This window comes from Saccostrea echinata, unplaced genomic scaffold, assembly GCF_033153115.1.
Source record: "Saccostrea echinata isolate AGI-Se365-2 ecotype Australia unplaced genomic scaffold, CSIRO_AGI_Sech_v1 ptg000015l, whole genome shotgun sequence".
NCBI lineage: Eukaryota > Metazoa > Mollusca > Bivalvia > Ostreida > Ostreidae > Saccostrea > Saccostrea echinata.
In genome coordinates this window covers 8,173,883-8,245,971 of record NW_026889764.1, presented here as the reverse complement: position 1 = coordinate 8,245,971, position 72,089 = coordinate 8,173,883, and the positions used below count along the sequence as shown (strand labels likewise).

At 32.5% G+C, this 72,089-nt stretch overlaps 3 protein-coding genes across 7 annotated transcripts in view; 2 read left to right on the top strand and 1 right to left on the bottom strand.

Annotated features, from left to right (window-relative positions):
* LOC133187474 (serine/threonine-protein kinase PAK 1-like) overlaps positions 1–3,933 on the bottom strand; it is a 13,835-nt gene extending 9,902 nt beyond the window's left edge. For 2 of the 5 annotated variants that reach the window (XM_061322865.1, XM_061322866.1), the window contains exons 1-2: positions 3,804–3,933; positions 3,483–3,559 (exon numbers count right to left, since the gene is read on the bottom strand). Coding sequence is in view for 2 of the 5 variants with exons in the window: in XM_061322863.1 (XP_061178847.1) it covers positions 3,349–3,393 (45 nt within the window). In the remaining 3 variants the exon portion in view is untranslated. The other 3 variants (XM_061322867.1, XM_061322864.1, XM_061322863.1) reach the window with 3 other exon arrangements.
* A 17,044-nt stretch (positions 3,934–20,977) lies between these two features.
* Positions 20,978–27,070, top strand: LOC133188062 (uncharacterized; the record flags this gene model as incomplete). The annotated part of the gene is made up of 4 exons (XM_061323450.1): positions 20,978–21,130; positions 21,348–21,542; positions 25,741–25,894; positions 27,033–27,070. Coding segments are annotated over 4 exons (540 nt in total), but the record flags the coding sequence as incomplete, so codon positions are not given.
* Positions 27,071–33,725: 6,655 nt separating this feature from the next.
* LOC133188061 (ficolin-1-like) lies at positions 33,726–41,009 on the top strand. Its single transcript, XM_061323449.1, has 4 exons — positions 33,726–33,752; positions 33,998–34,094; positions 36,524–36,688; positions 40,756–41,009. Exons 1-4 carry the CDS (start codon positions 33,726–33,728, stop codon positions 41,007–41,009), a joined length of 543 nt encoding a protein of 180 aa, XP_061179433.1.
* Positions 41,010–72,089: the final 31,080 nt, after the last annotated feature.

Sequence of the window (72,089 nt, the reverse complement as noted above, 5' to 3'; positions counted from 1 at the left end):
ATGGTGTTACTGAGTCTCCGTTGTAACAATAGTAAATCTACTACAATGCACTGACTAATCTTTATGATATTTATAATTTCTACTTGATATATGTTTCCCTATGGGTACAACCAAAGTCTACCAACCACTGGTCTATCCATTTAGAAAGCAATATCGACAGTCTTTCACTGTAAACGTAGAAGTTTTGAATATATATACTGTATATATATATATATATATATATATATATATATATATATATATATATATATAATGAAGCAGACTTCCAATATACCTTATAGATTTAAAAAAAACAACACCAAAAAAAACCCCAAAACAAACACACTTTTAGCTTGTCTTTAATAACTGTGCCTCACATCCATATTTTTATATAAATAACCTGTGTTTGCTTTACTAAGTTAACACCATCACCTCCACAGAAATACACAACTAACTTAATTAGTACAATGTCTTGTTACCAGAGCACTAAACACATCGTAAATTATCTTAACTAACACCATCATAAGTGTGTAATCATAATCATGATAAAAGAATGAGAGAATGAAATGAGTACATCTCCAGATCGCCTCGTAATTTTGCCAACCTGATGACAGACCAGTACAAGATGACAACTAAAATGATGAGATCTAACAGCCCCCAAGGACAGGTAATATAGACACTGTAGATTTCTGTGACAAGATACAAGTACACTGGTGATGTACAAGTACTAAGGAGCAGGTGTTATCTATCCTCACAGAATAGGGGTAAAAAAAGATCTCGTAACAATTAAATGAACTGTTGTCAACTTAAAAATATCTCCCTTTAAAAAAAAGAAAAATAAAACATGCAAAATATATATGATATGATATATATTTTGCATGTATATGATATACTTGCTAAGTTGAAAAATAAAAAAAAAAAATGCTAGATTTAGGTGATCATGTGCAACAAAAAAGGAGGTGTCTAGCATGTATAAATAGAAAACATATTTTGACTTTGAATCAACAGACAACTGACATATCCACTGCGATTGAGACAATTTTCATTTTTTATTTGCATAAGCAATACATGTAGTAGGGAAAAAACCCTCGAGTCTAAATCCGAGTCCAAATCCACATTCAGTTCTTATTGGGCTTGAGGAAATTTAAACAAACAATTAAAAAATTAAATATTTTGATATCATATGCAACGTAACAAAGGTCAAAATGAAAACACAATGTGCATTATACATGGACTCATGATGGTCTCATGAAATATTATAACCAGTTACACCAAGTTCTTCTTAATTAACATCTCGCTATTTACAGGCTGGTATCCCATTAGCTAGGATTTGAGTATGATACACAGCCTTACATCCTCTTATCCAATAACAGGATTCACATCTTACATTTACTATCAACACTCACTTGCTCATATATATATACAAACTTATTTCCTAAATTAAAGTACTGTCAAGTTATTGTTTAGATTTTCCTCTTTTGAAACTAAAAGAAAAATTAGGTTGTCCACTCAAAAAATCAAGGCACAAGCACCGTATGCTGAATACATACTATTATATTTTTTTCCTGATCATTGTTATCTCCCTGAACTACATTTTTTTTTTGTTTTTATTAGTATGTATCAGCATGTATTGCCATATTGCAATTGTGACTCAACATTTATTATTTCAGAAGAAAAAAAAAGAGTAAGACCATCTTTAAAATAATGTTTGGTTGCCCTCTCCCGACCGACTGGCTAAAAATGGCCCGACTCAAAACATTTTTTTAACCTCCAGGAAGCATTTATTATTTTTTTATGTATTCTGGAAAATAGATTTTGAAAATTCAGCATTGATTTTGAAATTTTTGAAAAAAAATTCTCACCTACCTACCGACTCAATTTTCTCATCCTGAGTCAGGAGAGGGCAAGCAAACATTATTTTAAAGTTGGCCTAATGGTTTCAATTTATATGATCACTTGGTTTACTTAACATCCTTAGACAATGTATAATATAAATTAAAATTGTCTCAGTCACACTCCATCTGTCAGTTGTCTGAAGCCTGAGGCTTTCAAATTTTGAGTTTGGCTAGTAAAATTGAAACTTAAATTTGGTAAAACTTCTAATTAGCATGATACGCGAACTTAAAATTACTATGTACCCTCTTCTAGAAACCCACATTTGAGTATTTGTGGGTTAAAAAAAAACATCAAAATTCCAACGAACTTCCAAAAATGAGAAGATCGAACAATCAACTGTGCAACAACTGTGTAACTTTTTTGGGGGTGGGGGGTGGGGGGTGTTGTTGTTGAGAAAGTTTGTCTTGCAAGGAACTGCCACCAGTAATGTAAGATGGACAGAAGGTGTACTTATCATGCTTATGGCCTATAAATTAATATATATACAATAATACATTCTGTAAATGTTTCCTACCAAGGTGTCGGCAATTATTGTATTCAATGGTGGAAACAATGATAAAAAAAATAAGTGATACCCAAAGTTTTAGATAGGCATGAAATTAAATTATAATTGCTATTTAACATTACTTTCCATTTACTATATCAAAATTCATAAAATCAAGTTTCTGGTCAAATCAGGTTTAACAATAGAAATTATCGGGTAATTGGCTGAGGTTAACTCAGTTTTAAAGTTCAAGAACCTTCTGGTAACAGTATCTTTTTCTCTGTCCCATGCACGTACATAGTCTTTTGCTGAAAACACATTCAGCAGATACATGTGAACACATTTCAATTATAAAATCAGGTTTCCTGATATAAACTGTTATTGTTCTGGACATCTATCAAGTATAAACTTATTATGGTTCAGTAACCCTCTGATAATTAAGAGAGATACATAACTTTAATTTGGATAAATGACTATAATCTTTTATGAAATTTTTGACTTGAAAGGCCATTTCTGTAAAATTTTGCACTGTATGGTATGCTGAAACAGAAAGTGTGTGAATTTTCATCTTGAATCAGATTTCTTTTGGAAAATCATCAGTTTTAAAGGAAAATTTTATCTGCGTGAATGGGGGATGCTGAATCTAAATATATTTGTTGTTTTCAAATCAACTTAAAGCTTATAAATGTCTTACAAGAATGGTTATTTATGTGTTTCTCATCACACATATTTCATCACTGAAGAATATTTTATGTATCCTAGGATAAAAATAGCCATAAAGTCAAAATGTGTTTCCTTATTTACAAATTATGCACACTTCAATGAAAAAAAAACCCCAGTTCATAAGTAATTAATGGCTTCATCGACCAGTGATTTTAATACCTTATTTATCCAATAAACATTCATGACTTTATTTCTATCACTCAGCAACTTTGAATTAAAGTACATGCACTTTAGAAAAAGAGAATAAACATAAGTGTATATGATACCATTGTACTTGCCCGTCTTTTAATACTAGACATCCTAGTCTCCATGGTAATATGAGAGTAAATTAATGTCCAACATGTATCTGATATAATGAACAGGATAAGGACAAAGGAGAGAAGATCACTAAATACAATACCTAATCGCAAATTTTCCAGTTCCTGAACTCAGAGCTCAACTTCCTTATAAGAGATCTGCGCGCACGGCTTGTGACATCTGCTCAAAATAGAAATACATCTGCATACATGTAATTCATCATTAAATTTGTGATTTCGTATCGTAGGTAAAAAGCTGAACTTTTCTTTCAAGAATCCATTATAAAGACAGTGTCGTTTGGGGTTTCTTTTCAATGCTGTAGTTTGAGATAGATCTACTTCTTTCAGTTTGTTGTGGTTACATTTCTCTGACTATTATGAATCCAATTGTGTAACAACAAGGAAACTAAACGATAAACACTTACCAGTGATAGTTCATCTAGTATGGATACATAAGTAGTATTCAACTGTGTTAAAAATGTGTAGACTTTCTTTTTTGGGCAGTTTCATTACTTCCTGAAATTAATTTCCGGAATTTTTTTCCCATAATGCATTGCTCGATCCAATCTCCTCTGCAGAGTTGTCGTTCGTTCCTATCTCAGACAAGTGTGAATTTGTATAGTGGTCTGCTGTGGCGTATTTTATATGCATCAAGTGCGAGACCTAAAATATTGCTATAGATTTAAGATAACTCTGAAAAATCCCAGGGGGTGTCTGGACCCCCCCTCCCCGATACCCTCTCCACGTGCACTTGATTTAAAGACATACCCAGTCCTTTCAACGCGACCCTCTCCCAAGTGGTTTGTAACACGTACCTTTGCTAAAAACAGGGACCTATATACTAAAGTATAGTATATAAGTCCCTGCTAAAAATAAAGCTGTTAAGAATACATTGTACTGTCAGAGAAGAGGGGGGGGGGGCTACAGATGTGATCATAAAAAAGACAAAAAAATGATAAAAATATCTCTGAAAAGGATAACGCTATTGTGGACAAAAAAAAAAAAAAAAAAAAAAAAAAAAAAAAAAAAAAAAAAATGACAGGTACATGTTTTCGTATATGAAATTGAATTAATTATAATTTCCGAGTCCTGATGAAGCGACATATGTAATATTTCCTACGCAAATCCTGAAATTTCCTTGTTATGTGTGCTCGATTTTTTAATTGCTAGCTATATATACATGTAGATGCCTAGGTCATAATGAAATTAAGCCCCTTCCCTCCAACTATCTTTTAGAACAGTCTTTTGTACAGAAATTTTCTTTCAAAGACCGCCCCCCCCCCTTTACAGTTTTTCTTGCAGTAACCAGACGCGTATAGCCAGAATGGAAGTGAAATTTCATTCATTTTATTGCAAAAATATCATGCCATTTCGCTTTTGTATAGAAAGAAAAAACCCCCCATAGTTTTATTGATTTTAATGCAATGTTAATAGTTTAATGGAAAGTTATTGTACGTGTAGTTGAGGCTAAATATTAAATAATTTTATCGATATATTGGTTTCATATACTCTCTTTCAACGTCGATCCAACAACAGATATATAATAAATGTTAATCATTAACAAAAATTAAATATTGTATCATTTATCATAAACTATATAGTACTAGTTAATCGTAGCATAAAACGATGTGTTTGAAATTAAATTTCTAAAAGATCTTTACACAAAATCATTAGTGTCTTATAGAACAATTACAAATTTATGAATGATTTATGAATGATTTATTTGGATTAAGCTATGATTATTTAATGAAAGATTTCCAATTTCAAATTTAATTAAACAGACATCATAATATAAATTTTGAACAGAAACAGTTTGACACAAAATAAATTGAAACACAAATATTTGTTGGAGATGGTACTGAGATATTTTCCTCCGAATAATTCTTTCTTTCCCCCAATTCTTATTTTATTTTATTTTATTTTTTGAAAATAATGTCTTGGCATATAGACAGCTACACGCCTGAACTATGGTCGAATTGTCCCATGTTATTGCTTGGGGGAAAAATGGCCCAGAAGATCCTACCTTCCACTCCTACCCCCCCCCCCTTCTAGGAACAACGTTGATGGACCTGGTTTTATGATTAGTAATCACAACAATTATAGGACAAAAGTATGATGAATCCTATTTAATTTTTTTTAGAGAGAGAAAAAATTCAGATAAAATGAGATTGGAACTGCCGAATAAAAACATGGAATTTATCGTAGTGCAAACATTTATGTTAAAAACATAATACTAACAATTAGTAAAATTGATGCAAAGCATCAAATCAGCCGCAAAAATATATTTAGCATTTTAAAGTATTTCCTACGATGGCCGATATCAGCCTGTCTGAAATAAATTACACGACCTATAATTTTGTCTTTTGTACATGTACATTTCCTGAAAATTGTACATGTACAAAAATATAAAAAGTTACAATTTCGCGAAAAGACAAAATGTACATGTACAATTCTTTAAAATTGTACATTTACAAACCAAAAAAATCTATAGCGGTATATAAAAGAACTTCTTGAGTTCAGATCACACCTCTTAAACAGAGAATACAAGATAAATGAGACTGATCCAATTATTAATGAATCTTCTGCATGCTTTAAACAGAGTCATAATGCTCCATAAAACGAAGGAAACAAGGGGAAATACTGACTGTTCTAATTACAAAGTATGATCCAAGAATCAAACGTCTGAAATTCAAATTATTGAAATACTGATCATTAGTTTTAAAAGATGAAACATGCAAATAAGTCTTTCAAAACAAAACTAATGATTGCATATGCTGAACATAAAAGTATATTGGTGATTTGCTGGCAAAAGCCATTTTGCCACATAGAAATTACGGTTGGATCCCTGAAGAAGGTGGAACCGTGCTTTATATTTTTTATACACCAGTACGATATCAAATGGCCGAAACACATTGCTGTCATATAACAATTAATACATTTAATAATTAATTATTCATTCAAAACGATATCAATATAAAAAAGAAATAAGAAAAATCGCAGCACTGTGTCGGGTCCTCTAAATTTAGATGGTGATGGGTGTTGCCTAAATGCACCTGCTATAGATTTTTTTGTGTGTACATGTACAATTTTTAAGAATTGTACATGTACATTTTGTCTTTTCGCGAAATTGTAACTTTTAATATTTTTGTACATGTACAAATTTCAGGACATGTACATGTACAAAAGACAAAATTATAGGTCGTGTAATTTTATTTTAGACAGGCTGATATCGGCCATCGTAATTTCCACAAGAAGGAACCCAAAGAAAAAAAAAATCAAAGTAGAAAAAAGTATAAATTCTATGATACATTTTTTTCAAAACTGTACACTTGCCTTACTTTTCTGTGCATTTATATTTATTTAATTTTCAGTGATTAATTGTTAAATATTAATCATAATTGATAAATTCATGGAAATGAAAATCGGACTGAGATGAAGGATAGGAATGCATTATCATTAAATTACTTGATTCAAAAACAAATGCAAAAAATATCTAAAATTATTAATTATGAATGTCGGGATGCTGACAAATAAGGATGTATAAACTTCACATGCTGCATGATGCCCGCATCTTTATCACGTGATTATTAATGCAGATCGCATCACAATGAAAATAAAATTGTCATTGTGTCATTGCCACTGTAGTGTATTCAAAGCAAAATTCACTTCATCTTAAACTGACTTTTAAGTGTGCGCGTAAGATATAAAAAACAAAACATACTGAGTTTCCGGATGTGAATTACAGTGCCTCATTCAAACAGTTAATAAAATGCATGTTGGGAAGCAGTTTATGTAACCACTTTTAATAAAATCATAAATTAGAAAATATCTGATGAGAAAAAAACAAAACGAATTGAAACGTAATAACAACCATTTAGACTTAGTATTAAGCAATTTTTTTTTAAAGCTTTCATTACTTTTATGTATGTTATCAGTAAGGAATTATTACATCGAAGAAATGACAAAATAACATTTCATTATCGGATACAGGAGCGACCGATCTATTTGTGGTTGTGTTAGAAAGTACACATGGGGAAATGAGACGTTATTTTTTTTACTAGTTCAGTAAAATTATTCTTATAATGATAACAAGTATAAACTGATAAGTAAAATATTTATTAAACTAAATGTTAATTGTTGTTATGTTTCAATCATTTCTCATCAGATAATTATTAATTTATGAATATATATATATGAAAAAAATTACAATGGGTACTCCCCCAAAGTGGGGGTGTGTAAGATACGGATCGTTATGATTTTCCGCATATTAATTACTGCTTATTACGTGGTAAAAGTGCATTAAAAAGTGCAATAAAAATTGAAAAAATGTTCAACTAGTAAAAATTGTTTTGAATATGGTACAGCTGTGAATGAAACAAGGACATTTTTTTTTTTACATTTTGCACCGCGCTGTGCAGCATTGCTCACTCTGGAGAAATCGTCGGCATCATCACGTGACAAAGATCCAGGGTATCAGCACGTGCGTGGTTCATCTTCAGACCATAAACTGAGAACAGACAAGTCAAAATTTCAAAGCAGTATAACTTTTGAAATAATTTTGATAATGAAACAAAATTTTCATCATATATTTGAATTTAAATGTCATAAAATGCAAGTTGCGTATGTTATATATTTTTTCCAACATTTTTATCTGAGCTCTATCAACTTATTTTCATTGTTGTTTATATCATTTAGAGCGTATAAAATATCAGGAAAAAAAAAAGAAAATATGAATTTTTAGAGCTAAGTTCCATATAAATGGACATTTCCAATATTGAATATTAAAGTTTGCTGATATAATTAGGTGCAAGTTTTTTTTTTATCCGATTGTTCATGCATTGAAAGCGATCGTACATGCACATAATTGATATATACCTCTACATGTACCTTTTTAACACAAATTCATATTAACCGAAGTGAAATACTTTACAATAAATGAAAAGAAAAATCTTAAACCGTTCCCAACATATAGGTTTATATATGCGTTTAAGATTTTGTTCAGCTCTACATGTAGCAAATGACGAAGTTTGTAAAGATTGATTCTTCGTAAAGCATAAATTTAATGAAGAAAACATCTGTTTCTTTTTTTTTTTTCAAAACAATATTTTTTTGTGTTTATAAACGCGATAAATGACGATTTGCTTTCGTCACGGTCATTTACGGGTCAATGTGTCTGTTGTCTCATTCAAGTATAGAACCGTCGGTTTACTGTTTACGGAGACAGCCTAGCTTCTGGTTGAACGAGACTAATGTGTTTCCTAAGATATATATTTCTTGAAATTTGAGAATAAAATCTGTATAATTTGTTAAAGTCTTGAGCCAGCCGTTAAAAAAAATGAGAAAAAAGTAAATGCTGCAACGAAAAAAAAAATTGACCAGGATTTTTTTTAAAAATGCATTAATATGGGAAGATTTGACTTTGCTACAAAAAATGGGGGTTGGGTTGTTAGAGGTGGGTGCAATTAGCCATTCAGTGAACATCTTCATTCTATATCAATCAATTACCATTGAAAAATTATGTATGGACCCCCCCCCCCCCCCAATAGAACATGCCTTTATTTGATTCCTAGTAAATAATGCTTTATTATGTATAAAACCCCCACATTACGGGGAAATTAAATCTGAAAGATTGAATACAGATTTATTTCCCTGTAATATTGCATCTGATTATTATTTTAATTTCTTAGTACAAAGATGAAGTGTTTGCCTGCATTAAAGGTTATGAAAATAAATACCGGGTCATTTTTTGGTAGGAAATTTTGTAATAAGTTCAGTTTAATCTTTGAATTGTTTTAAAATGGAAAGAATGACTGCTTATTTTTATAAATGAATCATATTTGGCCATTTCTTTAGGCATGTATGTAACAACGTTTTTCAGGGAAAAAGGGAGGGCTTAAAATGACAAGTTAAAAATAAACAAAAAATCAAAAACAAAACAATAAAAGAAAAAATGTATTTCGGTAAGGGGTTGATCCCTTTTGGACAAAAGAAAATTGAGCTAAAATAGCAGTGCTCAGCAATCAATGTCGGCGATACCACCAGAGGTTACTCAGTAGATAGATACAAGAATATGCAATGCGTACAAATTTATCAGACCTAAGGTCAAGGGGCGTTTCATAGATACTAGTACAACATGTCAAAATTTTGTGAGTCTGAAACGGTTGTTAGTGTCAGCGAAGAAAATTCGACTTCTTTTTAAATTTGAGATAAATACCGCTGTCAACGTGCAAAATTGACTCATGAAATAAATTTTAGTTTGAATATTATTTAAAAACACATACTCTTTTTATCAATTTAATTACAAATCTTTATTTATTCCTTGACTACAAATTACTTAATTATTAGTGACACTTTCTGGATAACGGTTGTTAACTATAAAGGGACAGGGTGTAAATTGTCCTCAACACTTTTTAATACCCTTTATAAAAAAAAATCAAGTAATTATTTAATTTTAACTTCTTTCATGTCCATGCATCTTATCTAAGCTTTTCACAGACTATGTTCCATGTCATTTTATCACTTAACATGCTTAATTCGCTAACTGTTGTCAAAGAATTCTGTTATATACCAATATCTGAATTGTATGTATCAGTTCAGAGGCCCGACGCATTACTGGCCACTTCCGTCTGTGTCCCCGCATATATTTCTTAAATGTTAAAAATGTTGTCCATTGATAAAAGCTTTAATAAAATTGGAAACTAATTTACTCGTTACTTTAGATTTATAATACATGTATGTGATTTCGGGAAGAGTTCTAGGAATACGGCACTACTACTTCCGGCCCACAGCGCCACTCGTTTCACTGCCAACATTCCCTCTCTCTCGATCAACGACATATCTTATTAGACCCAAACTAAGCGATTATACGATTATACGAATTTTCAATCAGATACGTATTTCAAATATTAATATTTCTGAGAGGGATATAAAAGCGTCAGTTTGAACGTCTTTTTTCAACGTCATTTTACAAGGTAATTTTAACATATTCTTAACCTTTGATTCCCTATATCTCAGTAATTATTCTGAATATTTGAATCAAACTTTAAATTTTGTTATTTTACACTATTATCTATCATAATCCGTTGAAAAGTCAATTTTGAAAATTTTCACCTTAAGGGCCCTTTTCGCATGGGACGGCTCTCTCTCTCTCTCTCTCTCTCTCTATAAAATTGTGTTTTCTGACGTCAAACTTTATTAATTTTTTAAAAAGAAAATGAACAGATACATATATAATTGTAATTCTCCTTTTTGCTTTGTGAGATTAGTTCTTCCATTTTGACTCAAGCTTGAAACAGCTACATGTAGGGAAGATTATTTGTAATTGACCCAACAAAAAGCACAGAGCAGATACAATGGACGTCTTTCAAACGAAGAAAGGTATCAGTATATTTTTTTTTTTTTTGATAAGTTACCCCCGCAATAATCTGTAAATGTTTAGCCCCAAAAGCAGGAAGTTGCTGATATTCTGCAGTCTGCTCACTTAAGCACAATTAAGAAGTTTAGAGTGTAAACAACCTTCCAAACACTAGAACGACCAATCTAGCACTTGTACTTCAGAACACCGTAATTACAGGTTTATTATTTGATTTACAAATACAGTATAATAGAAAGCGGCCACAGAACAACAGCAATTGATTTTGGACTAAGATAATATGCAGACATTGCTTCTTTCGAAGAGACTCTACTCAGAATGAGAATGATGGATTAAACGAATAGAGAACCACTTAGCATAAGCATTTTTTTCTTCTAGAAATGGAAATGTCAGGACCATGGACTGAAACATCAGGAGAAACCATAATCTACTCTGGACATGAGGAACAGGATCAAGCGCATACTCATGGGGTTGCCCTGATGCTGTCAAAAGCGATAGTAGCTTGCGAACCAGTGTCATCAAGACTAATGTCAGCCGGTTCAACTCCAATAGAAGGAAGATTACGATCATTCAATGTTATGCACCAACTAATGCAGCAGAGGAGCAGGAGAAGGATGCATTTTACTCTGCACTACATTCAATGATAGACCTCGCAAAGATGTAAAAGAAGATGGGTGAACAAGGCGGGCGAAATGCCTATAGTGCGACAAACATGAAGTGAAAAATAAGATCTCAATTATATCAAAATTTTCTTTGATATTTCATCTAACATTAAAGTATCCTTTATGTAAAATCTCTACAATTTACAAAAATCTCACAAAGACGAAAATTATTTCCCTACGAAATAACACACACACACTAAAGAGGACAAAGAGGATCATTTTCTCATACTTTAACAACACTTTTCGATATGAGTGGGTCTTCGCTCCATTTTTTTGAAAATTAATCCTAAAAGTTTGTATAAAAATTTACATTTTTTTGGTTTACAAAAACATGGAGCAAAGACCCACTATACCTTAAAGAGTACACTTTTATGAAAAATCATTCGCTTCTTTCCGAGAAATACTTTAGTCCATTAAGTCAAGGGTCATATCACAAATGTGATTTAAATGCCACTATTCATCAGAAGCAGTGTAGCGTAGTGGTTCGTGTGTTAGTCTCAAAGCAATATGATTTTATTGTTAGGGGATCGAATCCCACGAATACCATTTTACTTTTTTAATAAAAGAATAATTTTTTCCGAGATCATTTTTTTCTCAGAAAAAGTTTTGTTGATCATAATTTCATAAATTTCAATAATGAAAACTTTACTTTAGATACTTAATTCACAAATTGGATATGATTTTTTTAATATCTGAAGCTATAGGCATTCTGCACGCCTTGTTCACCCATCTTCTTATGATCGGAGATTTGAATGCAAAGGTCGGAGAGGACAACACAAGCAAAGAAATCATCATGGGAAAACATAGCATCGGCAACTTGAATGAAAATAGAGAACATTTTGTAGATTTCTGCACTTTCAATGATCTAGTCATTGGAGGTACCATCTTTCCACACAAGAAGATACAAAAAACAATCTGGATTTCTCCAGATGGAAAAACAGAAAATCAAATAGATCATATTACCATCATGCGAAAGTGGAGAAAAAGTTTGCTAGATGTAAGGATAAGACGAAGAACAGATGTAGCCTAAGATCATCAACTGATTACTGCTACGATGAGGATGGAACTCAGAGTATTCAAAGACAAATCGATCACACCGCACTACAAATTCAACACCCAGTTTCTTAAAAACAAAGAGGAAACAGAGGAGTTCAACATTGTAATAAACATTAAATTTAAGATACTAGAGTGTCTGGCAGAGGCAACCATAGAAGACCATTGGGTTAAGCTTCATGACATCAGGGAAAATGCATTCACTGAAGTTCTAGAAAAGAAAAAGAGGGAACACAAAGAGTTGATGACAACTGGATCATGGGAAAAAGTGAAACAAAGAAAAAGTTGAAGCAAAGAATCAACCAGTGTCAGGATACTCAACAAAAGGAGAAAATGAGAACAGAATACAAGGAAGTCAACAAGCAAGTAAAAAAGAGTGCTAGGAAGGACAAAAGACAGTTCGTCCATGACATGACTGAAAGAGAGAGAGAGAGAGAGAGAGAGAGAGAGAGAGAGAGAAAGAGAGAGCAACCAGACAGAATAACATGAAAAAGCTATGCGAAATAAGCAGAACACGAAGGAATGTGAACACCAATACCCCAGTGAGGGAGACAAACAAGGCAAAATTATCACTAGCGACGAAGGACAAGAGCTAGATGGGTAGAGCACTTTAAGGAAGATCTAAGTCGACCACCACCACCCAATCTTGCAAGCATACCATCATCGAAGGAGGAACTTCACATCAATGCAGAACCACCATCTAGAATAGAAATCACCAAAGCTATAAAGACACTGAAAAATGGAAAGGCATATGGTATCCCTCCTCAGGCAATCAAAGCTACTCCAACAAAATCTGCAGAGATGTTACAACCACTACTGCAAAAGATATGGGAACAGGAAAAAAGTACCAAATGCGTGAAAAACGGGAAACCTGGTTAAACTACCCAAGAAAGGTGACCTTTCACAGTGTGGAAATTGGCGAGGAATCATGCTTTTATCCATTGTCAGCAAGATTCTAACAAGAGTAATCTTGGAAAGAATGAAAGGAGCATTGGACAAGAAACTAAGATCAGAGCAAGCAGAGTTCCTCCAAGACAGAATATGCACAGACCACATTGCCACACTTCTTATTATCATTGAACTGACCAAAGAAATGCAGTCTCCTCTTTTTATTCAACGTTCGTGGACTTTGAGAAGGCCTTCGACACTGTGAATAGGTCAAGCATCTGGAGATTAATGTGGCACCACCAAAGTTCATTAGCATCATATTCAAGTTGCCACGAGAGGGATAGATGAAAAAATTACCATGCTCTTTGGAAATAGGGGGAAGAAGGGAGTGATTACATTAACTTCAAGTAAGCATTCCTTGTATCGTTGCATTGTTGTTTTTGTATGACTTCAGGTATCAGACAGAATATCCACTCATGTTATTATCTTTCTTTAAAGATAACCAAAAGAAAACTGCTGGGAGCAGTATTAGTCATCCATTTTTCTCTGCAGTAGACAATCATTAATCAGTTTTGCCAGCCTGTTTGCCAAAACAAGTGGTTTGCTCATGCAGCGTAAGAAATCCAGAGACCGAGAGTGAACTTTGTCCTCAGATGGTTGTCTCTTCATGCTCAGATCAATCCTCGAATCAGCAAAGTAACTACAATGTCCAATTCTAAAAGAGAGTATTGGAGAGAAAAGACCATCTAGGATTACAAAGTTGAACACGAATATCATCTATATGTGTTTCTTAACATGTGAATTTTCAATAAGGTGAATTTGTTATGTTACTTACGTTCAACATCATTATTGTATATGTTTTACTTACTTAACTGAAATAAATAGTAGTATTAATCTCTAGATGTTTCACCCATGCGAGTTTTATCAATGGTAGGATTTATACATACTACAGTGTACTTGGAAATGGACCTGCTTCAAAACCATAAACATGTCCTCAAACATTCAAAATCATTACTGATATATTAAGCATTCCTAGATGCATCATTGTTCCAAGTTTGTTCCAGGTTGACTTATTGTTCCTCGGGAATTGACCTACTCTAAAAACTTAAGACTGGTCACTCATCTAGAAAAGATATGTCAGATACAGCATTCGATGAAGCGTGGTAGAAATGGTTCCTAGATTCAACAATGTATCATCCAAGCTTAGTGTAAATAGGGTTTATAACTGCTCGAAAAACTGACATGCTCTAAAATCATGACTTTAAATGAAATAATAGCCTAATTTTGAATGTTGAACGCGGAAGGTTGAGGTTTGCGTTTGCGTCACACTCTCCTCTGTGAGAAAGAAACATGGGACGTTACCTTTGAAATGGCTTTGCAATATCTTTGGCGTCCTGTGGGAGAACAGAGTCACCAAATGTTAGTGACTATACTTGGGTATTTAGTAAAGACAATGAAAATATTTGTCATGCCATGCAAATGCTCGGTCTTTTTGATAAAGACCACATTCTGAAAGATCTACTACATGTGCTAGTATTTGAACAAATTGTGTCCATCTGGACGTCTTCCCTGACGTAAAAGAGATAAATGCAAAGTAGACTTACAGTTAAAACACATAAATATAGATATATTGAAGAAGATACCATCAGACCGGACTCATTTAAGAAATGCCATGGATGAGGATTTCATTTTAATTTGTACATATTGTATCTTGGCAGTGCCAGAGTAGTTAAAGTATCTTACGGTAACTGCTTTTACGAATATTTTTTCTCTTGTTATTTCATTCTCATGGGAGAGACATGCACAGCGTACGTAACCATAAGGGATGTAAACATCTTTATTTCTAGTCGAGAATGCACCACGTACCACAGGAAAAGTTGCTGGAGGACTATTGTATTCAGAGTGAAAGTCAGATGGATGGAAGCTAGACAGGTTACAATTCATTGCTGTGTCCGAATAAAGCCATGGACTCTATATGTTTGCTAGGTAAGTACCTGTAATTTTTGTTCATTTCCGGGGTACATATAGGATTTTCACAAAATTCATATCAAGCCAGAGCCGATTAATAAAACAACGCTTTATGTATGATCCATGTTGTGATCACTACGTTCAAATTCAGGACAAATAGGGCGAATTAAAATATTCAATATTCCTAGATTTAATATATAATTATTTACATGTATAATTATGGTTTTGGATTTTATCGAAGTGCAATTAATTTTATCCGAAAAATCTATACGTGTATTAATAAAACAGATGTTTATCGAATACTATGGACATCAATTAAACATCTTTGTACTACAGTATTTGCATTGTTTGAATCTTTTAAGAAAGTACAAAAGGACTGTTAATTGAAGTACGATTAATTAGTAAAGGACCTGGAAACTCCTAAAGAAAAATATTCCAAAATAATGAGAAGTGTATTTAAACAACAGAATAAGTTTTTGTTTAAATTCATTGTAATAATTGTTGTTAAATAAAGTGAAACATCATTAAATGAAGAGAAAGGGAAATGAATGAATAACTAAAATACTCTTATTAGTACACATCTTCAGTCTGTCATTTGTGATTCTAACAGGTAAGATTGCAACTGAGCCTTCAGCAAGCCTTCACAGTGCTGGTACAATCTTTTTTGACTTTTTTATTTTTTGGTCAAACAGGGTATAGTATCAGAACCACAGGTTTGTCTTTCATTCTTTAAGTAACAAGGACTTAGAATCCATGGTACCAAAATTTGTTAATGCTAAAGGTAAAAAAGAAATTAAACATCTCCCAGTGTTCCTTACCAGCGTGTAACACATGTTTCAGTGGTCGTGGGTGTTTGGTCAGTAATCCAAAGGTCGCTGGTTCAAGCCCTGCCATGGGCATTTGACGTTGTCTGTTGTGTCTTTAGACAAGCTAATTTATCTGCATTTTCTCAGTCCACCCAGCTGCAATGGGTACCGGCTTACCCTGGGGGTGACCCATCCAGGGAGATACATGTATTCTGGGAGAGAGGATGACATTCACAGGAAGGAGTGGCAATCATGATGAGAGAGAAACCAGATAATTCATCGATGGATTGGACACCAGTGAATGAATTAATTATCAAAGCTAGATTCTACTCAAGGTTCATTGAAATGACATTAATACATGTGTATATACCTACAGAAAACCAAAGGCGAATTCTACGCAGTGTTGCGAGAAGTTCTAGGCAGTGTACATCAGATTCCGTAACAGGGACAGGTGTGTGTCTCCGAATGGATTTGAACCCAGGAGTTTTAGCATGCCAGTTCAGTGCTCTACCAATCAAGCTGAAGGGTTATCCCACTAGCCTAAGCTACTAGGATGTAATGTATATTACATTACCCCCCTACAATGTGGTAGTGTTGGTTATATGGCTCCCTACTAGCTTGAGCTAGCATGATCTCTCATCCCCTTAACACCTCAGAAACCGGGTGTATATGAACCTCATGGGTGCGAGAAGGATTTATCTTTAACACTATATTAGCAAACACTTTGACAATTATTTCAAAAATTTGATATATGAATGCTTTACAACTTATATATTTAATTGAAACATTCACTATTTGCTTTGATTTTGCCGAATTTAAGAGGATAGACAGTTAACCGTGTCTTATTTTGGCTAGCGATCAACGTCATTTGAGTTAATGTTTGATAATTTGTACTCGACGTCATATTTGAGACGCCCTCCAAGCTTCTCTTACAATATAAACATACCAAAAATGGTGGCCGAAAAATAAAACTTTATGCATTATATAAACAAAATCATACAGTTTTTTGAATTCTTGCTTATGATTTATAAACAACAACATCAAATCGTAAAAATAGCTGCAAAAATTTCGATAGATGGCGCAGGGTAGCAATTGTTATGACTTTGAAATGAACGGGTTTTTACAAAATCTGACTGTCTTTATAAACGTATGCGCTTTAAATTACTTTAGTAATACCCTTCTTATATATCTAAAACAATGAAAAAAAACCCCGAGTGATTTTACAATAATTGCAGGTATCTTCGACTGTTGTCTAAATTGTTACACAATGTAGTACCATACACACAAGATTGCTAACGCATCGACTTCCGATCATATGTGTTTAACGCTTTGTTATGCTAATTCGTACAAATTAAAATTGCATACAATACTTTCAGCAAGAAATTATCATTTCCTTATTTTAATTTACAACTAATCCAAGTAAATTTTCTCCGTGTGGAAATTAAAAACGCAATTCGAATCCATACTGTGTTGTGACATTGGTGTTGTGACAATATTATAATGAGTATATAAACAACAAAATTACGTTTAAATTCGGGGGTAAAATTATTTTTCATTATTTACAATTTATAATTACTTGATATTTTTAATTAGATAATTATCATTGCAAAATTTTAAGACATTTGAGCAAACGAAGTGTGAAAAAAATCGTTACGAAAACACCCCAAATCGCACAATTTCCTTAGCAGCGGATAAACACCTTGCTATTTTTGGACTGTCAAACTTTAGACTTTATCATAACAATAAAAGGTTTGACTTTTTGCCATAAACATTCTGATGAGTTATAATCGAAAATACAATGAAAACAATAAATTAGTGGCAATTTAATGGACTTGTAATAATGTCTTAAATTTAAATGTCGCAATATGCGCATTTCAAGAGGGGATCGCGCGCCATGGTCTGTGTCCTCCTTGGAATCAGTAGTAACAGTCTGTTTACTTAGTTTGGTATAAGTGGCTTAAAATACCTATGGATTAAGTAGTTCAAAATACCTATGGATTAAGTAGCTTAAAATGCCTACGGATAAAGTAGCTTAAAATGCCTATGGATTAAGTAGTTTAAAATGCCTGTGGATTAAGTAGTTTAAAATGCCTATGGACTAAGTAGCTTAAAATGCCTATGGATTAAGTACATTGTGGTTTAAAAACCCTATGGATTAAGTAGTTTAAAATGCCTATGGACTTTAAAACAGGCGCCAAACAAAAGATGGAAAAAAAAGGAAAAGGCTCAAACATTTCGTATGATTCTCAGAAGAATGATAATGGGCTTTTTTTAAAGATGTACAAATTATTGTATTGTATTGTCGCAAAACAACAGCAACTGATTTTGAACTAGGATTTATTTCACAAGATACATATAAAACGTTGGCCTATAACTATAGATTCAAGAAATGAAGAATATTTTCCCAAAACTTTCTGCCTTTGAAACGATCCGTCACGTTTATCAAGAGTGTTGACAGAAGCAGAAATACGAAGTTTTCTGGAATGTTGACGTTACAAAAATGGCTGCCACTTTGGAAAGAGATCCATCATTATTCCTAATTTGTTGTTGCTTACCATCAGCGAAGAACTGAAGCAGTACAGATTCGAATTCTATTGGAGGGGTCACTCGATTGACCGTATGACGACTCTTCTTTTGTAATCATCAGCATTGAATGGCCAATAACAAGATTAATTTCTGAAGACTTTGAAAAATTATGTCATATGGTTTGTTTCAAATTTCAAATTGTATTTCTAATCTGTTTAACAACGGTCTGCATATAAAATAACTCTAATATTTAGTGATATTTTTAAGAACAATTAAAGTCACGAATGTACATGTATTAATGTTGGCTTAATTGATGGGTTTCATTCCAGAATCAATTATATGTTCTTGCCATATAACATTATCAAGTAAAACTTTTACAGGACATGAAGAAGTGGTTTATACAACAATTAATTGTAGCGTTGATCTCACTAGAGATTGCGGTCATTGTGATCATTGCTGGTAGCACACAGGCGGGCACATTTACTGGTAAATAGTAGATTTTATGTACGGAATAAGGGAAATGTGTTAAAGTATAAATATATATTTCATTCATATCATAAGAAAATCATTTTATGCGTTGTAATTTATAATGTTGATGCTTACTCTGTCATATTAGATAATCAAAATAGTGTAATGTGACACTCTTCGACTTATTGAACCTTAAAGCCTAATATAAAGAACAGATAAAAATAAAGAAAGAAACAATTCAGATTAAATAATTAAATTTTGTTTTTATTAATGAACAACGCACAGAATTTGAAGATAATTAAATAATGTAGTTCTATCTTTTTCTGCATTTATGAAAACTAATTTATCTCAGAATGCAGAGATTCTTTTGTCTGACATGTTCCTCAATTAAAATGCTTAATGAATTTATTATAATATCTATTATCATATATAATTTTTTTTGTGATTTAAATATTAATCTTGAGGTACATTACTAATATTTGTGCCAGATTCCAAAGGTTGTAGTATTTTTATATACAATCCTTTTGGAAATCACTTGAATGGCTGATATCTTAATTTTGTGTCAATATTATTTTAGTCATTTGAAACCAGTATAGAAATTTCAAGATATTAAAAATAATAAATATTTTTGATATATTAGGAAGGGATACAAATACAATATTGGAGGAACGTGTCAACAGACCTTACTTTGATTAGTATCAACAAATATACAGTTATGTGTATGTACATTGTACATCATTAATTCAGTCTAAAATATCTGCAGATTTTAATACCAGATGGGCTTACATGACGAAGTTCGATAAAAATTCAACACAAACTGAAACTATTTACCAATTCAGGGCGGGATCCTTGACAGAGTGTATGCAAGTATGCCTGAGAGTGGTTTCCTGTGTTGGAGTTATCTTCTCCAGTTATTCTTTCCAATGTCTCCTACAGAGAGAATCTTCGATTAACATTACACAGATTGGAACAGACTCCGAGTTTTATCAAATGGAATCCGAGAAGAGTATGAGAAAATAATTAAATTTTTTTAAATGCAAAAATAACCTGATTCCGTGGGAAATTATTTTATAACGAGTGACTGATTTTTGGCAAGGATTTTTATTTGAATACATGTACTTGACAGGTAGAATCGAATTACAATTACTTGGAAGGAAAATAGTCTTTTTTGTTTTACCTTCCGGTGATTTATAGGGAATTTATGACTTTACCAAGACACTCACTTATATGAAATATGAATTTAAGATAACGAACAGTAATTATGCGTACTAAAATTCAAACAATATAATTTAAGAGCAGAGCAAATACGGACTCTTGAAAACATGAGAGGTGGGATTAGGTGCCATAGAGAGATAAAAGCATCCCCACTCAATCGGCCACAGCTGCCGTGAGCCCTTTGTCCTTGTCGAGATAATCAGTAGACAATTAAGTATAAAATAATGGCCTAACATAAAAACCACGGAAGTCAACATTAGATCCACGGAAAGGTCGTAGCAAACAAAGGCATTGAATTGATCATAAAATCTACGAATGTTAACGTTAAATGAGATTATTGATTCCCTTGTATCATTAACTTTTTGGTCAGTAACCCGCCTCGTTTTAAAAATTTCGTACGTAGAACATGTTCTTGCGGATCGAATCAATTTTGATTGGTAATTTCTTACATGCTATTATAATGACCATTTTATTGTTCAATCTGACGTTTGGGGAAAAAAAAATCATGTTTTATTTTGTAGATCCAGCCAGCTGTTCGGAGTTAAAAGAATGCTTTCCTTCCTCTACTGATGGAGAATACTGGTTATTTCCGAATAAATTTGACAGAAAAATTCCAGTCAAGACATATTGTCATAATATGACCACCAGAAACGGCGGAGGAATATGTTACTCTACAACGACAAAACTACTTTATTGGACACGATGCATCCCATCTCATTTCCTTCGAGCGATGTACCAGGAATTCGCTTCCTGTATTGAGAACCAAGTTTTCAAAAGTCAGAATAAATATTGAGGTAATCATTCCATTTACGGCGATATTATCATAATTATAAATCAATATTTGTATTTTTTTGAGTATTATGTGTCATATCAAAGCATTTTGATCTCTCTATCTCACTCATTATATGACTAACGATTGATACGTTACATACTAAAGGAATGATTTTTCTAAATCCTTGATAAAAATTTATTGGTGGGGGAAAATGAACTAATTATAAAATTTGTATTCAGTCGATGGGCATTATGCAGGACGACTTCACTTTTGCAACCACAACAGGAAATAGTAGCAAAGAAAGGAATGTGCCATTCGGTACTTGCAGCGACTGTACAGCTGAAGCATGGTGGGAAAAACGTTGGGGACCTTGTGAACTTGAAGGCACATTTCAAATTGATTTACATGACACAGGATTATCTATAGCGAAATCGGTAAATAGATCTGTTAATAAACAAAATAATAAAAATGGAATTCGAGAGCTATTAATGCTATCTCAAAAAGTTCTTTCTAGAGTGAAGTTGCATAGAAGATCAAAGTTTCACTGTAAAGATTCAAAATATCATTGTCAATAAGGGTATCAAAGTAAAGTATCAAGGTATTTATTAGGGATGACAATTGAATACAGAATTGCTAATCGGTTAATCACAAGACGTTCCAAATGATTAGCCGCTTAGTCGCATTAGAAATATACATATTTTTCAAGTAGCTCTATTCATATACACAAGAAGACTAATAAAGACCATATAAGTTATGATCATTCTGTTTACCCTGAGGAGAAAATTACATGTACCAGGGCTCTCCCAAAATTCCGTGACAAGCATAGTTTTGTAGAAACCCGTTGTCAGAAAATTAATGAAACTTTGCACAAAGATTTAACCAACTACATGTATAATGAAATATGAAGATAACTAACAGTATTCAAACTCAAAAGTCCATCTAAAAATACAAGTCAAGAGCAGAGCAAACACGGCCCTCTAAAACATCAGAGGTGGGATCAGGTGCCATGGAGGAGTTACTCTGCCGACCGGTCAAACCCGCCGTGTGCTCCCTGTCATGATCGGTAAAAAAGCGGAAAAAAAATCCGTAGACAATTCAGAGTGTAAATAATCGTCTAAACAATAAGTATGAAAAATGTCAGTCGGTATTTGACTTAATGATATATTGTATTTGCTGACAAGATCATTGTATAGACCAAAGAACTTGCGAATTGATGACTTTAATTGAACGAGACTGTTGATATTTTTGTTTCATCAACTTGTTTGTCAATAGCTTGTCTCGTTTTAGAAATTATCCGTACGAAGCGCATGCTCTTGCGCATCGAATCAGCTGAGAGACATAAACCCCATATGCAGGTGATAAGGGTACATTGCTACATAGTAAGGGAAGTTGACGATGGAAAAGTTGAAGTCATCACGTTTATCATGAAGTTTTGTTATTAGTTTACCATTAATGTCTTTTTCTAGTAAAATATCCAAATATGAAACAGATGTGTTAGACTCTGTGGTATCTTTTATTTCACGCTCATTGGGATATATCGGATGGGCATATGAATGGGAATAACTATTGTTAATTAAAAATACGTCGTCGAATTATCTAAATGTTGAGTTGAAGGCCACAACAAGTGTTTTCTTTTATGAATACAAAAATAGGTCTGCTAATAACGGGGCGCAATTGGTACCCATTGGAATTTCGACAAATTGTTGGAGGATCTGGTCTCCAGAAACCACATAGACATTGTCAATCAGAAACTCAAACATCTTTTTAATATCAAGTTCAGAGTACTTGTGTGTACAATCAGAATGTTTTTTTTAACAAAATAATGTTGCAAATGACTATAACAAGGTAAGTAAATTTACGAGTTCCATTTTTTTGAAGAAGCAGCTGTCAATTATGTCAAAAAGCCTGGACTTTAATTTATCGTGGGGAATAGTTGTATAAAGTGTTGAGAAGTCGACGTTTGATTTCAAATTTATTAAGATTGTTCCATGGAATTTTATGTATCCACATCTGATTTACACCACTTCTTTAATATATTATTCCACAGTACTCCTGAAGGTTCTCCTTCACTACTGTTAATATTTTAGTGAGGAGTAGAGAATGAGGCATGGTAGAGTATTTACTGGAACCCGCTATGTACCTTTATTTGTAAGGATTTTCATGAAGTTTCGGAATCCAAAATAAATATGGTAATTCAAATTCATTTTGGTTGTTGGGAATATTAAAAATATTTAAAACTGACATATGATTTTGAAGAATTTCATCTTTAGAAAGGGAGCTATGGATTACCACTTGCAGAATTAAATCCATGTTCCTCTAAAATACAATTAAAATAGTGTGCCTTACAAACAAAGACAATGCTGTTAAATGCACCTGCTTTGTCAGCTGGGACCAGTACAATCTGATCGTGTAATCTATCTAATTCCTTTTTCACTTCTGAGTTATTGAACACAGAAGGATATTAGAGGGTTTTCATACTGCATCTCAATCATGCACTTAATGCGAGATTTTAACATTCATCTAATTGAATCTAGTTTCAAGGTCTTTTTTCATGTTTGGTCAATCGCCTGGCGTAATCTTCCACGAATTCATAATATTTATGAAATTATGACGTCAGCTGAAAGATCGGGGTTCCCTAAATTTTGACCCTTTTATAATAAGTAATTTAAGGTCCTCATTATTAACTATACTAGTATTTACGTCTCCAGTTATGACGTGTCCAGCAGGACTATAGTTGTAGCGTGAAAAAGAACATGGACACTTTAAAGGATTATGTTTCAGATGTTCGATATCTAGGCCCTTTAGAGTTTTCTTGTAATTAAAGAGTTTCGAGGAAATAGTCGATGTATATTTTTGAGAAATATAAGGTGTTGACTTTAACTTGAAATATGGTGGAATACAAGACTTGACCCTTTTGTGATTAAAAATATAACTTATATTAACCGTGTCAATTCTTTTGTTGGCGTATTGAAGTTTAAGGAAAAAATGAGTTGTTTTAGCGCTATTTTCTTCCGTAAAACGCACTCTAAAAAGTCTATGATTTGCAATCAGAGTGATGATTTGATATTTGATCCATAACCACAGATCCGAACCTGTATTCTGGTGTCGAAGAATCAAAATATGGACTTCCTTGACTTTTTCAAATAGACTATTTAAAAGTTTCAAAGGGAAAAGTTTGGTGCGAATGTGATGAAAACCAAACTGTTTATTTACGTAAGGTAGTATAGAATCAAGGACCCAAACGAGACATCGTGTATAATAGGTTTATTGTAAGACCGATATCAATGACTACGCTTACGTCAGTACGTCTCTGTGTACCGTTAAAAAGTCCCATCACATTCACATTGCTACACCGTGGATTGGAAAGATTCCCAACACTATATATCGACGTTGTCATTGCATCCATATGGAAAGGCCGTGTCTAGTATTTTTTACCCAGTATTCTTCTCGTTGTATACGGAAAGGTGCATAACTAATAAATATGGACAAACATTGAGTAATTACACATTTGAACTCTATTTAAATAAAATATTTCATTGTATGGTGTAAGAAGGCGGTGCAGTACCCAAAATCTGCAATTAAAAATCGGTATAAGTATTCTAATTTCCGATAGACAAGAAAAAATAAATAAAACCATGAGACCTGCCTGAGAAATTATTTTCCAGAGCAGATGACACACGAGTTCATTCTGCATTCTCTCCATAATCAGGCGTAAGTCTGAAGTATCACTTAATTTACAATGTTTGTTTGTAATGACATAATTTGAAAGATAACTGCAAAAGATACACATACCAATTCACAATGCTCAACAGTGATTTAATTGATATCATCAAAACATTACAGGACGGTCGGGGTAACGAACATGATATTTAAACAGAAATTAACACTTCACAAACGTCTTCAAGGACTAATTACCACACGATCCACAATCCGGAGAGCATAATTACTTCCAAATCTTTGTGAAACGTTAAATTATCAACGTTTATGCAGATGTTTCCTTTTTTAAAAAATGAATTTTAAGAAACACATTCAAATTTACATAATTATATTATATTTTTTTTCGACTAACAAATTACAGATTTTCTAACCGCTTAGCATCGTTCCGACCGAGTAATCGATTAACCGGTTACAAATTGCCATCCCTATTATTTATGTGTGTTAACTATAGCAAACTATAGTTAGTATAAGTAAAGTAAATTTTTATTAGAGGTAGTAATTCCAGGTCTTTGATCGAAAGCAATTTTAAAGGGAAATATGAAATACTGACCAAAGCATCACATCCGAGCGGCAAAATCAGTTTCGGCACAAATAATGTATGCTTCCAGAGATTGATAAAAGCTAATGAAAATAATCTTTTTCTTTATCATGTTTTGGACAGAAAATTATAACATTTTAAACTTTTAACCCTTGAGGAATCTGTCCCACGCTTGAAATCTTACTAAATCAGGATTTCTTGTATAAGATGATAATTTAATGATTATTGTAAATCTAATTTTTCAATTGCTTAAACAATACACCTCTATGTGCCATCTGTACAAAATGCCTTAGATAATGTTCTGAAATTCAATATTCAGTGATTTTGTTTTGATGTTTATGTACTATTTAAGACCAACATCATAATCTTTCATGAAGGTTGGATGGGTCAACGATAGCGGAGATTGGTTTAGTGAAATTCGACAATTCAGTCGATCGGCCGACTCTACAAAAGTAAGCTGTCTTGTGATTGGCTGGTGTGGAAACTGCATTCCAAACGACACCATTACACTTGAACCTCTTTACGGAGCAGGTACAGGGGTTTTTTTCATCATTATCTTCAATATTTTATATCCTTAGGGATTACCAATAGTATTCTCTAGCTTTAGAATTTGACAATTTGTTTCCTAAGAATTTCAGTACAATTGCCCCGACACAGGTTGTTCATTGGTGCATTGATTTCGATTTTTGATCGAGGGCCTACCATGTCATGGATCCATTGCGATGTATTCATTTACGACACAGGTACTTGGGTCTTGGTTTATAAATATGTATACCTATTGAATATGAAAAAAAGTTTTACATATTCAATAGGTATGCATATTTATAAACCAAGGCCCAAGTACCCCTGATTTACGAGTAAGATACTAGTATGTGTAACAAATTTTCATCTGCTTTCGGGATTTCTGAAAGTCTTTAAATGTAGTGAATATTTGAAATGTTATTTTCACTGAAAACATGTATTAGTATGGAAAAAAATCATGCCTAGAAAAATGCCCATGATTTAATTGGACAAAAGAAAAATGAAAGACCACCTTATCGATTTTTTCTTGAGTAAACATGTATATGTAATATTATAATACACTGATTATAACATCAATACACTATGCTACAATGTGATAAATTAAAATTGAAACTTTAATAATACAACACATATGCACACCAAAAGTGGACAAATATAACCACCACCAAAAGCTTTTGAATATGAGAAAAATATACATTTTTAGAGAAAAAGCATAGGGTAAAGATCAGAATACTAAAAAAAAAAAAAAAAAATTTTAAAAGAGTTTGAAATTTTTATTAGAATGATGCACATCATGTACAAGATTTAGGACTTACTTGTCTTATTGTTTAAAGTGTTGGTTTCTCCGAAAGTTCAAAACGTTTTATCATGTATTATTTTATGGCAGAATTTTTCCATAGGATAGTGTTATTCGGGAAAATTGTGTATATGGTAAAATATGGTTAAAAAAAGAATTTTATTTTCATGGAATCGATGCATGCCATGGTGAGCATTTCCTGCACCTTCCCTTTTTCATATATATCTCTTTTTAAATAAATGTGTGATTTTTGGAACTGATCCATGTACTCGAAAAACTACGTTATGGAATAATGAACCGACTAAAATTAAAGAAATATATCAAATATCTTCAGTTTTATTTCTTTTTCAGAGACAAGTGGCACAGCACAGAGAGTAATTTGTGACTGATTGGTGACCAACGGTAGACTTTAGACCGCGAAATTATAAAAGCGATATGGACGGCAAATTTCTTTTAGATTATCCAAAACACTTCAGATCAATATAATTCTTAATTTACAACTGGGGTAGACATACTTGACAAGTGTATGTGACTTGATAAAATACCGCTTAATCTCGATAGAATATTATAGTTACGGTGACACACTAGAATGCTGTTTTGTGCACTGCAGTTTATTTTTATCTTACTATATTATTTCTACTAAGTCTTGAGAGCAGGGAAGGGCACTTGACATTTTTTAGGGGAATGTTCAATAGTATATGTATATTTTGTACCTTAATTTACAATTTACATTGCTTTTTTTCTTTCCATATACAGATTTATAAGTTTGTCGAGTAAATGTGTTTGTGTTTTGTTTATCTTTATTTAAGGCTCTGTCGCATTGAAATAAATTAACAAGAATAAGAGTTTTCATGAAATGTACTTCTAACAAAGCGTTCCAAATAATATAAATAAATGCGCATAGCGTTGATCTCTTCATGCAAAAATAAAATAAAATGAAAAACGTTATTTTTGCAGAGCTGTATCAAGATTTCTACGTATATTTTTTCTTATCTGAAATTAATATTAATTAAAAAAAATCCTAGATTCTTGTTTATTGGAACGCATCTCTAGGTCTGAAGGTGAAGTAGGCATTCGAAATTGTAATAAGATTTATAAAATCTTAATAAAATAAAAATATAAATCTCCAAGGAATATGCATTACCAGCTTTGTAAGAAAAACAAACTTGTACATCATATATTTACCATTTTCGTGTATTTGACAAATGTATATTTTAAAGCAATTAATTTTAGATGAAGAATGCACAAAAAAGTGTGACATTGAGGGGCGATTTGACCAAATATATGCCAATATTTCTTTTACACCAAAGAATCGAAATTATATAGATCTCGGAATGAATAAGCATTATTAGTACTAGGGCTTGTGCACCTGAGTAAACATAAAAAGTATTTTTAAAAATGTCACAAAACATGTTTTGAAAATAGTTAGAAATGTTTTCTAAGTACACTGGTAATTGGACTTAAATGATAATTTCCAGGTGGATACATGAAGAGAAGTTTACCTATAGAAACCATTAATTTCTCTTTCCCTCCTGCTTCCCTTTTCCTCGCTTTATACGTTAAGATAAAGATTATAACAATATTCCAAGGAGATCAATAAAGAATATTCATGTAGAAATAATTATTACAGTTGGTGTCATAAGGTCTTTTACGAACATTTAAAAGTAATGTAGATGCCAGTCTTATTTCTGAATAGCAGAAGCAGAGGAATAAGAAGCTACAAATAACAGCCATTTTGTCCTGAAAAGGAAATCAATCAAGAATTTTAATATTTTTACATTCCCACTGCAAACCCTGACAATTAATTTAAAAAAGAGATCGCTAATAAGACCTACAAGTATGTCGATTGTTTTTTCCCTTCAATTTTTAACCCGAGTATATGCAAACAACGCAAGCAAATGATAATCCAACAAAAGACCTCAGAAAGACCATCTACTCTTCTTAATGTCGTTTTTTCCCCCCCCCCAAAATAAGGCATTTGACAATTCCAGGAATTATGAAATATTGAGCATTGAAATTTGTTTGAGAACAAATACTGCAAAGTTGATTGAACCGTTTAAATTGTCAGATGAAGATTTTCCCAAACTATAATCTAATCCAGAAAACAGACCATGATTCAATTTTGAAAAGTCGTTGCATTTCATAAAAGAATTCAGAAAAAAAAAATAATTTGTTTACTCTTTGACATTGTAATGCATTTATTAACACTCATTCTCATGGAATATTTAGCTAGGTTCAACTTGAATGAAGAATGGCAACTCTTCGAGAACGTGATTTAATATACAACAAAATATCTGTAAAAAGAAAGTAAGAATAAGAATATTTATTATATGAAAATGCTTTTGCTATAAAGGGCATGCATTTCTAGTCTGATTAATCGATTACCTTTTAACATGTAACCATATTCAAAGGTTTTGGAAAAGTTAATTGTTGATTTATGCATTGTATTGCATGAAATAGTAACAGTTATATTGCATGTATCATTTAATTAGTAAATTCGGATAATTTAAAAAAAATATTCTAAAATATTCTCTTGTGGATACTCTTCGTATCTGTTATGGGTGAAATTGCTTCAAAAAGAAGTAAGTTTCTATGTTTTTATAACATTTAAATACAAAATGTACTGATACTAACGTTCCTTATTGAACTTTTATGGGTTTAAATTAGGTTATTCCCAGTCCAGTAACAATATACCTTGTTGCCCTCATATTCACCTTAAACTTGTGCAATCAATAATGAAATATGTATTAAGTATAATGCACTGTACATTATGTACACTAAGAATCCCTCTCAAACAATTATTAATTTAACCATGCAGAAAATTAAGAAAAACTTAAAAAAAAGGATACTAGATAAAATGCAGCTTGAGAATTACTCTTGATTACTTAAAAAAAATCATCTCTCTCCCTCTCTCTCTAAAAAAACTACATATGTTTTGTCAATGAGGAACTCAAACATCTTTTTAATATCAACTAGGAGTATTTTGCGAAGATTCAGAACTATTTTCAACAAAGTTATTTTGTAGATGACCAGACAAAAGATATGAAAAATGTTCGAGTTCTGTTGTTTTGAAAGAAACAGTTGTCTATGATGGCAAAAAGGTTGATTTATTGTGATTAAAGCCTGTATGAAGTGTTGAAAAGATAAACGTTTTAATGCTATTGATTTTTTGTAAAAAGTGTATCAAATGTTCCAAAAGTTCTTTGCAGTTTTGAGAATCCACAATTGTATATATCACTTCTTGAATATGTTGCAAAACAGTAAGCCTTGAAATTAAAGCAAATAATATTTTGGCGAAATCTAAAGATTGGATCTTGGTTGGAGATTTACTGGACCCTACAATACATCTCTGTCTGTAGGATTTTTATGAAGTGTTGGAATCGTTATTTGGTGTAGGCAGGGATGTTAAAGTATTTAAAACTGTAACATTATTCTGAAGAATTTCATACAATGATATATATATATATTAGTAAACATTGGTCCTGAGCTGGTACCAACCCCTCGGGCTTGCTTTTATGTGATATTTTATATAAATCATTTTTTCAATATCTTATTATATTTGTATTAAAATCTTTGAAGAAGGCATAATTGTGCAAAAATGTCGCTTTTAGTGTAAAATTATCCGGGAAAAATTAAACATATGCTATAATATCGAACCCCAGTCTTTTAGCGCACGCTTTAAGCAACTAACCTATACCTGGATAGCCAGGAAAATGAAACGAGACAGTTTATTTGAATTGAACCCCAATTCTATCTAATATTTACTAAACCTACAAAATATTATGATGCATTATACGACAATTATTCTTCTTTGCAGATCTTTAAAAAAAACAATCATTGCAAGAATAAAATAGTCAAAGAAAAGCTTCTTTCAGCAGATGCTACATGTATATCCGTTAGAAGAGAGGTCTTTGAAAGTATCTTGGAATTGACGAAAATATCGTACAGTGATCGTTCTCAGAAGTCCATATAAACAATACAAATTATGAGCAGAGACAGCTCGAACCTCTGAAAACAGAGGTGCTCTTTGTCATGATAGGGTAAACGGAACATTCGTAGACAATTCAGTGTGAAAATAATGACCTAATAATTTGTATGAAAAACATCAGTCAATATTCGACCTATCGACAGACTGTTTTTGCAAACAAGGTCATTGTATGGACCAAACATTTGCGAAATGTTGACTTTTAAAGAGATTGTTGATATTCTTGTATCATCAACTTATTTGTCAATAGCCTGCCTCGTTTTAGAAATCGTTCTTGCGTATCAAATCAGTTGGGAGACATAAAGTTCATATGCAGGTGATAATGGTATATTGCTAACGAAGGGAAGTTGACGATAGAAAAGTTGAAGTCACGTTTATCATAAAGTTTAATTGTCAATTTGCCATCAATATCTATGTCTAGTAAAACATCCAATTAGGAAACAGATGCGTCAGACTCTGCGGTGTCTTATATTTCGAGTCAATGGGATATATTGAATCAACGTAGGAAGAGAAATGAATGTTGCTAATTGATAGAACGCCGTCGATATATTTAAATGTTGATTTGAAGGTCGCAACAAGAGACTTCTTGTTATGCAGAAGTTTTTTAAAAATAAGTTCTGCTTCAAAAACAGATCTGCTAATAACGGGGCAAAATTAGTACCTGTTGGAACTCCAATAGATTTTTGGAAGACTTGGTCTCCGAAAACCACAGAGATATTGTCAATGAGAAACTCAAGTATCTTTTTAATATCAACCTTGGAGTACTTGTGTGTAGAATCAGAATTTTTTTAACAAAATGTCTGCATACGAACAATGACTAGGTATGCAAATTTAAGTTGTTCTATAATGTCAAAGAATCTGGTATTTTGTTTATCTCTGGGAATGGTTAAAAAAGTTTCGAAAGTCGTATGTTTTAATGCTATTGATTTCGGAAAAAGAATTGTGCTTTCAAATTTTCTAAAAGTTCCTTGGAGTTTTTAAGTAACCACATCTGATTAACACCATTTTTCTAATACAGTATGTTGTTGTACAGTACTCCCAAAAGTTTCTCTTTAGCTGCTGTTAATATTTTCGTGAGGAGTAAAGAAAGAAACTTGGTAGAATATTTACTAGAACCCGCTATGTTTCTCTGTTTGTAAGGATTCTTATGAAGTTTGGGAATCGAGTACACGCACGGTAAATCAAATTCAATTTAATTATTGGGAACATTAAACATATTTAAAACTGACATATGATTATGAAGAATTTCCTCCTTGGAAAGGAAACTATGAGTACAAGTTGGATTACCACTTGTAGAATTATGTCCCAAGTTCCTCTAAAATGCAATTGTAATAATAAGCCTTAGAAAGAAAGACTATATTGTTACCTGCTTTGTCAGCTGGGACCAGTACATATTGATCGTGTGTAATCTATCTGATTTTATATATAGAGTATAATAGATTTCATATTTTCAAATTTATTTTCCCTTTACTATGAAACAAAGTTCAATACCTTAATAAAATGTGATATACACCATATTTAAACACTACCAATATAACAACGTTTTAATGAACAAGATAATAAGTAAAGAAACATGCAACTTATTCAAATGCACAGATGCTGAACAAAGGCTGTATGAAAAAATATTTTATGATCAATTCTTAACGAGAACATTACTGGGATTTTATTCAAATTCACGTTTTCAATGAAAGAAATTTTTATTTTCAATGTTTTCTCTATGATAAGAACTACTCATTATTGACAACTGGCAAGAGTAACATGGATTAACACTAGTTCGTTATTGAAGTTAAAGACATTATTCTTAATAGTTTTGGTGAAAATATATTTTATCACGAAAATCTAAAGGATGGACATCTTATATATCTTTGCCACTCTTTATGAAAACGTCATCTGAAATCAAGGTCTGAATTTCTTTTTTTTTTCTTTTCGAATTCTTGACCTGTAACTAAACAAAGATGAAAAGGTCGCTTTTACTCATAACGTGCTTAACTCGAAACTGTTGCTACCATGTGATATCGTTATTTAACATTGATTAAAAAGTGAATGGATATATAACATGTGCATTCATCGCACTCCAATTGAAACACACAGTGTTCCTCCGATCATGACCAAGAAAACCATTTTTCTCCATTGCATTTATATGGTACTTATTCCATATATAATACAAGGACAGGAAGAGAGGGCGGCAACATTTGTATTAACTGGCTTTGTTAACAACTCACTTTCGTTAACATTAGGTATACCGATAAGATCATTGGTAGACTGTTCATCATACTGTTTAAAGGATGAAAACTGTACTTATTTTCATTTTTGTAAAGAAGGAAATTCAAACATATGTTTTCCTAACGATAAGAATGATACGAACATACCTGTAGTAGAGAATGGATCATGCGAACGATTTCAACAGGTAAGTTTTTTTTCTATTCGAAACACAAAATATACATGTTGGGGCGGGGGGGGGGGGGGGGGCTAGTAAGTTGATCTCCGTTTAAATAATATGCACTCATTGCTCTTTATTTGCGAAGAAATATTCCTGTTTTATTATTTTAAAGTGTTTTATTTTAAAGATTGGGTTATTATTGTTTTTTTCCCCAAGGATGTCATTTTTTTCAAAAATAATATACACAGGTTTTTGAGAATGAGTTCAAAGAAACTTGTCGATGTCCTGACAATATTGGAGGGGAAGGATGCAAATACAAATGCGCTAAGCATTGGAATGGAGTAAAAAAAAAATCAATTTTGAAAAGTAAATGACAGAAACTACTGAGAAAAAAATTCTTTATTATGTCCTTTGAATTCTCTGATAGGACATGTAATATCATTTATTGATTTGTAAACGTTGATTCTGTAATGTGTATAATAATATAAAAAAATCAAGTTGACATTTTTTTTTCTAGATTGTAGTCGCCGAAATATGGCTGAAATATTGCCTACTCGGCGTTAAACAATAATAATATAATAATAATCTAGATTGTAGTGGGAATCTAGTACCTTTGAATACCGCGTCGTATACCTACTCGAGGACTTCCATGGGAAGTACACGTGAAATTCTTTGCAATATGACGGTAGACAATGGTGGATGGATAGTCAGTACAATTTCTATCTTTATTTTCAGATGCATATTATAATTATTCATATCAAAGTTAAATCATTGTTGAACATTATTTGTTTTGACCATTATATCTATTGCAAAATTGTTTGAGGAGTAGACAAAGGCGTTTAGTTCGAGGATTCAGCATTTATTTATTTCATTCCTTCTTCAAAAGTTAAAAAATAATCTTATTGAATATTTGCTTCTTTCGAATAATTTTATGTTCAATATATGTTGAAGGTCTTTCAACGTCGTTTCGACGGAAGTATGGACTTTTACCGGAACTGGGAGAATTATACATCAGGATTTGGAAACCCAAATAGCGAATTTTACTTGGGTAACGTTCAAAATTAATAAAAACCATGATGTATCAATTTACATTACCGGCTTAACTAAAAATAAATAAAATAGAATTGACTTTGTACTTGTAGGATTATATAAAAATGTCATTCAACATTTTTATTTCTAGATGTCGAATTTAAGGTTAAGCACATGCTTAAAAATAAATTTAAGTATAAGAGGAACCTTTTAAGATAATATCTGACAAACTTGAAAATGCACATGTTAGCATACTTGTTAGCTTTTATTTGCATACATATTATTATCTGAAGACATATGAGTCCTTTTGGTTGAGATAAACAGTGTGTTTTGTTTAAATAATCATAGCTAGCCAATGTAGTGAAACAAGGAATCCCCGCATTGAAAAGCCTTAATAACCTATCTATTTATAAGGAATTGAGAATCTGATTATCTAAACATTGTATACTACCGCGGTATTTACTACTACTAGCTGAAACCCCGCGCAAGCGCGGGTAATTGAATTTATACCACTGCCAACAGAAAATATATTGTAGTTTCTACTGACAGCCTGCAGGCTTATAGCAGGAAGAAATACTTTGTTCAAAATCCTGTATGTGCGTCTCCAACCCCCTACCCCACCCCCTTTTGTTAAAACTTGAAAAAATAACAATTTCATTAATTGACGTTTATTGTGAAACATACATGCACTATGTTATGAATATTGTACTTCAGATGCTCTTATTTCATTTCCGTCAAAGATAAAAGCAGCGAATACGCACATTTTACTGATAAATCGATTGATTTTTTTGGGGAGGAGGAGGGTAAAAATTCACAGGTACTTGGGTCTTGGTTTATAAATATGTATGTACCTTATTGATATGTAAAAAATGTACTTTACCCTTTTAACATATCAATAAGGTACATAAATAATTAAATATTATATAAACCTGTGTAAAAATTAGCTTTTAACGCCCTATGAATAAGCCGAGTATTTGATACAAAAGACTGTATTCAGAAATAAAACTGAAATGTATTGATTAGAGCACAGAATTTTACAGTTTTAATTGTATATGAGCAATATCTTATTCATTAATTTTCTCTTTTCATGTAAGCAATTTTTATTACGAAGTAGAAAATGTACTTCGGGTTCGTTGCCACGATGCTCTTAGTAAAATTATTAGGAAAACCTACTACATATATGTAATAGTCTTTCGATATATAAATTTATTCACAACTTAAAGTGTTATCAATGATTTACCATTATTTCAATGACCATTCACACATAAGGTTTTTTTTAATGTTCCTGTAGCTATGATCGTCTCAGTTTTCTTTTTAACATCGGGCTCGATGCTATATGATGTTCTAGAAGCTTCCGTCAATATTAAGATCGGTGACTGACAAAAATAATTTGCACATTTCCCTTTTTACTCGGTTCTCACAACTTATTTCTTTTGTGTCATTTAAATCAAGTTTTGATTGAATAATTCAGTGATGAGGTTTTATGAAATAAATAAACGATTGATTGTTGTCAGTTTCATTGAAAATTGCCTGAAACTTAGATCCGCCAACCGGAAACGCCACCGTACTCATGTTTTTGCTATTTCATGGCTGTTTATAGAAAATAAAAGTAGACTTTTAATTTAATGTACGATACTTACAATGCGAGTGAAATCTAAATATAGTTTACGGACATCATATTGTATTTAGTGTATTCTTAGAGGAGTAAGTAAAAACTCTGGTGCATCCGTTTCGGAGTTTATTTGCAAAATTTATTAATTTATAAGTATAGATGGTATTTACTACTTTACTTAAAACCATTACTATAACATTCCATTTTACGAAATGATCCGATAAAGCATAGAAAAATAACTGCTGTAGGCCACTTAGGATTGCAGATCTTACACGTATTTAGAAACTGTACATGGAATACAGGGAAAGTCCTCCGTTACAGCATAGTGCTTATTAGTCCCCTACCGGTGAAACCGGAGGGGACTATAGGTTTCTTCTGAGTCTGTCTGTCCGTCCGTATGTCTGTCTGTCTAGCTGTCTGTCCCTCTGTCTGTCTGTCAGTCTGTCCCACTTGGTTTTCCGCACTTTTTTAATTACTAGTATGCCAAAACTACTGGAAGATTTCGGTAATGCTTGAGGAATTTAGTCAGCTGAAGAAACTAAATAGCAATTTATGTTAGTTACACCATACGTCTTCTTTTTCGTTTGATTTAAAATGAAGCCGTATTTATTTTTGTTGAAATAAATGCACACATTTACGCAATTTCATGCATTTTTCTAAAAAAAAAAAACAAAAAAACGTTTCAAATAAAGATAGACAATAAAAACCTAGTACTCATACTAAAACATTGAGGAAGAGATCAGTTGAATTATATGAAAATGAAGTGCATTTCTTGCAAAGTCTTGAAAAACTTTTATACAATGGTAGTTTGATATTTATATCATACAAATCTTTAGGAAATCAAATTCTACATGAAATTGTGACAAACGGAAGTTTCGAGCTCAGAATTGACTTGGAGGAAGACACTGGGGAATGGAGATATGCCAAATATTCTCATTTCTCTATCGGAGGTCCTGAGACGTTTTACACTTTAAGTGTCACAGGATATACCGGGAATGCAAGTGAGTATTATTTTTCAATTGTAAGTAATGGTATATCATCCTCATCTCTCCCAGTTCAAAATTTGAGCAATGTAATAAACGATAAGAAAGTTTAGAAATTTACAGATTTTTGATTCGCCTTCATATGGTTAATTAAAAAAAAAACTACAATGCTTTACTTTACTTTAAGACAGTCCTACATATCAAGGTTTTTGAATCATATATTTACAAATATTGTAAGGAATGGTTTTTGAAGTGTTAAACATTAAACTTTTAATTAATTTGCAACATTTTTATATTGGCATGAAGATGTGATATAACTTAACCAGACCTCTATAATATATCACGCATCATACCTTACGACATCGTTAACTGGAGTCAAAGAGGAAATAAGATATAGTACACCAACAGTGAATAAGTAACATTATAGTTGTTTATATTTGAAGGTAAAGGATGACTGCACTTAACGCCTGTTTTTGGGTCTTTTTCGGTTGCTTCTGTTGCTTTTATATCTAAACCTTATTTCACTGTTGTGTGTTTATGAAAGAATCCTGTCAATTTGTAACCAAATTTAAATCTTAAAATGATTTTAGACTGTGATACAATAAAATGATTCAATGTTTTTTGTCCTTACTGCTTTCCAAATATAGTGAATTTACACTTACCTGCCCTTGATTGAACATTAGATATGCATGAGAGGTGGAGCTAACATGGTAAGAATGGGTCTAAAATTAGATTTGATAAATAACAATGACATGTTTGGAAAAAAAAAACGTGATCACTCTTTCCAATCTCCCTCTCCATTCTGTATGGCACAAATACACTTCTGACAAAGGTTTCAAAACGAAATCAACAATATGAGCACGTCAATGTAATTAAAGCAGATTTTATATCAATGCCAGATGACTTAATGTGTTCGAACACAATGTCCTAGTTAGCACAAAACATGCTACCTTACAAGTCACGTGACGGAATTAAGTATTCACAAAGTCACCTGAGGTAAGAAATCACGTGGTGAATTATAATATTCAACATGTCACAATCCTTGGTTACAACACAGAGAGCAAATGTAAGAAGAAGCAGTTTTTTTCTCTTTTTAACCATGAGTGCATGTTTGTCTATTATTCTCCTTTTGACACATTATTATCTATGCAAATATACAACTACTGTTAAACGTAGAACAATAGACAAACATGCGCTGACTATGTATAAAGTCAGTAAAAAAGTGGGTGTCCTCATTATCGAACGGAGATTCAAGAAATTGTGAGGACCCCTGCCTTTGAAAACAGATTCGAACTTCGTAAATACACACTTTTATTAAACGTAATTACATAAAGTTGTAGATTGGATGTTGACCATTCTTGCAATGAAAAGAAAAATGCTTGTTTTGAAAGTTTATTTTCTCGCAAATTTCGCATGTCCTTAAGCGCAGTCATCCTTTCTCAATTGAAAGAAAAATAGAAGTTTCCATCTCTATTGGGTTGAAGTCATTCCCAATTTTAACTCTTTTTATAATTAGCTGATTTTTTTCCACTGAACTTTTGTAATTTGCTATCAGTTCAGTACTCTGTCAGAACGGATTACAGATGCCCCTGAAATAAATACGGATATATATTTAATTGCTGTGGTAAAATTTAGAAATTTATTTCAATATTAAGGATTATCTCCCTTATGCATAGTTCTGATCCTTCGATGTATTTGGCTCCAGTCTTTGGCACCTTCAAAGTCTTTTTAAAATATTTTGGATTTCCAACGTTTCGGCATGAGTATCACTGAGGAGACATAAATTGTTGAAATGCGCATCTGGTGCATCAAAATTGGTACCGTATATGATTTACATACAGCGTTTCCATGTGAAATATGAAGATAACTAATAGTAATCAAGTTCAAAAGTCAATTGGAACAATGAAAAATGGGAGCAGTTCTAAAAACATCAGTTGTGGGATCAGGTGCCATAGACGAGTAAGCATTCCCTTGTCGACCGACCCGGCCACAATCGCCGTATGCTCCTTGTCATATATATATATATATATATAATATATATATATATATATATATATATATATATATATATATATATATATATATATATATATATATATATATATATATATATATATATATATATATATATATTATTGTTATGTATTTAAGGAATAATGTTCACGTTTTCGTGAATGTTGTAGGATAACCTCCGAGGTCGAGAAATGTTGTTTAAAGTATAAAAGCTCAGGCATTAGAATGGGATGTTAAACAACATACAATCAATTAATCAATCGAGACCGGGGATGTTATCCTGCATCATTCACGACAACAAGAACTTGATTTCTATTCTACTAACAGCTCTAAAATACATTCATCGTTACCTCTTTAAAAGAAATGATTTAGGGGGGTCTTCTACCTATTCCCACTTTTTAAAAATCTCAATTCCACCTATTCCCACTTGCAAATAACAAAAGATGTTTTGATAGTTAATTTGTTTTTATAGTAATTAGACTAATTACATTCTATCTCAACTTTACCTGTACTTCCTACATTTTCAGACAGAAAATAGATAGATTAATGAAAAAATATGGTTAATTTTATTTAAATATATGGATTTTAGAAAATAAAAAACCCGATTAAGGTCACCATGTCGCGATTAGGCTGTTCCATTTAACACCACAGGGTCAATTTGTCTGTTTACTTGTATATCGATTGCAATGGAATGCAGACGACTTGAGCTTTTGCTGGATTAAAGATATCCTTTAATTATTTATAAATTTTCTGATAACATAAATCAATTAATTTTTATGAATGTTAAATAACAAAATCAGTTTACTATTTTATTGATTTATCAGTAAAATCATGGAGTATAAATGTTGTGGGGACGTCTGTTGAACAGCCCCATTTATCTATAAAAACCGACATTTATCATCTCATTTGGGCAATACATGTACACACTGTTTAGACTTCAGAATACATCGATATTGTCTAAATAAGTATTGGATTATGAAGTCAAAAATACATTTCAACTGTACAGGTTTGATTTGTGTTTCTGATCTGATAATTTATTGATGACGTTCGTGATTTATTGGAGAATATTTACATCCACTGAATATTTTCTCCTTTATATCTAAAGAAAACCATTGCCGTTTATCAGTTCATGAACAACACTAGGCATATCACCTGAACGGATTTCTTGATCAGTGGCGGTTCCTTCAATGAAACATACTATGGCGTACATATCAATAATACAATAATTAATCTTTTTAATCCTACTTTTAATGATTGTTTATACAGATATAAATATAAACAATAAAAATGTCTTTCTTTGGTTGTTAGTACGGGAATTAACGTCGCAGCTATTGCAGAAAAAATTAACATAACCCGCTTACGCGGGTTATGTATTTTTTCTGCAGCAGCTGCGACATTAATTCCCGTACTAACAACCAAAGAAAGCATTTTATTGTATAAATAATGTCCGCGGCACCTCTTTGATCTCGGCAACAACTGTAGTAGAATTTGTTATAATCGAGAAAACGGGAAAATCCGTAGACTAATTAATGTGAAAATAATGGCCTGTGCAAAGATTTTTATTGAATTAACATGAAATAAGCATAATTATAAATTGAAATTTGCACACTAATTTAATTTTTTTTTTCTCATGAAATCTTAAGTTTTGTTAATTATTTCTGGACTCAAGTTATTTTTTTCTGAAGTAAGTCAAGATATTTTGTTCTCGTTTAAATATGATGCATGTTTATTTTTAGAAGGATTAAGAATGTCTACCGAACCATTCGCTAATACAATATTAGATGCTGAAAAATTGTTGTATTTTTTTTTCGAGGACTTAAAAGCAAATGAAATAGTGGCTTCTATCGCAAATTTTCTCATTCGGTTTTACATCTTTACGCCAATATATGAACAGATCGGGAATTCAGCTTTAAAGGCATCAAATTTCGACCAGTCATATACATGTACCTGTATATAAAAACACTCGAAACATGCTTAATTGAATGATATAGGCTACAATTTATATCAGAATGTCATCAATTTTATACTTGTTTCTACATCAGGAGAAAATGAATATTTATGTTGTTTTGTAGATGACAGTTTTAGTCCTCACAGTGAAATGAAATTTTCAACTTATGATATGGACAATGATATTCACATAGATTCCGCCCTCAACTGTGCATATGTTTTCCAAGGCGCTTGGTGGTACGCAATGTGTGCAGTTAGCAACCTTAATGGTTTATATGGGTCAGATAACCAAAAAGGTTTATTTTGGTATTACTGGCATAACAACCATCAACATTCAATAAAATCAACACAAATGATGGTTAGAATGACTAGTAAATGAGATCGGAGGAAAATTCATTTATGTTTGCACTAAAATATAAATGATCTTTTTTTTTTTTTTAAACCTGCAAAGCTTTACACCAACTTGTTTTTCGTTAAAAAAACAAACAAACAAACAAACAAACAAAAAAAAAAAAAACAACAACAACGAAAAAAAAAACAAAAAAACAAAAAAACAAAAAAAACAAAACAAAACAAAACAAAACAAAATTAAAAAAAAAAAAAAAAAAAAAAAAAAAGAAGAAGAGTATGAGAATAATCATTGGCATTAAAAAAAAGGAAGCAATTGTTAGGAGGGAACTTTATGTCTCCATTTCAGTACTGAGAAGAAAAATGGGAGCTGGATGTATATATTTTAAGGAATTGTCAAGTATTTCTCCCAAACCTTTACACCTACACTCATTTCTAAAGAAAAGCCTCAATTTTATGTATCAAAAATATTCTTTTAAAGCAGAACCTATACAAATATGTCCACTTGGGAAAATGAAAAAAAAAAATGTTGTGGCATTCAATTTGACATTTCGATATATTAACGACGTTTGATTCATTATTTACTACTCGATATATCCCAGAGAACTCCAAATAAAAGACACCACGGAGTTTGATAGGTATTATTCATATTTTGGGTATTTTATTGAATTTGGATGTTCATGGCATACTATCTATCCATTTTTATGACAAACCCGATGATTTATGATTTTTCGTTGTCAACTTTTCATATTAATGTAGCAATATTCCACATCACCTACATGTACATATGGTTTTTATTCACTCCTCCTAAGGACATGGCCCCACTTCTCGAATTTCCAGGGGTCCTGTTTTATGCCCTGTTCACTGAGTTTTATTATTTGTATTTTTTTTTTTAGATCGATCACTGTTCGTCATCTTCGCCTATTTCATTAAACGTTGTATAAAATTGATCACTGTGCGTAATTTTTTTTTAATTTTTTTGGAAATAAAATTGTTCAGTCATTTTGATCCAGATGCCATTATAGAAATAAGTACAATTCCATCCTCTTCACTGTTAATTACTTTTAATTCGGGAGCATTTTATTTTTTTGCGTCACTACCCAAGATTGTCTGTTTGCGAAAATTTCACATTAATTTTGTACATGTATATACATATTTCTATGATTAAAGATTATTTACAACAATAACCAAAATTTTTGTTTTACTTGCTGGGTTTTGACTTTTATTTATGATTTTGCTACATGGAATATGGGTTCTACTATTCATATATATTTCTATATTATCTTTTTCAACTAAACGTACTTACACCTTGTAATCTGAGAGACGTAAGTGACAATTTTTGTTATTGTAAATAACTGTGTCGTAACCATTATTATGAATGCAATAAAAACTTTTATAGCACACCTCTTATTCAACATTTCTACTAAGATATTAAGAGACGGGTACAAACCTTAATGCCAATAGTATAGCGGTATTCCACTATAATATGGGTATTACGCTATATTTTGACACGAAAACACACTCATTTTTCGTCAAAAATATAGGTTGATCAATAGATCAAAGACAGCCAATGGTTATAAATTAAACGTTTAATAATGGGAACATGGCGTGAATGTCATAAGCATAGAAAAAAGCAACGTATTTCTTCATTGCTCGTAAGAGTTGTATTCTTACATTTGTTTTTAGTTAATAGTTGCATTCATTTGGTAAATAGTACAATGTAAGAGCTATAGGCAAATACAAAATTGCCCATCATGGCCAAATGATTTTGCATCTATTTCCTATGAATGTAGGAATAGGATGCTGTTATCGAAGGAGTGCAAATACAGTTTTCTTTCCTAGCTAGTAGCCAGTTATTCCCCTTAGATATATATAAATCATGCACACTCAAATTAAGGTCACCTATTTGATGTATGTTGTTCATACTTTTGGGGCTTGCTAGTTGTATGCAGCCCACATTTGACAGTTGTGATTTGTGTTGTGAATGTTGTTTGTATTCAATATCAGCTGTGCCCTTAATCGCCAATAAACTTCATAACAAATATTTTCTGTATTCATTTGCAATCTCTGAGATAATTGTAAATTTATTTGAAATGTTAAATAAATGAAATTGCAAAAAGGGATTAGACATACAAACAAACGAACGAACAATCATGCAAACAATACAAAGAAAAACAGAATTTAAAGAGGCTTAATGCTCACTTGTCACCTTTCACTTGACAAGGAATATTTTTTTTTTACAATTGATTTCCCTGTCTATCATTGACCTTATTAAGAACATGTGGCTTGAGGTCTTGAAAAAAAAGTATCAAATGAGATTGCAAAGCAAATTCCAGAGTTCAACCTTTAAAGGTGATGTGGCTACAAAATCCAACTCTCAATAATTAGTGGTGCAGTGAAGCTAATCTCTGATACCGACGTACACTTCAGAAAATCACAATCAAACTTCTTTTTGGTAAGAATGTTTAAATATGTTTTTTTGAATTATACGTTAAGTACTGAACGCGATGTTAAAAAGAAAAGCAAGAGTACATAAGACTAAAATAAGTTTGATGTGAGTAAGCATGGAAGTAATTGAAATGTATAACATTTGATAAAATTATAAAGAGTGAATATATCTATGTTTAAAAAAGCTATTAGTATTCAAGTTGTGACAATTAAGTTTATTAATAATACATGTACTACGTTGCCACTATCACTTGGCTTAGCTTAATTCTGGATGTGAGAAATTTTATTACTCTGTAACTGTATACACACTGACTGCTACATCTATTAGAAACATAGGTACTCGTTCTCAGGATGGTGTATTTTGTATACTAGAATATTATGTCTTTATATATTTGATGTACCTTGATCTTGGCTGGTATGGTTTTATTGTTTCCCCATACTGCTTCAATCAGCAAAGAATTAAATTGACGGAACAATTCCAATATATCTTAGTAGTTTCTAATGACAGTTAATTACAGTCCTATTGCAAAATGAATTCTTCTGAATCTTTTGTTCAAAAGCCCACAGTTACTGTAAGTTTATTCAGGATATAACTTTGGGCAATACAGCCCATCAGTTTACAAAAATAACATATAATAACATTCATTACAAAATTTAAGACTCTCAGTGAGCCTAAATTGGGGGGGGGGGGGTGAAACCCCTGGTCAAGTGTTCCTCAGTCCCACAGTTCACTCATTTATATAGTATACAATAATATACACTGTATTGAATAAAGCAGTACATTACATAATTCAAAGTTATAATACAATATATAGCAATGATGTTTTAATGTACAGACATCTGAAAATGTAAACCTTACACAGATAGAAATTAGGTTAACCTGATAGATCTTCGTTACGTAATATTAGAGCATAATGGATATATTTCCCTAAACCAACCAAGGTAGATATGCGGTTGGTACCCAACAATTGGATTAATTTAAAAGTACTTGGCGATTTGTAATAATATTCATTTATACATTTTTTTCTTAAATTTAGATATCTAGGACATTGAAGAATGAAATGGAATTTCTTCTATTTGACGTGTCTTACAAACATCGCATAATCTATCCTCTCTACTTTTTGCCTTGGTACCTTCCGCATTCTATGTTAAGATAGTAAGACGAAAGTCTAATGCGGGAAATATGTTTTTTTTAAATTACTCTGAAAAGGTTTTGCTAAATAGGATTGCATTTTACAGAAGTCAGATTGGACAATGTGTTTATATAGAAAGCATTTTGACGAATTATCCATAAATGCAGTGCACTCTTGGAGGTATATATCTAGGATTCTGTTTTTATACACATGCATAAAATGAGCAAAGTTTATTGCTTGCTGTTTTATCCAAAATTCTCTCAGACCCAATCTAAATAGTTCAAGTTTTACATCACGCGCCCAGTTTATACTCGTTCCCGACCCATTCTCTGCATCACATCGCAGGTATTCATAAGAAGATTTTAAAATGCAGTTTTCTGTTTTTAATAATTTACACCAGAATTTCATAATTTTCAATTTCCCTTGTATAATAATGGATATCGCCCCAGTTCTCTATAAATCACATAATTGCATACATTGCGCCTAACACCGACTGTAACTTTACAAAAGGATAAATGCAGTCTTTCAATTTCCGGAGATTTATGAAAACCCCAGATTTCGCTTCCATACGAGATAACACTTCCAACATATGTATCAAAGAGTTGACATCGGGTTTCGCCGTTGAATTCAGATTTCTGTATATTACGGTTTAAACCAAATAGTGCTTTTTGACCTTGTTCAGCTAATTTCTTTTGCGTAATATTGAATTTACCGTTATAATTTAAACATAATCCTATGTAATTAAAACAGTCGACAATTTCCAAAATTTCATTGTTATAAGTTCATGAAAAATTTACGCATCCTCCTTTTCTGAATACTAAAATTTTGGTTTTTTCAGTGTTAACAGTCAAATTCCACGAGGCAACATATCCATGTAACGCGTCAAGCATATACTGTAATTCTTCTGGTGAGTTAGCGAATATTACGGTGTCATCTGCGAACATCAAAACAAAAAGATTTAGTTCCTTTAATTCTACGAATGGGCATTTGTGGTTTATGAAGTGGTTTTCCAAGTCGTTAACATACATATTGAATAGTATTAGTGACAACACTTCCCCCTGTAGCAACCCGGTGTTTGCTGGAAATTCTACGGATATCTCTCCAGCATTCTTGACACAAGCGCGCACGTCAACATAAAGCGATCGGATGATTCGAAGGAATTTTCCGGTAATCCCCAATTTAATCAACTTATACCATAATTTTTCTCTGTTAATTGTATCAAATGCCTTTTTATAGTCAATAAAACAGCAATGTAAACGTTGTTTGTTATTCAACTTTTGTGATATTAAACTTTGAAGCGCGAATATCGCATCATTAGTTGATCGGCCAGCTTGAAATCCAAATTGCGCATCAGTGATAATATTTTCTGAATTGTTGCATTTCATTATTCTTTCGTTAAGAATTGATGTAAAAAGTTTTCCTAGACTGCTTGTGATGCTGATACCTCTGTAATTTCCGGGATCTTCGGTTTTTTTCTTTTTTATAAATTGGAATAATAATTGCTTTAGACCACGATGAAGGAAATATACCGGAATTGAAAATTTTGTTGAAAAGAGTCAGTAGAATAGGGAGAATTATGTCACTAAACTCGCAAAAATATTCATTGATCAAATAATCGTTTCCCGCGCTTTTGTTCGTTTTCAATCTGCGTATGCAGGTTTCAATTTCCTTTGGAGTGATTTCAGTGTCTAAGAGCTCGAATACAGGGCTATTTGAAATATCAGTATCCATATAATTAGCAGTCGAAATATAGGTAGATGGTGAATCATTAGCAAGGTTCCGAAAGTGCTCAAAAAATTCTGAAAGTGTAACTTTTGAGGTTGATGTATTTCGTTTGCTAAAATGTTTGAAGAATTCTTTAGGGTTGTTTTTCTTCAACTGCTGCACTATATCACCTTGTTGTCTCTTGTACTGATTTTTTAGTTTCTTCTGGAGTTTTTTTGTATTCGCTTTTTGTTTTGGTAAGTCTATTATAATTTATTTTACTATGAAATTTATTATATTCTTCTAAAGCAGATAAATATTGGTTGTATAAAACATTACATTTGTGATTGAACCATGGTTTATCCTCTGCCTTTTTTTTCTTTTGGACACGTGTGTTTGCTATTCTGTATGCAATACTTCCCTAAAACACTGCTTAAGTTTTCGCTAAAGTTATTTACAATTTGATTGATATCAATATCATCTTCAGCACAAGAATATAAAGCGTCTAAATTGTTTATAAGATATCTTCTCATTTGAATTTGGGATTGTTATCTCTTTTTGTTCTTTCTAAAAATGCATTAAATCTAGCCTCTTCCTGTGTGTCTTTTGTTACGTTTACTGGAGCCATGTTTCCTAGTGATCTAGTTGGTGTTGCGTTAATGCTTTGAGTAATGTTTGCTAATTCATCTACAAATGTATGAATCTCTCTGTACAAACATTCGATGTAATATGCTCTCCAATTTCTGAATGTTACGCTCTGCAAAATTACTTTTTGTCTCGTTTTCTGTGTAAATTGTATGAACTCCTTCTTTCTTGAAAAAACGATATCACCCATTTGTTTTTAAATTCGCTTCCTTTGTCCGTTCGGAGTATTTTAGGTTTACGCCCTTTTGCAAATATTGATCGTAGACCTTTAATCACTTCATTTGCTGTCTTTTGTTTTAGTGGGGCTGTAAAAAGAAATCTGGAAAAAATGTCTTGTAGTACCAAAATATACTGAATTCCGTCGTTGTACTTTGAAATATTTCTTACGTCTTGTAAATCTCCATCCCATATAGAGTCAATTGAATCGGTTATGATATGACGTCGTTTAAATTTCCGTTGCACTCTTTTCTGTAGTGAGTATGCATCCGTATTGGACAAATATTGTCTGATTCTGTGCAAGCCAATTTTGTATTTTCCTTCACGTTTTACAACTTGAAATAATTTGTATGGGCCACTAAATGCGGCAGGGTGTTTTGTACATGTATCTGTCCATATATTCTTTAAATAACGTTCCTCCTCCTTGGACAACATTTTTATTACTAATCAATACTTAAATATGTTACCGCTTTTCATATAACTAACTGCATACCTTTTTTGATACCACATAATTAAATCTTTTTTTTTTTTTACTTTTTTATTCTGCATACATAACAACATATTTTAAATCATCATTTAATATTTCATGTATTCGTTTGGATTACAGCTAGGACATTTTAAGATTGATATTTGGTTGTTATGATCAAGATGACAATATCTAATATCGTCTAACTCTTTTTGAAACCTCTTTCTGAGAACTGGGATAGTCTTTTTAAGTTCTTTCCACATATCAACAGGCAGAGAGATGCCCTTTCTAGTTGCCACGATATTTTCTGAGTCTTCTGGCTTCCACCATTTTCTTATATCTACCAATTTGTACTCCTGCTCCACTGTAACATGTACGTTATGGCCCAGATGTTCTTTGTAAGAGACATTGCCATCTTCTTCTTGTGCATCTTGTAAGGCTTTGTCAGTTTCATCGATACAATCCTCCGTCAATTTCTTCCATTTTTCTAAATGTAGAACTATACCCCTCTTTGAAGGATACTTTCTCCCAGTAGGACTGGTCTCAAAATATCGTATGCGTATGTACAAGTTGCCTTCATGTGTCTGTGCGGAAACGTGACAATCATTTCCTATGTCAAATTCTTCAGTCGTATTCTTGCTGTATGGTTTAACTCGCTTAATATCTTTTTCCTCTTCGTCCTCTTCATGAGGTCTCTTTGATGACACTATTAGAAAATCGTCCATTTTTTAATGTGCTGTATGTTATTACATATTACTACAGCTGTTTATATACATATTCTGAATAACATTCTCCATTTCCCCCTTTTTAACAACCATTCATTTGCTGGGGCTATATTACACCGGTAGCATTTACTCCTCCTACTATTCTATTATCTATTTATTTCTGAGGGCTTTATCTGACCGTTTTCTGATTTTCCAGGGGGGGGGGGGGGGGGGCTATATCTCAACCAATCATCTTTTAGGGCTATATCTGACTCTCTTCCCCTTTACTTATCATCGTCTGGGGGTATATCTGCCCAACCAATCATCATCTGGGGCTATATCTGTGACCCCTCCCCCTCTTGGGTCTGTTTGACAGGAGGGCTATACAGCCTAACCAATCAGCGTCTGGGGCTATATCTGTGACTCCTCCTCTTCCTTGCTTGGCAGCTGGGGCTATACAGACCCCTATGCAGCACTTGGCCAATTTCTTTGATATATGTCTCTAAAAATATTTGAATAAGTACAATTTTTTAGCAACAAAATATTCAAAAAAAAAATTCTCACACTTATGAAATTGAAACGTTACAAGTTTACATCAAAATTTTGCAAAAAACTGCAATTTCAATCAAAATGGATTATCAAAAGAGCTAGCTACCCTCATTTTGAAACTGTAATCATCAATCCTAGTCTTAGGCTACTGCTGCTAAACCCAAACCACAATAGCTAACATATATAAAAGGTTTAGCTCTGATAAAAATCCAGAAGTTACTAAAGAGACAGGCAATGTTGTCTCAAGTTAAGGAACTTTGTGCAATGACTTGACATTATCATTACACAGATATAACGTCATTTAGAGGGCATCATTTAAAAAGCATTTTTCAAAGTGAACTCATTTAGTTGCTCTGTTTTTAATGACTGTTAAATTATTGAATAAAATTGGACAGTATATGCAATGTTTATAATGCATTTGTTGTAATCCAATATTCATCGCATTAGGTTTTACAGAATCTTGAAATGGTATCATATATTCTGGGACACCCTGTATTATCCTAAATTATGACGTTTATCTGTTCTTAACAATATTATTTCGTACTTATTGTTTACTAATTTGAATGAATGTGGTTTGATTTATCTCATTCCCTTTGAAGCAGGATTATAAGAAACATTCTAATTGACACTAAGTAACTCTGTCAACAAAGATATTGGTACTCATTAGGTGTTAATGAATCAGGATTTGGTAATATCGTATCAATAACTTTGTTCATCTAATTATTTGATAAATTCTTTAATGTCCATTTTATCATAAAAAAAAAACACACCTGTCCATCAATTAACTCAGCTAATGTCATAATTCCATTATTATCTACTCTCAATCTTGCAAAAAGCTATGTACATTATACTTTTAGTTTGGAGGCCCAATGCTCTACCGGCCACATCCAACTCGATTAAGACCTAATTTTGACTCGTTAAGCTATTGTTGAAATTCAGGTTGATTAAATATTGTCACATGTATTTACCCTCATTTAAAATAAATTCGGAAACCTTATTGTACCAGTTCTTGGATTGTAAATTGGAAGACCATAGGAAATACGGCACCTTTCTAGTTAACGTTTCATTACGGCTCCACACTGATGCTACTTTATTAACCACCAATATTTCTTCTTCCCCGGTTACGCTAAAACAACGGATATAATCCAAGAATTACTTCTATAATTTGTAACCAAAATCTAACTGATTATAGGGCCATGAATTTCACAATTTTGGATGAGAATCTCTTGCTCATCATAACCATGTAAGAGGTTTGTCTGCCAAATACAGATGCAAAGAAGACATTTTTCAAAATTAAAAAAAATTAATTTTCACTATATGATCAATAGAGCCCCACCCTAACTGCAAAACCCCATACCTAGGGGCAATGAATTTCAAAATTTTTGGGAGAAGCACTCTTGCTCATTATAACCAGGCATTAAGTTTGTCTGCTAAATTCCCAGGAGCAGAGATTTTTAAAAGAATTAATGCATTTTTAAAGGCTGATCAGTGGAGCACCGCCCTAACACCGAAACCTCTGATCCGGGCCGGGGCCACGAATATCACAGTTTGGGAGAGGGACCCTTGATCATCATATATATGCACTTAGCTGCAGATCTGTAGCTCGCTGGTCTTAAAAAATTGGGATGGACGACCAGAGAGCTACAGTGCCACCCTAAGAAAAAACTATATTTATTGCACACAAAAAGTTGCACTCGGTTCTGGAGTAATGTCTCCAAATTATTACCTCAACTGCACAAAAGCTCGATTTCAAAAAAGACCTCTAGCAACCCCTCTCGTAGTAAACATCTGCACGTAGCGCGTTGGACGGAATTATCTTTCTACCCAAAATGGCAGTATAAATTTTCGATGGTCTAAATTTCAGGCCCAGGAGGGCTATTAACACGGTTATAAGGAATGTTTTGTAGTGGAAATAGGAAAAGAGCACACGGTTTTTAATATTTTGAGGTGACAGATTGAAAAACACGCGGAAATGATTAGAATTTGTGCACAATAAATATACACCATTTTTATTGGTTGGCATTGTAGCTCTCTGGTCTGTCAATTGGTTTTTTCGGAGAGCTACATTTCTGCAACTACTATGTACTTAATTTGTCTGCTAAATGAAATATATAGCTAACCAACAGTATTCAAACTTAAAGTCCGCTTAAACAATACAAATCGGGAGCAGAGCAAACACGTACATCTAAAAACATCAGAAGTGGGATCAGGTGCCATGGAGGAGTAAGCATCCCTTGCTGACCTGTCCCACCCCCTTGTGCTCCTTGTCATGACCGGGAGAAACTGAAAAATCCGTAGACAATTCAGTGTGTAAATAATGGCCTAACAATTAGTATGAAATTTATACTTATTGTTAGGCTGTATTTGCCGACAAGGTTATTGTATCGACCATAAAACTTGCAAAATGAAGACTTCAAACGAGACTGTTGATGTGTGTGTGTTTGTGGGGGGGGGGGATATTTTTAAAGAAGTTATACATTTTCAATAAATAATTAGTAGAGCTCCACCCTAACACCTGAATCCCTGACCCTTGGCCATGAATTTCATGATTTTGATAGAGGGCTCGATCTTATTATAGTCGTGCAAACAGTTTGACTCCAGAAGTAAAGAAGATTTTTGAAGATTGCATGAAATTTGATGCTTTTGGTCCCACCCCTTAGGTCCCAGTGGAGGCAGAGATCAAAGAATTCAAAATTTTTATTTCCCTTTGCCCATAAATTCTTTGTATTAAATTGGCGGAAATTGGTTCAGCTGTTCCAGAGAAGCTGAAAATGTTCAAATGTTCTCCCACGACGGGCGACGCACGACGCTGGACGAAAAAAAAAATCAAAACACCACACAACAGTTTACATCGTATAAGTATAAATACTTCTTATACATGTATACAGGCTGTACTGCCCAGTCCAACATTAAGCTAGATTTATTATAACGTCACAAATTGAATATCTTATTCATGTACTCATCAAATTACAGTGGTTTTCCACTCGTTACAGTGTCTCCCAAATTGTACAGACCGTTTAAATCAAATGCAATTCAATGAACTAGACATATTCCGATTTTTTTCCCAACCGACTCAATAATTATTTTGTCTCTGGCTTTGTTTTAATCATATCAACTCAAAATTTTATAATTGGATGCTATTTCGTATGGAAAGCCAACGCGATTTTCGGGCAATTTCAGAGACATATTTCTTGCTTCTCTTTTTTGGATATTTCCACTATCCGTCCAATAACTAATACTAATTATTACAAAATGACGATACCTCTTTATTTACGAGACATTTAATATTTTCTAGGCTTTGGCTTGTTTAATGAAAAAAAAAAATCATTTTGATCCAAAAAATTCATTTCAAACTTACAACATTCCATTTTAAACCTTGTCCACGTATATTATCTGCACCTTTCAAGGCCACAACAATTTAATTTTTCAAACAACTAAGTCACAAATTTTTATAATAAATATTTCGATATACAATACGTATATCTAGGACCATTCAAATTAAGAAAACGCCATTGTCCAAGAGTTTTCTAGACAAGTCTCTTAAAAGTAACAGTAATTATTATTCTTTGAGCATCATATCATTGACTAAAACATCATCATTCTCGAAAGTATTTGTAGAATGAACAATACTCGCAGGCAGAGGTATTCTGTCCTAATGACACATATCAGTCTAGATTAAATGCTTAATCTCTCTAACAGGCAAGGCATTTCTTCAAGTTTGTAAAAAGAATGTTATCTTTCTTTGCCCATTCTTATATATAGTAGGAAATCATTATCATTCATCAATGCCGAGGACATATTCGTAACGATTTGTTTTCCTAGTAGAGAAAATAAACCATACCACGGGAAAAAAACCGGAGAAAAGAAAATATGTGTTCCTAATAAAGAGATGGACTACTATGCTTTTTGCCATACAATTTTCTAAAATATCTAAGTCATAAGTGTGAACGAATGTTTTCCTTTCTGGATGCCTAAGATGTAATAAAGTGTCACCAAAATCATATCAATTCAGGGTCTATTAATATTTAAACGGCTTAGAGTGATATCACCATGCATCGGACATATACGTGCACCATGGATCGGACAACTTCAACAATTAAATTAGATCATCAAGTAAACTCAACAATAGTCCAATCCACACTTTGCAAAAGTTGCTTCCTTTTGCAGGGACAGCCAAGTTGATGCCTGCGGAAATGACGTTGAAACACAATTTTGAAAATGTCAATTAAAGAAAGATAGAGATCTTGAAATAATAAATAATCCAGGACATACTTTAACTGTAACATTGAAAAGATAATACTCCATATTCATACATAATCATTTTTTACAGTGACCCATTTTCATGATGGACTAGTTAAGGGCCATAAAACATACAAACTATCAAGGTGTTATTATATATGACTGCTGTTTGAAACGTTAGCGGACAGTGTAAATCTTTGTTATATTATAATCAAGAAATCTAAGATCAGCACATCATCATATGTAAAAATATTTATTTTTTGATGTGCGAAGCTTTATTCCACTAGATTAAATGGAACTCATGTTAAATTCAACTTCTTTTGCTACCTCAGAGCGAACTTTACAGCATTGTAACGTCAAAAACATAATGTAATGAGTTTCTCAAAAATATTCTATAAACATTTCACACACAGTCTGACGCCATACCCAAATAAAAAAAAAATTAGACAATTAGCAAACAAATGTTTCAGTAGTATTAGCTCGTTTGTCAGTATTTTCATTTGTTTAACTGCGTACCTAAGTTTTCGAAGATCAGCAACAGTAAAGAGCTGATCTCTCTCTTTCCATATCGTTATTTAATTTTGTCCAATATTAACTGATATCCGTTTCCTCACAGATTATATATTGTCTGATACAGTGCCCTCCTCCCCCCCCCCCCGGAACCGCCTGTGATATTTACACACAAATGCTCGGCTCACTTTTGACATATTTTCTGCTTCCTCCACACTTTTCAGAGTTAATTCTGGAGTTTTCTAGAATACAACATCAATTTGTTTCGCTTGTCACAGTTTCGTGACGTTCTACGACGTCATATTTTTGCTTTTTATTTTTTTAAAGAAGACTACCCAACTTCTTCTGCAATTTATTTCTTTTCTTTTCAAATTACCAAAATATAAGGTCACAATTTGGCATATGAAATTATGTAATAATTCTTACTATGAACGCCTAGATTTTCCCTCTCGTTTTTTCGCCATTTTGCAGAGATATGACTATGCAGGCATTATCAAGTGCATTATTTGTAAATTTGATCCGTGATCCAATTTTAGCAGTTTTATATTTTGAATAAGTTTGAAATATATCTTGATACATTTGAAAATTTAAATTGAATAAATTTGAAATATATCTTGATACATTTGGAAATTTAAATTTAAACCATTAGAACTTACTGTTAAAACATATTTACCACATGAGTATTATGATTTTTTTCGATGATTATGCCAGACAATAAATCTAAAATGAAGGTATAATATGATGTTAAATAAAAAAAATATGACAGAAGTACGCGAACTTTCCGAAAAGCCCTCGTACGTTACTGTTTATATTCGTTGTATTTTAGCCCATAAATGAAAACAAATTTCATATTATAAATAGTTTTTATAAATTAAATAAATCCCATTGTCATAAAATGCCTTTAACGTTATTTTAAGTTACATGTTTTTCTAAATTTCTTTGGATCGTCTTATAACTATTTAACTTGTATGGTTTTCACAAAAAAAAAAAAAAAAGAATGATTTGCTTGTAATTACTTTTTCTCATGAATGTTGTAAGAAACTATGATATTGATTCGCAACGTGGCTTATTTTAGGGTTAATTTTTCAATGAATCGATATCATTCAAAGTCAATTATCTTATATTAATTTAATTCAGGCAGATTCAGAATGTCTGATCCACGACTAAAATGCCGAATTTTTCTATATTTCCATAGCATTAGCATTTAGCCATCAAAACTGTATTGAATTACCTTGAAATTACTTTGCTTTTTCTCTTATATATAACTATAATGGCTACTGTATTCAAGGAATAACTGTCTATTTTTTTTTGGTTTCATGATGTGATCAAGCAATTGCCTTGTGTGATAATTTGCATAAACGCCAAAGACGTTTATGCATTAAATTATCACTCAAGCCAATTGCTTGATTAACGTCATAAAACAAAAGAAATTGCCAGTTATTCCTTATATTTACATGCACTTGATTCCGTTAATTCAAGTGCCATAAGCCCCACCTATTTCTGCCTCTCTCTGTCCATCCCTGCATGTGATTTTTTAAAACCACGCCTATCGATGAACCAGTAGCTTTATGCAGAAATCAAGTATTTTTACTATATGTAGTACAAAAAATTTTAAAATGTAAATATTTAAGTGCTAGTCTCTGTAAGAATCAGGCAAAGTAGGTTTGAAAGTGAATCATGAGGGTTCTCAGAATTTGATGATTTTCAACATATAGATTTCTCTTGTGCTACAATCAATGTATGCAAAGTGAAAAAAGTTTTGGGTCATGGTTACTATGGAAACATGACAAAAGAAATTTTTCTTAGCAACCAGTCAATTTTCCATGTGTATGGACAAAAAAATCACTAATCTTTAGGGCTTGAACTTTATTGTGAATATTCAATGATTTCTTCTCATTTATTTTTATCGTAAAGATAAACATTTAAAGTGTTTTCACAATGCATTACATAGAAATAAGATTTTGAGATATATCTGTACTAGACATGGGTAGATATGCATGTTTTGTGTTTTTTGCTGATTCAGCATTTTTGTTGATTTTGGTACTTTTCAAAGCCTTATTACTCAAACTTCTGGCGTAATACAGGAGTTGCAAGTATTTCGCATAAAAGCAGAGGAATGTCTCTTTTGGACTTTAAATTCAAAAAGGTGTGTTTTTTGAAAATTCCAATCCGTTGCCTAGCAACAAAAATGGATGTTTTGATAAATAAAAATGGAAAATCGTACAATGTGAACATTATTAATCTAATAATTTGTTATCTGAGAGTATAAAAACACAGTTTAAAGTAAGGAAATATATCTGAGACACCTTTGCATACCAAAAAAAAGATACTTATCTCCATGGCAACCACAAATTCTCCATAGCAACAAAGCAAATAAAGTCACTCGGCAAATATTTATGAACAATTATAAAATATTAATCCACAGTTTGGTAGCATATTGCGATTAATCAAATTTGATTTTGTAATAGATGTCTTAGCAAAGTACATTTTTATAATTTAGCCCATTTTTATACTTTTAACCCATGGTAACAACATTTGAGCACATAAGAACCAAAATATGTTATGGAGAGTTACTAACAATTTTCTGTAACAACTTGAACTTTTTTTGGCACGCATGGTCACCAATTATCATGAAACTTTGCTCATTATAATAGTTACAATTATAATAGTTTGACAACAGAATTTTAAATCAAACAAAGTCTGGATGCTATGTGTCTTGGTTGTCATGGTAACAGACAGGTTGATTTCAACAAAATTGAGATTTTCGGCTATTTTGAATCTTTATTGACCCTTCACAAGCACTCAAAAAACCAAATTGGCCATTTACATATAAAAATAAAACAATAAACCTTGTTGCCACTTATTATGTAAAGAAAGTATTTGGAATAGATCTCTATATAGGTGGTAACCATGGTTACACTCGGCATACATTTTATATACAGAAAAACGCTCAGTATTATCTTATTATGGGAGTTACATGACTTAACTTTATCGCCAGTGATAAAGAAACAATAAAAATAGTTTACCTTATGAAAAGAAGTTTTAGCAATATTATTCTAACAATGAAAATATCGGCTGCCATGTTAACACATCATTTGTGCCATAGTTATAACCCAGCAAACAAAGACTGGATTATAAAGGAATCACTTTCTCTGTCTGTTTCTGTGTTCATTTGTCTGTGCAATCATGATGGGGTCATAATTTCGTAATGGAGAAAGATTGAAAGTTCATTCTTGAAAAAAACGATTGTTTATAATGTGAGCTTGAATTTTGACTTAAACGTTTCACCCAAGGTCATTTCAGCTAGTTCAAGGTCGTTGGCAGTAAATAGTGTAAAATTTGTGTGGTCTATAACTTTCTTATGGAGGCACATCGGATATTCATACTTCATACAGAGATTGTTTAAGAGGTGTATCATGTTCTTCATTCCATGTCAGATGATCAAGTTCAAGGTCCTTTACAGTTAAATGTATAATTCGTGTCCTGACCACATTTCGAATTATTGTAAGCTCATGCTTCAGAAAAAGATTTATGCCCCATTGGAATGTTCAAACCTTAACCCGAGGTCATTCCAGTAAGATCAAGGTCACTTCAACAAAGGGTTTAAAATATGTGTCCAGGCCACATAACTTTGTAATGGAGAGCCATTTCGAAGTTCATTTTTGGCATAGATTGCATGTGAACAAAGAGTATGTCATGGTCTTGACCCATGATAATTCTAGCAAGTGAAAATCTATGGCAGAAAATGGTAAATTTGTACCAGGTCTACGGTAATTTTCTAATGGAAAGTTTTGGATGTCCATACTTCATAGAAAAATTGATTATGACCTTAAAGTATGTCATGATTTTGACGAAAGGTTATTTGATCAGGTTCATGATCTATTTAAAAAATGTATACATTTTGCCCTGTCTACATCTTGAAATGATTAAACACTGGAAGCCCATACCTGACACAAATATTGCTAATGACTCAGGGGTGTGTCTTCATATTTATTCAAGATCATTTTGGCAAGCTCAAGGCCGTTTCCAGGAAAAGTGTCAAGTTCATTTCTTGTTCACAGCTCTTTAATTGAAAAAACATTGAACGTTCATTTTTCACAAAAATATTACACATGGCCTTTAGGTATGTTGTTGCCTTGATCCAAGGTCATTCCGGCAATGTTCAATGTCACTTTAGGTTAAAAGTGTAGAAATCATATCAGGACCACTAATATTCTCCTTATTAATTTGTATCAACATGTATAATTTTGGAATGTTGAATTGGGGACATTAATAGGCTGTTCCACATTACTTTGGTGAATAATCTAATCCATACTTTGCAAAAGTTGTGTCCTTTTGCGGGGTCAACCAAAAGGTCAAAAGGGAAAAAACGACTTGAGGGTTCTACTGGTTCTTCCTCAAAGATGGCGACCAAGGGAAATAAGTTTTGAAAAGTATGGATTCAAGCGTTTGATTTATGTAATAGTAATGTGCTTTGCATGCAATATGCCTAAAAAGTAGTCAGGGTTTGATACATGGTGCACAAGCCGGAGGTGCATGCAAACCACAACACTTTTGTTATTATTATGCTGACTGTTGTATAAAAGCAAAAATATTTTTTTCGATTTCCAACGTTTCATCACCTCTTACTAACATGCTGGTATACCCCTATTATAACGTCACAATGTGAAACAATAACGTCATAATTTTGAGTGTTTCATGCAGTTAGGTATAATGTACAGAAAATTTCAAAGAACCTTAATTTGATAAAGGGATAAAAAATTGTAAGAAGCTATTTTTTTTAAAAAAAGTTTTGTTTTCTTTTAAGTGTCAAATATTTGAAACTAGGTTTATATGTATTAAAATAAGTGTTTGATAATGGCGTCATGTCGGTAGCAGCACGTCGGACTGACAATCTCGTGATCGTGAGTTCGATCCCTGGCGTGGGTGATGTCGGATTTTCTTTAGAAAAAGAAGCCGTGCACTATTACGGCATAGAATGCTTACGCCTTATAAACTCTTAGAACACAATGCGAAAATAGATGGGTATTGATTATATATAGAGACAAACTGACAAGAAGCATAATATTTTTTGTTAGGGAGACTGATTGACATGGTAAGAAAAATTATGCAATGTTTGAATTTTTAGCTCACCTGAGCCGAAGGCTCAAGTGAGCTTTTCTGATCGAAAATTGTCTGTCGTCGTTGTTGTCATAAACTTTTCACAATTTCATCTTTTTCTCCAGAACTACTGGGCCAATTTCAACCAAACTTGGCACAAAGTATCCTTTGGTAAAGGGAATTCAAGTTTGTTAAAATGAAGATCCACGCCCTCTTCCAAGGGGAGATAATTACAAATTAGTGAAAATTAATGGCATCTTTTAAAAATCTTCTCAAGAACCACTGGGCCAGGAAAGATGAAACTCGTGTGGATTCATCCTCAGGTAGTGTAAATTCTATTTTTTTCAAATCATGACCTCCGGGTTTAGGGCAGGGCCATAATGGACGATAAAAGTTTTACATAAGAATTTATAGGAAAAATCTTTAAAAATCTTCTTCTCAAGAACAGCAAAGCCATGATTGGTCATATTTATATGGAAGTATCGTCAGGTGGTGTAGATTCAAGTTTGTTCAAATCTTGATCCCCTGGTATAGGGTGGGGCCATAATGGACGATGAAAGTTTTACATAGGGGTATAGGAAAAAAAATTAGAGATCTTCTTCTCAAGAACAGCAAAGCCATGAGTGGTCATATTTATATGAAAGCATCCTCAGGTGGTGTAGACTTAAGTATGTTCAAATCATAACCCACTCCCCTAGGGTAGGGTGGGGCCACAAGGGACGATAAAAGTTTTACATAGGAATATATAGAAAAAAAATCTTCTCAAGAACAGCAAAGCCATGATTGGTTATTAACTATTCGGAAGTATCCTAAGTTAGTGTAGATTCATCTTTGAAAAAATGATGACCCCCTGGGGATAGGGTGGGACTACAATTGGCAATTAATGTTATGTATATTTTTTTTAAATCTTCTCAAGAACAGCAAAGCTATGATTGGTCATAATAGATAGTGTAGATTCAGATTTGTTCAAACCATGACCCCCGGGGGTAGGGTGGGACCATAACGAAAGTTCAAACTTGTAGGAAAAAAGTCACAGACAAAGAAATATGTAAGCATCTTTAGTTAGTGTAGATTCAATTTTGTTCAAATCATACCCCCCCCCCCATTCCCTTTTAGAGGGTAGGTCAGGACCACTTATGCATTAAAGCTTTTCAATTCTGAACTGATTTTTGCTTTTTTCCCCAGCCACAGTGCTCAGGTGAACGATGTGGCCCATGGGCCTCTTGTTGCTTATACCCCCTAAATTTATGGTTAATTACATGGCTTAACAACTTTTTAGATAACCTGAGTCACTCAGGTGACCTATTGCTATCCGTTTTTGTCTGTCGTCGTGTGTCGTCCGTCGTGCATTAACTTTTGAACATTTTCAACTTCTTCTCTAGAACCGCTAAACCAATTTCAAGCAGCAATACAGAAAAAGACAGTTATAGACCAGACACGAATTTTATACTTTTAACTGCTAGTGACCTTGAACTAGCTAAAATGACCTTGGGTAAAAGTCAAGATACACCTCCAGACTATTAACAATTTTTTTTTTATCAAGAATGAACTTGTATTGTTTCTAGATTACAAAGCATTACAAAGTTATGAACCGGACATGATTGCATGGACAAAAGGACACAGAGACAGACAGACAGGTGATTCCTTTATACCCTAATCTTTGTTTGCTGTGTTATAACTTGGGCACAAATCGTGGTACTATGCTGTGTCATCTTGGCAACTGATATTTTCATTGTTAGAATAATATTGCTAAAACTTCTTTTCATAAGGTAAAGTATTTTTATTGTTTCTTTATCACTGGCGATTAAGTTAAGTCATGTAACTCCCATAATAAGATAATACTGAGCGTTTTTCTGTATATAAAATGTATGCCGAGTGTAACCATGGTTACCACCTATATAGAGATCTATTCTAAATACTTTCTTTACATAATAAGTGGCAACAAGTTTTATTGTTTTTATTTTTATATATAAATGGCCAATTTGGTTTTCTGAGTGCTTGTGAAGGGTCAATAAAGATTCAAAGTAGCCGAAAATCTAAATTTTGTTGAAATCAACCTGTCTGTTACCATGACAACCAAACTTTGACTGATTTAAAATTCTGTTGTCAAACTATTATAATTGTAACTATTATAACGAGCAAAGTTTCATGATAATCGATGACCATGCGTGCCAAAAAAAAGTTCAAGTTGTTACAGAAAATTGTTAGTAACTCTCCATAACATATTTTGGTTCTTATGTGCTCAAATGTTGTTACCATGGGTTAAAAGTATAAAAATGGGCTAAATTACAAAAATGTACTTTGCTAAGACATCTATTACAAAATCAAATTTGATTAATCGCAATATGCTACCAAACTGTGGATTAATATTTTATAATTGTTCATAAATATTTGCCGAAAGTGACTTTATTTGCTTTGTTGCTATGGAGAATTTGTGGTTGCCATGGAGATAAGTATCTTTACAATATTTCTTGGTTTGCAAAGGTGTCTCAGATATATTTCCTTACTTTAAACTGTGTTTTTATACTCTCAGATAACAAATTATTAGATTAATAATGTTCACATTGTACGAATTTCCATTTTTATTTATCAAAACATCCATTTTTGTTGCTAGGCAACGGATTGGAATTTTCAAAAAACACACCTTTTTGAATTTAAAGTCCAAAAGAGACATTCCTCTGCTTTTATGCGAAATACTTGCAACTCCTGTTTTACGCCAGAAGTCTGAGTAATAAGGCTTTGAAAAGTACCAAAATCAACAAAAATGCTGAATCAGCAAAAAACACAAAACATGCATATCTACCCATGTCTAGTACAGATATATCTCAAAATCTTATTTCTATGTAATGCATTGTGAAAACACTTTAATTGTTTATCTTTACGATAAAAATAAATGAGAAGAAATTATTAAATATTCACAATAAAGTTCAAGCCCTAAAGATTAGTGATTTTTTTGTCCATACACATGGAAAATTGACTGGTTGCTAAGGAAATTTCTTTTGTCATGTTTCCATAGTAACCATGACCCAAAACTTTTTTCACTTTGCATACATGGTTCATAGCACAAGAGAAATCTATATGTTGAAAATCATCAAATTCTGAGAACCCTCATGATTCACCTTTTGCCTGATTCTTACAGAGACCTGTACTTAAGTATGTAGTTCGTTTTATTCGTTAAAGAACGATGGTGTTCGATTAATGGTAAATCCATCCTACTTGTTTTTTATATTATTCATGTTCTAATCTTAATGATCAATTTGAGGGCAGGAATTAAAATATTTATCTTTTGGGTTAAAATCTCCAAATTAAAAGAGTAGAACACTGCTTATTAAGGAACTGCAATTATCGTAACGCATTTAATTGAATCCCGAAAATCGATATTAACAAAATAAATGTTTTTGAATGTTATGGGCATCGACAATCTTTTACTTTGAATGTTTTCCTTGTTTTATAATGTTTACAAAATTTAAACGAGTAGAAGACACAAGAAGACCAACAAATTGAAACACGAATAATTGGCAAAGAACATATAAACTTCTAAGGAAAAATATATCATATTAATAAAAACTATTCATAGATAACAACACGAGTGTTGAGATTATTGTGAAATGACGTGAACCATTATTATTATTTTATACTGTTCCTAACTGGAGACAATAAAGTTGTAACTGAACAAGCCTTCCTAGTTTTATAAGCAATAACTTAAAAGTCTTTATTAAAAAATTTATGCGAAAGATTAAAAGACAAAAATTACTAAGCATCCATCATCAACTGCAGCCTACAACCTTGTACTACGCTGCATATGAACACTTACTGCTTTTTGACACCTAAGAGAGTAAGATATGCAGCGCTCTGCTTGATTCTTGTAGTACGCGGAGCTTCAAGTGTCTGTACACTGGATAGTGGTACAAAGAAAAAGAGAGTACAAGCATTTTGTATTTCATAACATAAATAATAGGTCGATTTAAAAATATACATATCATCGACGACAGTCGCAAGACGACTGCATTGATTCAAAACTTTTTAATATGGCATTCATGGACTGTTGGTAAGATCTTTTGGTAAGATATATTTTGTGTCAACTGTCAGTTGAACTGATTTAATTTTCCCCACACAATTTATGGAGTGTTTAGCAAGCGGTCAACTAGCCGTCAACTGTCTACTAGAGCTGTCAAATAAAATATGTACCCAATCAGTCAGGAGACATATTCACAGAGTCAAGTCCTTTAATTATGTAGTAATATTCCAACATAACCTGCATATGGTGTTTATGTCTCTCAACTAAATCGATACACAAGAGCATGCTTTCATTTCATAAATTTTTAACTTAGGCAATCTACAGACAAAAAAGTTGATGTTACAGGGGTTTTAACAACCTCATTTAAGTTCAACTCTGTGCAAATTCTACGGTCATTTATGATAATCTTGTTTGCAAATACAACCTATTGTTTGGTCCTATTTTATCTGAATTGTTTCATACTAATTTTTAGGACATTGTTTTTATAATAAATTTGACTTGGGAGAGTATGTTTTTGACGTTTCAGTGTTGTTCAGTTTGCTCCGTGGTTACAAAACGTGTTAAGGATATCCGATCCTCAGCCAGGAAGGATAACTCTTAAATTTATTATTTTATTCAAAAAGTCTCAAAATAAAACTTGAAATTAAAATGTTTTCATGCAACAATTTTCATTTTATGCATCTCAATGTGATTTAAGGTTCTTTTTAAAGTCTTAGAAATGGTCATATAAAAAAGTTGGTATTTGTACCCCATAAGAGTATTTAGCAAATTACATATTTATCGAAATCCAGTTTCCTTTAATCTAGCCTTAGATAGCAGTGTTCTTTGGCATGTTATGAAAATAGAAATGATTTCTGGTGTTTTGTAATGATAGGAAACGCTTTATACACTTTGCAGTAGAAAATATTTGAAGTATAAAGAAGAAATATTTGAAGTATAAAGAAGAAATAAAGTACAATTAAAATACAGAAATCTTGCAGTGTTCTTCAAATGCCTGGATACCTATAGTTTTTTTTTTATCCTAAAATATATTTGTTGATCAAATTTCAATCATGCAGAAAATACTTGGTAGGTGTTTTTATTTGCATTTCCTGCAAATATATTTGAGCTTTACTTATTTTCCCTATATACATGTAATATGATTAACATTAATGATGAAGTTTGAAGAATTTCCCTGGATAAATACATATTACTTTGAAAATTCAGAGATATTTTTGTGAGCGTTTTTAATTATTCAACGCCTGATTTTAAGAACCTGAGGATCGGACTACCTTAATTTTAATATTAAAAACATGAATTCTATTAATTCACATGGAATAAAACTTCACACTTCAAAGATTAAAAGAATATTTTTACATATGATAATGTGCCCATTTTAAATTTCTTGAAGATAGTATAAGAAGATTGGCATAGTCCGCGAACTTTCCGAACAACCTTCGTATTTAATTGTTAATTGGCCATTGACGACTATAGTCAGTAAAACAACCAAGTTTGTAGGTGATGTGGTAGATTCTGTGGCGTCCTTTTTTTTCAAGTTCACAGGGATATACATGTATATAAATCTAGTTATGATTTGAAATGAAAATGACTAATTAATTGATAACAGTCGTCGATATATCGAAAGCCAGAGCAAGAGTTTACTTCTTCTCATGTAGAAGTTTTTGTTTGTAAATTTTGCTGCATAAGAATATAACAACAGGTCGGCTTATAAAACTAATATATTTTTTGAAGCGTCCTTTTCATTGATCTCCGATATAAGGTCATAGAATCTCAAATATTTATATCTAAACTTTTAACTGTTACACTATTCTAACAAATGACATTTTTTTTTTATAGAAATTCTATCAAATAGAATCCTTATCAACGGATAATGTATAGCCAATTATGTGAGAATGTGTACCAAAGTTAAACATGAAATATTATTTATTGTACGGCAAAGAATCTAAATTGTATGAAAGATGCTAGATTAAAATATTATCTACATGACGTAGAAAACTTGCGCCCTAAATAAACAATGAAAAATAAACATTTAACTAAATTTGTTTGAAAATAATTAAAATTCTGTTTTTAAGGCAATGTTTGGTGGACATATTGATAGAGGTTAATCGATTTGTACTAACTCTTTGCCCCCCCCCCCCCCCTCTTTTAGTCATTTACGTAATTTTACTAGACCTATAAAATTTAATGTATGTAAAGCGTCTGTATTTAATGATCATGATTATTACAATATCGCACTGTTACAGTTAAGAATAAAGGGGTCTAACTATTTATTTTCATAGTGTCACACCAGTTAATGTCACAAGGACTTTTAAAAGCGTTATAAAACGTAAATATTTTAAATCCTTTCTAAAAGCAACAGTGAAATAAAAAGAATCTAATATTAAATAATCATTTTGTTTTGAGAAAGAATTCAAGCAAGCAGACTTCAGTCTAAGTGTAAAAGCAAAGAATAGGCTTTAAAAGAAAGGCAAATGGTAGTCAGATGCAAATTTTAGTTTAGGTATGTAACTGGTCAGAACCTCTAACATCAGAATTATATTGCTCTGTAATACACACAATGACCCCTCCCCCCATTTTCTTTTCAATTTTTGAGTTACACTGTAAATGTAGATATCTAATATATACTTTAAAAAAATAACCGATGTCAAGAGTCACATAATCCTAACACAAGCAAATGATGAACCAATCTTCGCAAAAAATCCTCAGAAGGATCGTAGAAGCTTTTAGATATTATATTTTTTCAATTTAAAGCTTTGACTATTTGATGTCCACAAAAATTCCAGTAAGAATGAAATGTTCATTCAGCAAATTATGATTGGTGTTAAATCAGGTAATTATTAGCGTTTTTGTGAATAATTTCTAAATCTATATTCTATTTATATTCTTTTTATTGAAAAATATTTCACTGAATCATATAATTTGAACACGATAAATAAAAGATATTGGACCAATCATGAACTTCATGATGTTCTAAAGAACATCTAAGTTTCTGAATGTTATTTTTCATTCTGATTTAAGGAAAATATCCTCTTTTTATTATAAAATTCATAATGTCTTTAAAACATATTTTTGTCTTTGACTACCAAATGTTCCTGTCCCTAATATAACGTTGCCGTCTTATTGAAACCCAATAAAATATTAAATATAATATTTAGCAATTGATTTGATGACAAAAACTTAACTGTTAATTGAAAATTCTTTTAATTTTTTTTTTTTATTGAGAGATGTTAAGTGAGATTTCTGAACATTTTTTCTATTGAGAGAAGTTAAGTGAAATTCCTGAACAAACATTTCAAGCTTTTAAATGTCAAATTTCACAAAAACGTTTATTGAGAAAAAGGCTGTGTTTTGGGTTTTGAAATGCAATCGCATTAATAAAACATTCAGAAAATCTTTATTAAGTTTTAGATCTTTTACAAAATTATAGACAAATAAACACTTAGTTTCATGAAATATGCCGGTAACTTTAACTTCAGCACCGAAGAGGTCAACTTGAAAACCAGTTACTTAGACCTTGGACTGTACAATATGTAAATAGATTGATTGTATTTTGTTTAACGTCCCATTCGAGAATTTTTCATTCATACAGAGATGTCACCGTATACAAAGTGAAGAGCTTTAAATTCAGAGCTATACTTGACACTTAGTGACATTGGGCAGTGCGGATTCTATATCGTACCAACGCCTTCCGTTACAGGGGATCTTGGTGTTTAAGATCTCATCCAAAAAAGACCTGTGACTCTAACATCTTATACAGGGCTGTGACGGTATTTATTGTTCGTTCTGTACATATTGTGTTCGGCGACAATATGTACCTACCCTCACTGCACATATTGTCGTCCATCGGTATATATTGTCGCCTGCGACAATATGTACCGGGACGAGCCTTTTCCCCCCTGCATAATGGACGACAAAATGTACGGTCACGCATCTGCACATATTGTCGTCGGCAACAATGATGTACTGTGAACTTTTGCACATTTTGTCGCCGATATATTGAGGAATATTTACTAAGGTCGTGAAGAGAGAGAGAGAGAGAGAGAGAGAGAGAGAGAGAGAGAGAGAGAGATATTCACACACACGTACACATAGACAGACAGAAGGATAGACAAAGTGTATGGCAGATAAATAAGTAAACAAGTTATATTGTCCCCCGCTTTCACTGAAAGTGGGGGATATTAATTTGGGTCTGTCTGTCCGTCCGTCCGTCTGTATTTCTGTCTGTAACACTTCCGTTTCCGCGCGATATCTCGAGAACCCATTCAGCTTTCGCAATGAAATTTTGCATAGCAACTCCCTATGGTCTAAAGAAGAACCCTATTGATTTTGAGGTCAAAAGGTCAAAGGTCAAGGTCATAAATTCTGTCTGTTTTAACACTTTCCTTTCGGAAATCTCGATATCTCGAGAATCCTTTGAGCTTCTGCAATGAAATTTTACATAACCACTCCCTGTGGCCTAAGGAAGACCCCTATTGATTTTGTGGTCAAAAGGTCAAAGTTCAAGGTCAAAAATTCAAACATTCCGTCTGTGTATAACACTTTCGTTTCTGGGCGATATCTTAAGAAACTTTTGAGCTTTTGCAATGGAATTTTATACCATAACTCTCTATGGCCTCTCTCCCCCCTCTCAAAGTGTCCCGCCCCGTTTTTTTCATTTATTGTATTAAAAGCCCCCCCCCCCGAACTGCGCATGCTCCTCTTTTTTCCCTAAGCGGGGGGCACAAATTCTCTGAATAAGCTTGTTTATTTATTATTGTAGGGAGAAAAGGGTTTTGGTCAGAAAACTATGTCCAGGATTGGTCTATCACTAACTGATATATCACTATGATACTGTCAAAAAAATCGTAATTCTTGAGATATCTGAAAAATCAGCCTATTAGAATTTTTTTTCTCGTTATATATACTTGGAAATTGAAATATTTTTTTGTTCAGTAGCATTGATATTCTGGAAATTATATATTGCGTTATCCTTATACATGTGCTGGTATACTAGTAATTGGTGTTGGGGTTGACATTTTAGCTCACCTGAGCTGAAAGCTTTAGTTAACTTTTTTTCTGATCACATTTTGTCTGTCCGTCCGTCTGTAAACTTTTCACATTTTCAGTTTCTTTTCGAGAACTACTGGGCCAATTTCAACCAAACTTGCCACAAAGCATCCGTGGATAAAGGGGATTCACGTGTGTTTAAATGACGGCCAATGCCCTCTTTCAAGGGAAGAAGTTAAGAATTAGTAAAAATTGAATGATATCTTTTAAAATCTTCTCAAGAACCGCTGTGTCAGAAAATTTGAAACGTATGCGAAAGATTTCATTATAAAATGTAGATTCAGTTTTATTCAGATCATGTCCCTAGGAGGAAAGGTGGGGTTACAATAGATGATCAAAGTTTTGATTTTTTCTTGGCTTTCGTAAATTCTATTTGTTTAACATGGTATATACTCTCAATTTAATCCACAGCTAAAATATAATTAAATAATTTACTTAACATATACAGTAACACACCTTCACACACATATTAATTTTTTTTGGCTTGTCAAAAAAAAAAAAAAAAATGAACCGCGCCCCTCCACCCGTTCTGAAATTTCTGGATTCATAACTGAGAACAGCTGTAGGCCCGTGATTAGTGATGTTTATATGAAAGCATTCTCAGGTAGTGTAGATACAGATATCTTGACCCCCGAGGGCTAGGTTGGGGCCCCAAATGGCGATCATAGGAATATATTGGAAAATTATTTAAAAATCTTCTTCTCGAAAACAGCAAAGCAATGATTATTCATTTTTATATGGAAGCATTACCATGCATTGTCATGCAAGCGTGTACTAATGGACGACAGTATGCGCATTGAGGGTTGGTACACATGTTCGCCGGCGACAATATGAACAGGACGACAAAATGTATCAACACAATCATGTTACATGAAATAGCATAAGAGAAAGGTTCAGTGTGATTTACACACCAATTACATTCAAAACTACCAAAAGCACTAACAAAAAAATCTTTCAGCAACAATATCTGTGGGGCGACAATACGTGCAGTGAGGGTAAGGCACATAATGTCGCCAGCGACAATAGGTACATGTGTAACTTTTCAGCCCGCGACAATAAGTTTTATAGCTTTTCAAATGCTAGAATAATAATAAAAAGTTTGTTTCAGTTAATTTTAGGGGAGAGAGAGAGAGAGAGAGAGAGAGAGAGAGAGAGAGTTTGTTAGTTGTTAAATATTTTTATCATCACAGATATACGCTTTGTATGTTCAGTGAAATAAGATACATTTCAATGATATATCTTGTAAGATCCCGAGAAAACAATGTTCAAGTTTTTAGATCATTGTCGCTATTTTTGAAAATGTTATTTTATATAAAGTCTTGATTTCTTTTACTTGTTAAATTTTTTTCCCGTGATTAAAGGAGACTGCAAAATCAATATTACTTACAACGAGGTTAATGCGCAAATGTTGCTACCATGTGATACCGTTAAATAATTGATTGAAAAAACTAACTTATATATAAGATGTGCGTGCGTTCAACTTAGACCGCTTGAAACAAACTGGTCTCCTTTAAATCATGATCAAGGAAGTCTTTTCTGTCTTTAGCCTTTACTTGGTACTTATTCCAAATCTATTTCAAGGAAGAGAACTGAGAGAAACAACATTTTTGTTCATTGGTTTTGTCAACAACTCACTTCCTTTAACATCAGGTTTACAGATAAGATCATTAGCCGACTGTTCAGCACACTGTTTAAATGATGACAACTGTTACTATTTCCATATCTGCAAGGAAGGCAATGTAAAGATATGTTTCTCTTACAATGAAAATGATACCAACATACATATCCAAGAGAATGGATCGTGCGAACGGTATAAACTGGTAAGACTAAATTCAATAAGAATTTATTCTCTCTGTTTTTAAGGATGTATTTCTTTCGGTTTAATTCGCACAGATGTAGCAGAAACATTTTACTTTAAACACGAAATGTAAAAGACTGCATGAATATAATACTTTTAGAGATGATATTTAATATAAATTGAATCCATTGTTTTGATTAGAAGAAATTCAATAACGTTCACTTACTAAATATAAATAAAAACTGACAATGTTAACCAGTATTTCAAAGGAGAAGTACGGCCATTGAAACTGAACTCCGTAAAAAAAAATGCTATCGCTCATTTCCTCGTAAAGCGACGAGGCAGTTCTCTTCTACATTGTTCCAGTTTTTAACTTCAAAAGAAAGAAGATTAATATGTTTTTCTATTATGCTATGTTTTTTATGAATTGCAGTCAGGGGTTTGTGAAAAAGGTTTAACACAGACGTGTCGATGTGCTGACAATTTTGGAGGGGAACGATGCAATCAAAAATATGGTAAAAATTGAATGAATGAAAAAGAACAATTGATGTTAATGCACATAAGTTTTTGACGCACTTAAAAAGAACATGTCAAGGTTAACAAGAAAAATTCTTTACTCGAATCACTTATTTATATTCGTCGTATCAGTTTTTATTTGAAGTGAATTCCTTGATACTAGATGTAATTCAGTAGAAACCCGAGGAGCTGGGGATTGGGGGGTTCCTTCAGGCCTGAGATGGATCTTATTTAATTAGTTAATTAAATGATGTTCTGAATATCAAAACGTCAAAGTGTATGTAATTTAATTCACGCAGTAGTATTTTTTCCTAGATTGCACTGGGAATCTGGTTCCCTTGAATACAGCGTCATATACTTATTTCAAAACAACTTCCAACGGAATTATACGTGAACTTCCTTGCAATATGATTACAGACAATGGCGGATGGACAGTCAGTACAATTTCTTCCATTATTTTGTTTTTTAGATTTATAAAAAAAAAATATCGTAAATTAAACATTGTTGTACAAAAGCTACATTGCAAATAATTTGGAAAATACACGTCTTATTCAAAATCATTTGTTTAAGTAGTAGGTCGAAGATTCTTTAATAAGTTCCAGCTTTTATTGATCTTTGTTTTTTGTTTTGTTTTGTTTTTTTTAAATGTCTCTAATACTCTTTTCAGGAGAATCATTTCATTCTTGATTTATTTTGAAGGTCTTTCAACGTCGTTTCGATGGAAGTACGGATTTTTTCCGGAACTGGGCGGAATACACTTCGGGATTTGGAACCCTAGATAGCGAATTCTACTTAGGTAATTTAGGAAAAAAAAAAGAAAAAAAGATGAGAATATATATTTCTTTTTTTGATAGCATGAAATGCATTGATAGACTGAAAAATGCAAATTAACTGATTCTATACTTGTTAGATTATGTAAAAATTAATACGACTTTTTAGTTTAATTCTATGCAGTTAAATCAATGTTAGTGTCAATAAGAACCTTAATGAATCGCCTAATTTTTATCAATTTGCACATGAATCTAAATGTGTCGGATATGCTTTTTTAAAAATATACTTGGTCAGTCTATTTTAACAAAATGTCTTGATGAAGCATAGTGAATAATAACTGTATACTACACCGTACTTAGGAATGGTTATCTTATTCAGTGATTGTGCAGGGAGTACAGGGGACTTCTGTATTTAAGGCATTAATGTCGACTTTGCCTTATGCTTAGCTTGATGGCTTACTTATGCTTATTGATCTTTACTGACTGAATGATAAGCATGTTAACTATACTGATTCTATGCTCATTTAATAAGGTCAATGCTACCCGAGAGAGCAATGCTGTGATAAAACTAAAGGAAGTAAATAATTAAACTTCAGCATCCCATACTCAACATTTTGATTCTGAAGGTGCTTGAGTTTCTCATCGACAATATATATGTAGTTATTGGAGATCAAGTCTTCCAAAAATCTATCGGAATTCCCATATGGGTATTAATTACGCCCTTTGTTAGCAGACCTATTTTTGTATTCATATGAAGCGGAATTTATTCAAAAACTTTTACATGAAAAGAAGAAGTCTCTACCTGTGGCTTTCTATTAAAATTTTAGATATATCGACGACGTTTTATCAATTAACAATATTCATTTTCATTCTTACGTTGATTCGATATATCCCTTTGAACTCTTTATAAAAGATAGCACAGTCTGACACATATGTGTCATATTTGGATATTTAACTAGAAAAAGACGATCATGATAACCTTTTTTATCGCCCACATCCCTTATTTATGTAGCAATATACCATTACCACCTGTATATGGAGTTTATGTCTCCTAGTTGATTCGATACGCAAGAACATGCTCTACGTACGAACAATTTCTAAAACGAGGCAAGCTTTTCATTAAATATGTTGATTAAACAAGAATATCAACAGTCTCGTGTAAAGTCAACATTTCGCAAACTCTATGGTAGATGCAATGACCTTGTCAGCAATTAAATCTATCATTAAGTGGAATGTTGGCTGACGTTTA

Bases quoted from the DNA above. Each gene is read 5' to 3' on its own strand.
- LOC133188061 (XM_061323449.1), top strand. From the start codon at position 33,726: ATGACGGTAGACAATGGTGGATGGATA. The intron at 34,095-36,523 runs GTAACGTTCAAA...ACAAATCTTTAG, and splicing joins AAATAGCGAATTTTACTTGG to GAAATCAAATTCTACATGAA. The intron at 36,689-40,755 runs GTGAGTATTATT...GTTGTTTTGTAG, and splicing joins AGGATATACCGGGAATGCAA to ATGACAGTTTTAGTCCTCAC.